Below are 69,888 nucleotides of genomic sequence, written 5' to 3'. Positions count from 1 at the left end.
AGATGGCTGGATAGTGGCCAAGTTCCTTTTTTGCGTGTTTTCGTGTGTTTGTTTGTGTTTCCATAAACTCGCAAAAAAAAAGAACGAGGCCAATTTCGGGGAATTTTAGATAGCGCCATCTTGCCCGCTCGAATAGCCAATCACAGCGCAAGATTTGAATCGTCTTGCCCGTTTAGTAAAACGACTTCACAACCAATCAGAAAGCGCGAACGTCGGTCTAGGTATATATTCCTAAACTCGGTCACTAAAGCACTTCAAAACTATTTAATTACTTAACCCTTGTTACCTCAAAGATCGAAACTTTTTTCAAAAACTTTCAATACGCAAGAGTGTAACTAACGCCTTCATTTTCCTCGCCCTTTATAATATAAAGTATTGGAAGCCTTGTAACGTACGGTAATTTGAACTATCTTTTGTTTGAAGGTACACTCCGTCAACGGCGCATGCTTAACTAAAGCCAATATTGAAGCCTGCAATGGAGTCATCCATGTTATTCACAAAGTGCTGCTACCGCCAACCAAGACAATCTACGACGTCATCAACTCTGATCCTCGCTTCCTAACACTCATGGAGGCCATAAACGTCACCACGCTCGCGCCAGTCCTCAAGAACCCAGCCGCCTCGTTAACCCTGTTCGCACCAACGAACTGGGCTTTTGCCAAACTCGAACTCAAGTCTCCTGGATCAATGGAAGGTCTTCTCGCTCACCCTGAAGAGCTGACAGAAGTTCTTCAGCATCATTTAGTAAACGGGACGCTGTACACGTGCGGTATTCACTGCAAATTCAGCTACTGGTCGCTGTTCAGCAACCACTTCTCCGTGTTTTCCACGGCTCGTGGCGTCCTTAAAGTACGCTATGGCTGGAACGGACGAGTGTATGTCAATGGCATGCGCATTATCGACCTCGATCTACCGGCAACGAATGGAGTTATTCACGTGATTGATGACGTGTTGGAGCTGTATCCACAGGGATACCGCAAACTGAGGCGTCAAGCGCACACTCACAGGGCGAGTCACGGCAAAAAACGGCGCTTACATTAAACACAACTGAAATGTCCTCGCTTTGACGCGTCTATAAGAAACGCCAATGTAATTGTGCTTGTTATAGTTAAAATTTTGAAAATTCTTAAAACACACGCTTTTGATGTTCAAAAATTAGGCCCGGTACTCACTAATAAAGTTCTGCAGACATTCTTGCTTATCGTAAGCTATTGTAGAACTTTACGATCACAGCAGAGGCTTAAAAACTTCTGCACTTGGTTATGTAGCAGCTTATAGTTTATAAAGGTAAACTGAATGCCGTGGCGAGTTTCTGCAAAGCTGACAAATCCTCAGGGGTGAGGGTGGATTAAACAAACTAAATTGTTTTACCTCCCAACCCAAATACGTTTTCCGATTGGAGGAGACCATGTCACGTATCATGGGTCAAAACTCACTAACTCCCCAGGGCGAACAAAATTGAGTAACTCCCTAGGGCGAACAAAACTGACTAACTCCTTAGCTAGGGTGACAACAACTTGAACTTTCGACTTATACGTGATCAGGTCGTGCAACTTGGAACCGCGGCGAATTTGTGTGCCAGCCAGCATGAAGCAAATACTTTTGTCGCAGTTTTCTTTCTTTCTTTTTTTTTTCACTTGGGAGGTATAAGAGAACACATAACGACGGGTCCAACGGGAAACGGTGAGTTTTGTTCGACCCTCGATGTTCCCCTCGGCTTCGCCTCCAGAAACATCGAGGGTCTCGGGGAAACCAAACTCGCCGTTTCCCTTGAGGGCAGTCATTAAGTGCCTATTACACATCATTATATCACCCTGGCTAATCACACGAGGCTTTGGGAAAGGAAGAACAAGGGAACCCTTGATGGAGGCTCACCGCCTTGAAGGTAGGGGAGCCTGGGGCCGAGTCAACCTATGTAGGGACAAGTCAGGGAATGTAGAGCATGCGCGAAGGGAGGGCTAAACCTTTTCATATATAAACTTTTAGTAAATGATGAATCGGAGTAAATGGTGACCTTCCTGCCAAAGACCACCCTTTACCTGTTTACATGGTTGGATGAAAATGTCCTTGACAAAACCCTTGATGTTATTTTTAGGGTGGTTTCCAATCCCAAATAAACCTACCAATGAAAACTCGACGTTTACACGTTTTACGTGCAGTCTGACCTATTGGGATTTTGGGCGATAATGCTCTGGTAGCTATCACGTTAATGAACCGGATAAATCGAGACCCAAGCTACGCCACCAAAGGAGAGTCGGTGTAATATAGCCTCTTCACACGGTCACTATATTAAGGAAAGGACTCCTTGGTCTAAGAAGTCTTAAAATCGTGTTACATTCACTTGAGAGTCCTGGCAATTAAAACCTCGTTATTCAATAAACCGGCTTATTAACATTTAACAAATTTACTTTTGTATCATTTAAGTCATCGCTATTTTTAAAATAACGTACTTCTTCATCCCTGATAGTTTACAGTTTGACTGAACCAGGAATAGATTATCACTCCAATGTTACCTTGCTTTGATCTTACGTACCTCCACACAGTAGTTTGTTTTCTAATATCAGTAAAGCAATTATGATTAACTATTATTTGTGATGTAATATTTAGAGTGCTGGTACGTGGTTTAGTATCTCACTGTAAGTTATCAGTCGATTGCAACTCCAGTTGCGTTTTGCCTCTTGTGATACTTTTTAATCTTCTTTTTTTCATCGCACCAAGTGGATGATATATAGCTATGAGAAAATTGGAAACAGCGGATAGTCAGGATCTAAAGCGGTCTTGTAGGCGAGTAAAAAAAGAGTTCCGGGGCAATATTAGAATTATCTAACTAGAAGTCTAGTAAAACCGAGGAAGGTAAAGTCACTACTCCGCGCTGAACTATACGTAGAGCCAGAGATGACATTAACAGTTTCAGCCGCGTTAACGAGCGTGAAGTTATGCGTTAGCCGAAAAAAAGGAATTCGAAATAGTCGAAATGGAGTGTTTTACACTCAAAACCCACTTGTAAAATTACATGTAATAACCTAAAACCTATGGCCTGGCGTTACAGGCCCCACGCCGCATCCAGTAATACTAAGCTATATAGTGTTTTGAATTGCTCGCCGATGCGCGCAATAAATCTACTTTTTCCCTTTAATTTAGCCGAAATTGACGTCGCAATGAATTCCGTTGATTCTGCAAGGCAGATGATTCAGACTCCGCCCGGCCTAGAGCATTCATATACGGTCATATACTTACTATAAAAATAATTTAAAAGCTTCTAACAAAATAACACGATAATTTCTTTTTGGCTAAATTTCAAGATAGCGGTTTTTATCAGAGAACCAAATAAGGCGGTCATCTCGTATATGTCCAACGGGAAGCCGCTGATCATTCGGTTTGACTGTTGCCTCGAAATTGTAAGTCTTCTCAACTTGCACTGCAGGTTCATAATCACACTGACCAGTTCTCAAGGCAGAAGGTATTTCAAGCTGAGTCAGGTTTGCCGTGAAATAACCATTCACTGCCATGAATTTCTACAATACAGAAGAAAAAGAACAATAAGTACAGCTTCAGAAATGTTCAAGATAATTATGAGCTTTATCAATTGACTTTTGGAGAATTTCTTGTAAGAGAAACGTTACTCTCACAGTGCCTCTCTCCACCAAAGAGTATAGATGGGTACCGCATTGTTGGGACAACCTGAGAATGCTGGAGAGCAACCTACCATGGACAAGAATTCCATCTCATTCAACAGGGGAGGGGAGGGGGTGGTGACATAACTCCTCGTTTCACTTTACGAGAACGGGGACAACCTAATGGTCGCTGTTGGCCACTGGGCTTTGTGATCCCTTACTGTTAGGGAAAAGGGGCAAATTCTGTATTACGTTTTAATACTGACAGACAGGATTTTTGACGCACGCGAAGAGAACAAACGTTATCCCTGCCTAGATAGAAGTTGTAAAGAAGCTTTTCCAATTGGCCATTTTCGATATATTAAAATTCTAACTTGGCTCCGAGGCTTGGGGGAATAAAACATAAGAAATGACATCGAGGTGGAAGGATGAGTAAGAAATTTGTTTTGTTTTATTCCCCCAAGCCTCGAAGCCATGCTAGAATTTTAATAAATCGAAAATGGCCCGTTGGAAACAGTTGCCAAGACTGAAGTTAGCTATGGCCGCCAAAATGATATCATTACCTTTAGAGAAAGACAGGAAAGTAAAAAAAACTCCTAACCCGTACCTTTTCAGCATCATAAAGCATTACCAGCCCTGAGTACACAGGCCAGTTGGGTGTAGGAACAAACTCTGTCTTATTTATTGCATCTGTGCTGAACTGAATGAATCCCCATCTACAGGTACAAGCAAAAAAAAAAAAAGGAATAAAGAAACCTACTTCAAAATTATTCGCTTTCTTCGCGGCTGAAACGACTTTTTGCATAACATTGGGACTTGGAAAAGTGATGGGATTATGTGGAGTGGGACTGGGGAGAGATACGAAAATTCGTTGTGCACCTCTTTCCAACCAGGAATCAAAAACTGCTGCTGGTGAATTATTAGGACAACCAGACAAAAGCTGAAGGGGAGGCAACCCTAAGGACGGAAATCCTACCCAGGCCTGGCTTAGCAGCAACATGCCTAGTCGTTACAAGCTACGGAAACCGAATTAAACTGTCGACCTGTCAAGCCATACCAGGCATCGAAGAGGCTTTACCCATCATTCTATTGAATGTACATGTACGTACCTTTCTGGAAGGTGCATGTTAATGGCACTTTGTGAGGACCACACCCAATTGTCTTCAGGTACATTTGGAACCTGTGAGAAACATTGGACGCAGTGATGACCCTACCCAATTGTCTTTGGGTGTCTTTGGAACATGTACGAATATAAGTACTCAGACATACTGCATTGCTTTTAACCCCTGTCACCGGAATCACAGGTATTGAGTATCAGCAAATGGGAGATTTTACAGTGTGCATCCAATATACCAACCTTTTCATAATGCCCATGGACATTCCTAACACGCCACTCAACCCTACACAGAAAAAGACAATATTACCATTGCTGTAATAATAAAAATCATCATCATCATTTGAAAATACTGAAGGGCCACAGCCAGGATAAAATGTTTACCAAAGTATAATGATAGTCATTTATATAACGCTTTTTCAATAAATGTCCAAACGCACTTTACAGTGTGCATAGTAAACTAAAATTATAAAACCTAGGAGAAAATTTACAAGTTCATCAGTGGTATAAAACTGGTGGCGCATGTTACTACGGAATTTGTAATAGGTCTCAATTGCTTGCAACCCTTGATCTGTTTTGCTTTTTAATGCCTGTTTGGTGTTTGGCAAGCCTGTGAGCAAGCTCTCTGGAAGGGAATTACAGGAAAAGGAAGAAATCCCTTTTCACCCTACCCTAGATCACTCAGAAAGCTTACTTGCAGCTGACTGTATTGATCTCTAGAATTAAACCCCTCATTCTATTTGTATAGTCTTGTGAAAAAAATGTAATCAAAATGGTGATAAAGACAAGCTGTAAGAAGTACTTCCTCCTCGCAACCTCTGGTTCAGAAATAAGCCCCAGCCCCAAATCTCATATGCAGAAATCTTTAAGACTGATAACGAGCACTTCTCCATATAAACACACAGTGTTATACAGAGATTAAGAGGAAATCCACCATAGAAGTTCGAGTAACAAGCAAACAAAAACTTTGTAGCGAGATTATTTACATCGTATTGCAAACTTCTCTGAGACTCTTAAATATCTTCTCAAGAGAAATCATTCCTAACAACACCACGGTCAAAAACAAAGTTTTGAAGCTCATATGATCATGAAACACTTGGAAATATTGGCGAAATGAAACTGATGATGAAGTTTTACCTGTTTGCACAATTTCTCTGAACTTAAATATTTATTTCCTTGGCTTCCCATGGCAAATTGTGTCTGATGTTATTTCAGGCAAATATTTAAAATAATATCTTTACTTTTTAGAAAATGCAAAAAGGACTGTAAAATACTTAAAATTATTCTGTTACAAGGTTTTTGTCCACTAAAAATTGAAATTGCTTTATTTCCTATTGGATTTCATCTTAACTTCTTCCAATTAGATGTACAGTGCAGAAGCTTGTTACTTTGAGAGTAGATTCCCCAGAATAAAATTTGTCATCAGAATTTTGACAGGAAATCGTTTTTCATACCGAGGTTTGAGGTGTAAACTAACCTGCTAAAGTTTATCCTCCATTGATCCTTGTTCCTTGGTGGCGCTGACGCTGTGGGACTGTGATCAACAAGATTGTGGAATGGAAGAGCCAGCTCTACGGTCCAGTACTTGTCTTGAACAATAAGTGTAAAGAATGGAAACAACCCAATTAAATCAGCAGATATTTACAGCAGAATTTTACACTCAGGTAGGAAACAACGTTACTAGATAATATGCAAATAATTTTAATTTTATGAAATTCATAAAAACCTTGACATGTGCAACAATGAATTTTATGAGTAGGGTGGGTGTAAGATGATAAATTGACTGACTGAAAATGCTAGAGACACTAGCGTCCAATAGCGTTGTCTGTTGTGATATCTTCACTGTCAAATACTACATGTACAATACACTATATAAATTATTTCAAAAAAAAGTGCCGTCCAGTCAGGGAAATTTTCCTGCTGGGCTAGTAAGTCACCTGCCAAATAATATGTCAAATAAAAAGTACATTCATTTCAATACTTGGCACAGGGCAAGAAAAAATTCAGAGCTGCTTGTCCAAAGGGCAAGCTCAAATTTACATTTTTTTAGCCTTGTTTCATTTACCATCCAAGGGCCCAGCAACCACCTCAAGCTCCCTGCACCAGGTGACCCAAGTCTCAACAACACATTTTCAAGATGGATGGCTAATAAAATTTATCAGTACCTAATAACGTTTTTGAAGTGATCCATCCCCACATTTAGGTTTTAAATAATTATAATCTACTAATTTGTGTAACATTAATTTTTTGAACCAAAATGACCAGTAAAAAGCCTCATACATAGACTTGTATTTAATGTACTTGCTGAATTTGTCAGCACCTCCATGAGAAGCTTCCCCCCTCATTTTTCTTACTCCCCCACCTTTCCTCTTTGACACCCTTTTAAGAGAAAAAAAAACTACAAGGGTTTAACAGAACTTTTACTAACAGTACTCATGAACTCAAATTGAATAGTTCATGATCAGTCACCTGGAACAGATGGGTTATTGATTGGTCCCGACACGTAAATTGCACTCTTCATGCTTGGCATCTCCCAGCTGCTATTTGGTGTACCACCATTCAGATATGGCTGCAGGAAAGAGAAACCTTGTATGCATTTTACAGAATTTTTACAGAATTTTAGGTTCCTACATGTACTCAGTCTCCCTAATAAAAACACTGTTTGCTCAGCGTTTACTCAAACACCCAATGGCACATTTATTAAATTTCTCAACAGTTTAATGTGAGACTTTCAAGGATGGCCAACTTGACTGAATAAAACATAAAACTCCTCTTTTTTTGAAAACAAAAAGATAGCAACAACTTAAGCCACAGTTTGTAGTGTACCACTTATCTTTTGTTCACATTATTTTTATGTAGCTGCATAGGGGGTGTAAGTCTCATAAAATAAGCACCCGAACTTAGATGTGCTTAGATTAAGTGTTTCAAAGAGTGTGAACATTGCCTTGTCATTTCAAAGGGGTTTGGCACTTATTTAAAGACAGCACATTATAATGATAATAATTATATTTTTTTGATAATTTTATTTTTATAATAACTTTATTTCGTTGAAATGTGTGGCACCGATTCTGGGATGGCACAAGCACTTATTGGCATAAAAAGATGACAAAATCCAAGTGGAATGCAAAAGGTTTATCGATGACATTTATTTAGTACTGTACTTAGCATTTCTCATATCTTTTTCAAAATGCTGTGAAGAGTTAACTCACTCACCTTGTTTAGTTCAAGATCCCAGGTTGTGTTAATGGCATTTATTTCAAATTCCTTGTACCTGAGTGGGTAAAATCAAATCCCCTTATTAATTTTTTTCACTGTTAAACAGGAAGGCAATTCGTTTATTTATGTCTTATACCAAGATCAATGACTAATATTACTTTAATTCATTATTTACATCAGAACAGTTTTCAATTGAGTGTTGAAAGTAATCCGGCAATTATTTTCATTGGTTCTGGTTTTACTATGGTTTGAGATTGGGTGAGTAGTCTTATTGGTGAGTAACTGGTAATTAGTTTTGGTCTTACGACACTTAGTTGAAAACCACTCTTAATAATGATTATCAAATTATTTCATTAATAAATATTGATTACTCATCTCACCAGTGGGTATCTCTATCTGGATCCATAAATACCTGCCAAGTGATTAAAGAACAAGAAGGACAATAATTATTATTACTAACTGTTGATTGGAATCCTGATTTCTTAAACCCTCAATTACTCCAACCTCCATGTTTGTGGGAGGTATTATTTCATTGCAAGTTTAATTTCATCTCAAACTCAAGCCAGCTATTACAAAACAATATTAAATTGTTTCCCTTGCAGGTTCTAGAAATATTGGGCTTTCAATGTACATGTACACATCACATTATACCATGCCATAAAAAATACAGCCAATCAGAATACAGGAAAGCTGTAAGTTGTGCATTTGATAGTATTACGCCCGACCCTCTCATGGTGCACTGCACACATGTCCCACCGATTGTGTTGGCCATTGTATTTTCTATGGAATGGTATAAAACAGAAATGCAGAGCTCTTTTGTGGTATACGTATGGGTTATTGACCAAGGGTGAGGTCAAGATGGCTGGATATTGGCCAAGTTTTTTTTTTTTGCATGTTTATGGACCAAGACGGAGTCGAGGTCCATAAATACGCAAAAAACAATGAGGCCAATATCCAGCCATCTTGGCCAAACAAGCTTGGTCAATAAAGGATTTATTATATGGCTTTTGGGGATATTTTTCTTGCGGGACACAGCAGGTAGTCCCGAGTGGGCAAGATAGCTCCATCTTGTCTGCTCGGGTAGCCAATCACAGCGCAGGATTTGATTCATCTTGCCCGCTCACAGAGCTAGCCATATGATAACACGGAATATTCCACTTGTCACTTGTATTTTTTTGGTATACATGTACACATTCACCTAAAGACTCGTGTGTATACTCAGAAAATACATGTGATTGGTGGGATACTCCATGGTACAACACTCAAAAGCATGGCATTAACTAGTACATGTACATGAATGTATGTGCAAATTTTGGATTTTTTTCTAGATCTGGGCATAATATTCACATTATATACACATTATGCAGGTGATAAACTTGACGACATACATGTAATATAGGCTGTAGAGGAGAACTCATCAAAATATGTACCACTAGGTCATGACCTACATGTATGCCCTGGTTATAGCAAAAGAACCCAGACCTGTGCATCGCATTTCATGAATGCACAGAAAGGAGCATCCTGGCAAATTTTTGGCCCAACTGGAAAAAAATACTGGGAGATGAAAAATAAGGAGATGTAGAAACTCGTGCTGGTGACATTACTACTTAAAATAGGCCCTATTCACCATTTATTTCACTGACTTTGGAAATTTTATTAACATACTTTAATGTTATTTTCTTAGGGAGGGCCAGGGAAATATCTGCAGGAATGAAAAGCAAACCTATTGCTTCTTTCTTTACTGCAATTCCACAAATCAGCTTACCTCAAAATCATTATCTAGAAACACTGGAAATGAAAGAAATGTGCAGGTGATCAGGACAAAACTATTTACAAAATGAAGATACATAACAGCATATTGTACTCATTTGTATAAATAAAATTTTTCCCTTAATTGACAACATTGTATGTGCTAGGTTTAAAGTTTTTAGGACTTTTCTGCAGGTTTTTGTGCTCTATGAATTATCGGTAAATGTAGTTGCCGCCATCTTTATTTTTTGCCACGGAAGATGAGATGCAGAGGGAGTAAAGATACTGCCTCCCCTGTTTTGCACGAACACGAAGTCCTTGCAGGATTATGTAAGGTCCCTAGGGACACATACCTCTATAAAAGGGATCACACGGTTCGAATCTCGCAGAGGGAATGTTATTTCATTAAGAGACACTAAGCCATACAGAGAATGCATCATTATGATAACTTAAACGCAAGGTTTACGGACAGGAAAGGATTACAAGAATTGTACGTAGAATTATGACATATTTTCAGTTTGTATTAGTTCAAGGTCAGTTACAACAATTACAGCACAGAGCCTCAAAGTAATTGTAATTTGTTTCTTTCAGTTTGACTCTATACTTCTAGACAGAAGGAGTGCAAAACTAAATCCTAATAATTCCCAGCTGTTGAGGTCTAATTCAAGTCCAAATCATCCCCTTTCCATCATGTCACAGAAACTGGGGTAAGCTCTGGTTGTTGGACACTAAATAGGAGGATATAAGAGACAGCATTAAGGTTTATCAGTGGAGTGACTCCACTGACAGGTCCTGGGTTATGTCCTCCCTTTTTCCTGCTCCTTGCTGAAGCTATCCATGGTCAGGGGTGGATCCAGGATTTTTCTTAGAATGAAGTACACCACTAAGGAATGACGTAACTGTCTGGCGAGTTTAACAAATTTTAAAAGCGAACACGAAGAATAAGGCTTCATTTCAGGGCGGTTGTATCCCCTACATGCTCCCTAGATCCACCCCTGATGGTTATCAGTGTGTTTTTAGGTGAAATAATCGCTTCAGGCTACTGTTTGAGTGGCTTCCAGTTTCACCAAAAGTCATGCACATGTTTGTGACAAGCTTGTGTTGCAGACACTACATGTATGTACCATCCGTTTTAACAGGGTTAAATTTCCATCTGAAACATAGGCTAGTTTCTGACATAAAGGATATGGTATGACTGACATTTACCCACTGAGTCGTGCTTTGTTTGGTTTGCCCACACATCCGTCTCCTGAAGAAAGGCTCCAACATACAAGTATTTGTCATCCCATCGCATTTTAGCATGAGTTCTAAAGCGGGGCTTTTTCCAGTCTGATCCCTGAATATCTAGTTTGTGAATGGAAGAAAATTTAAAATATTAAATATTAAAATATTGCTCTTAAAGTACGTAAAATGCATTGCCAGTGGCAGTCACAACCATGAATTTTCTGTTTGTGCAGAATATTGAAAAAAATTTCCTCATTGACAGAATTAAATCGTCAAATTACCAATTTAACCACAGCATCCTATTCAAGTATAGCCCCTTCCAGAGGTAGCTCGGGAAGTCAATAAAAAATACAGGCTGCAAACTGCAGACTACATCTATAGACTAGCCTTAACCTTAACAAAATACTCGCTAAAGACTAATGCGTAACCTTTTAAATATACTACAGTATAGCCCTCCCTAAAACTAACCTATTCTGTGGCCTGTAGCATATACTTTTTAAACTGAGTAATATTTTGGGGCAAGTATTCCACGACAGTACATGCATGTAAGGTTTATCACTGACAGGAGACTCTGAGACTGTATTCTAGAAATGCTGCTGGGTAATTAACCACTGGTTAATCTGAGGCGGACCAACTTCCTCTGCACTACTCAACCCTGGCAAACATCAGCAACCTCACATCCAAAAAATTCTTCACACCTCCCCAATTCCTGCCTCACCTTAGCTTCAGAGATGTAGTCATGCCAGAGGGGTTTTCAACTGAGTGTTGTAAAACCAAAACCAAAGTAATCACTCTAGCCAATCACAAAGGACACAGATAATCCAGTGAACCAATCAAAACTCCAAGCAATTACATGTAGCTGACACAAAGCACGGGAAAATGCATGCAAGTGAATCTCGATTGGTTTAGTTTTACTCCTGACTGGATGAAAAAGTGGCGCGAGTGTTTTAAACCAATCGGGTGGCGTAGTAAGTGCAATACCAAATACTTTTCGACACTCAAATGAAAACCGCTCTATAGTGAAGATTGTTGGTAATGTATAGCCGTTATTACAGTTGTCTGCGGTTTGACATACAAATGAGGCAAAAGGGTCATTTGCATGCGCTTTTAAACAAAAGAAAATTTGACCGTAGACTCAACTGCAACAACAGCTACTGTTGTTACTGAGAAGCCAGAAAACTAGTGGCTGGTGAAACAAAGAGAGTTTTTTGGCCAGACATAAAGTCAGGTCACCTATAAAATCCTCTGTCCAAGAAACACGAGTCCATGCTTTGTCGTCCAGCTTTCCATCAACATCAATCGATTCCTGCTCGTCCAAATGGTACACAACATAACTGCGCGGAAAAGGAAGAACACATTCTGATGGGTAACAGTTGGCGCACTGGAAGAACACTACGAGAACCCAGGTTGAAAGCAAAAGCAGCCAATAAGGCAACTGTTCCATCACTCTATTCTCTGAATGTCTTCCGGATTGTAAATATAATGAGACAGTCCGGGAATATCCACGTAAATTTGCTGAAAGTGAACTGAAGAACGGATCAAGACATTAGAGAGTCCTTACTTCAAGAGCCCACAATTTTTGGTCAGTGGAAGTAGCTTTAGTTACCAGTGCCCTAACTCACTTTTTTTTGTCGCCTTGTTGTTTCTTTCTTTTCCGTTTTCTCTTTCTTTTCAGCGAAAGATGGCTACAATTGTAAGTCAGGTAAGTTTAAACAAATTGTTTTGAAACTAATGTTTAATGTTAACTGCGTCATTTAACAGTGCTTCTCACAAAATAGCCAGTTTTTTCGCCCGTTCTAAGCAAGAAAATGCTTTATTATTTCCAAAATTACCTTTAGTGTCGGTCGTTCAGTGGGAAAAAATATTATTTTCTAGCTAGCCCCAAAAAGCATCGACAAAGAAAACGACAACAGAGCAGAGAAATATCTTTTCAGCTGTAGGAAGCATAAATTATAATTTGATTTCATCATCGCAAATAAAAGCTGTTAAGTTGCTTTATTAATTATCACTACAATTCATATAAAACATGCTTTTAGCCGTGCCTGTTGCGGGTTATGGACGCACTTTGAGAGATTGGAGAGCACTGGAGAAACTAGGGGCCTTGGATGTGCCTTGACTGAAAAATTCCCACACGAGGTGCATGCTAAGCCTGAACCAATTGTTTAAAATTGTTGTCATTAATGAACACTGCATGAAGTGGAAGGATATGAATAACTAAAAGATAAAATATGCTTCATTATGCTTTATTTCTGAGGCATAATGCAGAATAAATGGTCATGGTTCACTTGAAGAAAACTGCAAAGCCCAAATGAGCAGAACTTATCACAGTTTTCGATGCTTATGACAGGTACGCAAAGCAGTCAGAAATTACAGTATTTGTATGGGAATCCGATGGCATATAATTTGTGAATTGTAACATTAAAATGCTAGGTACATGTAGAAGATTGTATTCATCAAGTTTGGAGGATGCGGCTTGGCTAGAAGATGCCCAGTTAATTTTTCTAATTTTCGATAATTTGTCTGTAAAATTTGGCTGGGTAGACGGATGTCTAGACTCGGTTCACGGGAAAAAAATTGCAGACAGATGTGTGGAAAATTAGAAAAATAGCTGAGCATCTTCTAGCCAGGCTAAATCCTTCAAACTTAGTGAATACAATCTTTTACCTTGTATTTTAATGGTTTGATTCAAAATGTGTAGATCCAGAAAATATCCATAACCCCCCACGGAGGGTTTTTTTTCCAGTATGACCCCCCACCCCTCAGGATTTTCCGTTCCAGGGGGCTTCACGGTACTCCCCCCACCCCCTGGGATTTCCATGATTTTTCTACTTGGGCCCACCCTACCCCTCGGAAATTCCCTATTAATTGTAATAAAATTTAGCCGCAGTTGCTTATAGTTACATTGAAGTCAAAGACATACTTTTTCACTGTAGACTGCAGACACGGCACATTCCTTCATGTCATGTTAAAATGTTTGAACCAGTGTTTGAACTAATAAACAACTGACTTAGAAGCGCTTCACTCCCAAATGGCATAGCAGCTGACTTTTTCTTCATTAAAAGAAGTTTTCATAATGTCAAGAATATCGAAACATACATAAAGCTCTTTCAAATAACCCAGTCGAAGTTTTAATTTATGCATGGTCAAAACAACATATTGAATTACTTTACACATGTGGTAAAGTCGTCACGCAACATTTTTTTCAAAACAGCAGTTTCTCAAATGGTGCTTTATTGTTTCTAATTTCACCAAAGGAATACATCAATTAAGTCATACACTTTGTCTCTGTAGTTTGCAAATGATAGTAAAATCATTTTGTGTCTTTTTTTTTTAATTTGTCATACATTTCATACATGAAACATGCACTGTTCAGTCGTTCTATAAATGACCGAATGAAATCTCGGCTACCGCTCCAACACTCCTCGCTGTCCATGGCTACATATAGTTCAAGACAAATGGCTTTGAATCGACTTGGCTCATTTAGCAAATTATTAACTACATGGATAACGATGAAAATATTTGATAACCTAGTTACGGCAAGTCCGAAATGGGGGATAATTTTGTGCGAGTATCAAACGAAATAAACAAAGAACGGCCCAAAGAACAAATCTCATTTAATTGACAGCATGATTAACGCTGGAAAAAGCATCTGAGCTGCGTTTAAGCTAAATCCAGCACAATCTTCAAAGTGTAAAATATCATCATTGTTCATGTATTGCTGCACCTCTTCGTCGGCATTTTGTTCAACTTCACTTCCAACAAACACGATGCTCAGGATTCCCATCTGTCGTACAACGTCGGAAGAAAAATGGAAAATATATGACAAAGAATCGAACGCTTATTTCGACTGATGGAACATTTCTGTTGGTTTGGTTACCTGAATTGATTGGGAAAGTACAATAGTGTTCATTCAATTGCATTTCACACCCACTGGAAAGAAAACTCTCCCCTTCGGAAATTTACCTATGTCAGACACCCCTACCCCTTGGAATTTCCGTGACCCTCCGTTGGGGGTGGGGGTATGGATATTTTCTGGAACCACAGAATTGTGTAAAATTCAATTTTGGAAAAAAGTTATTTGCCATCAGATTCCCACGCAAACACTGTAATTTCTGACCGCTTTGCCTACCCATCAAGATAGCATCGAAAACCGCAATTAAGGTCTATTCAGATGTTGGAGATGATAACATTTTGCAATTGTGCTATTATACAATAGAAACGTATTTAAAAAAGCATAAAACTGCAAGACAATACTTACCAATCTGTGATGCCCCATCCCCAAATAAGTGTCGCACCCCTGAACAACAATGCAATGCTTGTTCGAAACGCTAATCAAATGAGTTCAAAAGTTGTGCTTATTTGAAGAGGCCATTGCCTGTGTTCACTGCAGTTACATGTTAAAAAGAGTGACAAGGATGCCGCTGTTGTTGCTGTTGTCATTGATAAAAATGAGAGGTTTCGTGTTTTATAATAATTCTACAGTTAGCAGTTTTGGTTAAGTGTCCTACTCTCATAGAATTACATCATCAATGCATTGAAAAATTTAATTACAGGCCTGGTGGTGCTGGTTTTGTTTTTCAAAACACACAGGAATCACATGTTCTAAAGGCATTCCTGGTTGAGTGTCGACTGATACTCTTGATCAATACCCTCGAACAACATCTCAATCAGTACTTGATGGACATCCCAGTCGATACTCGGTTGACACTTGATCAACACTTGATCGACACTTGATCAACAGTCGCTTGATAGTCAGCCGAGTGTCAACCAAAACATATACATCAATTGAAAATTAGTCAATTGTCGGCCAAGATGTCAATGGAGTGTCAACCGGGGTGTCGATGGAGTGTCAATCGAGTATCAATCAAGTGTCAATCAAGGGTTGATTGTGGGTATCGATCAAGGGTATCGATCGACACTCGACCATGGATGCCTTTAGTACAGATGATCCACACAAACTGTGTGCCGATGTCAGAAATGACAACTGAGTAATTTCTGTTAGATGTTTTTTTGCTAGATCGAGGATGTTGAAAATAACATAAGAGGGTGTGAAAATGAACTGGACATGATTGACAGAAGTCCTCGTTTAAAGAAAATGTCAGATGGTGAAAGGTAATCTTAGCAATTGTTATTTACCGGAAAAAAAAAATTATCTGAGATTTGTGTTTAGCGGTACTCATTAAGACAAAATTGCATTCCGTAAAGTGATAGCATTCTCTTGTATATTTTTTATCTACTGCAGGGATGAATTAGTGAACAAACAAAAGCAATTAAAAGAAGAGATCAAAGAACATGGTGAGAATATGTAGCATGTATATTATTAAAAACTACTTGGCCACCAATAAGCAAAACCCCATTGTATTTCTGAATTCTCTTACAGACAAAGGAAGTGTAGTTGGCTTATTTTAACAAATTTGGTTGCAAGTTGCAAAGGAGGTGCTACAAACAACAACATTTTTTGCAATACTACCAAAAAAGGGGGATAGTCTTACTTTTCTGGCAAGGTACTTAATTATGTAACAATTATTGCGGGTCACTACATGTGAAATTTTTTTTGCATTCTGGACCTTGTAATTGAGATTTTGAGTTATTTCATTTTCTTCATGTTTCTCTCTACAGAGAAATTCTTAGGAACTCTACATAAAGAAAACAGAAAATCCATGGTCATGTCGGTGGCAATCCTTGCACTCTTTGTTCTTGGATACCTACTAATATGTAGCTGAACCTTATTGATACAAAATAAAAACCCTGTACATATATAGAAAACTGAATTTTATCATACAGAGAGATTAAAAACATTGAATGCTCTGAATGTTCAGCTGTTTCTGTGTAATTATATTTTAGATCCACTTTCAGCTCTCTCTGACTTTTGAATTAAATGTCAAAACATGGACAGTGCTTCATAATAATTATAGTAGAAGTCTTTCCCCACCCCCTTCCTGCTAAAATTAATCTTTCTACACTGTTTATCAATATCGCTTTTCATCTACTTTAATCCTTCCCTTCCACTATCTTGAGTAGACTGTGTGTTAATTGCAGGACAAACATAAACCAGAATTTGATAATTATGACAATAATGTGAAACCCAATTATTTATTTATTTATTTATTTATTTATTTATTTATTTATTTATTTATTTATCTTTGCATAATTTTGTGCAAAGAGACAAGCAGTTCCAGATTTTCCCCTACCCATGCCATATGTTTTGAAATGGCCCACCCTTGTATCAACCACCAATGTCAAATTCTCACACCTGGGGACACATCAAATCATTAAATGTCATAAGAGGGATGTGTTAATGTCTCTATTTGATCAATAGCTAACCTCATCCAGACCCAGCTTTCTTCCAGTCTACACGCTTACCCAGTGTCATAGTGATTTGGGTTACCCCTGTACCCAAATCAGTAGCGGTACCCAAAGCACTGAAAGCATAAAATACCACAGACTGACCATGGGGCAAGTGAAATCATCCACAATTCTACTTAAAAAGTATTTATCAGGCAAAGTGTGGATGATTTCACTTGTCTCAGTCTGCTCAAATCACTGTGACAGTGGCCTCAGGGTGAAGGGGGGAGACTCCCATATAGAAAGGACCAGGGTTCTCGTCATACCTTTTGGGGGTTAAAAACGTGGTTTTGGTACCTCATATGCCTGTGGGGGGAGGGGGGTGGTACTCCCTTATATGGGCTATGTAGTGGTCCCAAAGGGTATGGTGGTTAGCCATTTTGGTCACAAATAGGGTATGGCCAGTATGGTTTTTGCACTCTGGTCTTAAGTGAAGTATTTTTCAGAGGCTACTTTTTCAACATAATCAACAAGACCATCAACAAAAGCCTTTCATAAATTATGTTGAGGGCAACTGTGCCAGCCGCAATGGCCATAAGTAGGGTATCAAATTTTTGGTCTGATCATAAAGAGGGTAAGGGTTTTGGAAAGTGGGCCTCACACCCCCATCCAATTTTTCTGGGGGTACCCCCCCCCCCCTCTGGGGCTCATCGGGTGTTCAGCCTCAAAAGGACCACAGTATGAGCTTTTGTGGTACCTTTTAGAGTATTGAACCAAAAAGTTATATATGACAGGAGATCATGCGCTTTCAAAATTTTCGATGAGCACCCCCGTACTTTTTATATGGGATTTCTCCGACTTGCACTTTGCTCCAGTCGGGTGTAAGCCTACCTTCAGGGCTAAAACCCAGGTCTCTTCCATAATCCGTAAGTCCGCCGTCTTTTGCCGAGGACAACCAACTGGGTACTAAGCTTTGTGACCTGGCCTCGCCATCTTGGCGAACAAGTGTCAAAGATAAATGAAGCGAAATGTCGTTTGAAGTTTTTACTTTTATTTTGGCGATTCTCATCAGTATTGTGTTGATATTTTTGGCAATTTGGAACGTAAGTATATGTGAATCACTGTAGGCGTACATTTATTGCAGTTTCTGAGTTCTTTTATTTCCTATAGATTATAGCGTTCGATGACCTTAAAACGGACTACAAGAACCCAGTCGATCTGTGCAATAGTTTGAATCCGGTGAGTTAAATATAACGCTCTAAAAATCAATTGACATTTCGAAGTGTATTTCTGTGTGTACAGATTAAATTGTAAACTAACCAGAGTAGTTATGGTACTCGTACTAGTTCCAACATTGAATAAACTTGTGCTTTTTGAAACATTGCTAATTAATAAACTGGATTGTAACTTGAAAATACACCTGCTACAGTAATGGTTTTGTGGTTCCTAAAGTTTTTAAGGTTGTATATTAAGCATTTTTATTACACTGCATGGACTTGGAAATTATTTAAACTTGTTGTTCTTGAATTAAATTTTCGAGAAATAGGCTTAAGAGTTGGCCCTCACTTCTGTAATAATTTATAATTAATAATTAATAATTAATTATTTTTTGATATTTAAGCAGTTATGATATTTGGTCAAGAAATTCACTTCTAATTTGTAAGAAAACAAAATTTTTCTTAGTGGTTTGTTATTACCTCTTTGCTGTTTTTGTCTCATATTAATTTTGCTTTAAATCTTGTCTTCAAGATCCTTTTACCCTCCCCCATCCCCCCCCCCCCCCTCAAGAAAAAAAATTCCAAATGACCTTCTCTGTGTTGATACGTTTGAACTCGCAGAGGGCAGAATTTTGTTTTACAAGTACAGCTGGCTACCCCTCAAAATAACTGAAAAGATAAATAAATGTAAAGATGAAGAGCAATAGTAATACAGGGCTCAAAAAAACCTTGAAATCCAGCTTGCTCTTCAGACAAGTAGCTTTCAAATTTTGCTTGCCCTGTGTAAGTCCTAATTTACATTTTTATTTATTTGTAAAATTACTTGCCTGATCCATTAGGCAATTGAGAATGAAAAGTGACTTGCCCAGCAGGAAAATCTGCCTATCCTGGACGACCAGATGGCACTTTTTTTTTTTTGAGCCCTGCTAATAGTGTTATTTTTCTTATTATTTTCTTTGTAAATTCTTATTGCAGCTTGTCTTACCAGAATATGGAATACACTTGTTCATAAGTCTTCTTTTGCTAGCTGGTGGCCAGTGGACAGCCTTCCTTTTTAATCTCCCTCTAATAATTTACAATATTCACAGGTAACCGAACGTGCTATTGTAATTTTTTTTTTTTTTTTTTTTTTGTCATCATATAATGTTGAAAAAGAAATCTCAAGATTTTCCAGCTTTTATCATCTGGCTTGGAAAGAAGAGCTTAGGTACATCATTGCTCTAAGGAGAAACTAAGCGGCATACTATTTTAATTTACTCTACTGCATTTGTGTAGCAAATTGATTTTTGAACCAACAGTCCAGTGAGTCCACTGAGATTCAAAGTTGGTTTCTGAGAAGAAAATGAAATTAAGGGTGAACTGTCATTTAGCCATGTTAAAGATGAACTGACATTTAATTTAAGTTAAATTAAGGGTGAACTGTTATTTTATGTAAAGTTAAGAGTTAACAGCTGTTGTTTTGAAACTTAACTAAGGATTTGTTGTGTTTCCTGTTGTCTGCTGGTTTGACGTTGAAGTTTTGAAAATACAGCATATTTTCTGAACAAGGTGAAACTTGTGGAGTTGTTCAGTTGTAAATTAAGACTGGGGAATTCAAATTGATGAATTCATAGTAGAAACAGTAGTCTTGATGGAAGAAAAATTTAATATTCATTCCCAAGGATCAGTTTTACAATTGACTGCTGATTGCTCTTCAATTGTTTTTTCTATTTATAAATTATATAACGTACATGTACATAACTTTTCAAATCAAAATGCCTCTGATGCTTGTGTTGTTATATATCTACACTTGTGGTACTGAACTGAACTAAAATAGCTGATGGGGTGTAGGGAGGCCACATGTACACGTACCTCTGTCCATCAAAGTGGTTTAATTGATTCTCCAATTTTTTTGAAAGAAAGTTCCTACATTTCCTGTTTTTACAATCATGATTTTCTTTTCCCCTATTTTTCTGAACAACCATGCTGCTGGACACGCTGTGATAACTACATGTATTTTATGAGTTTGCTTTGATTCTATCTTAGGTATTCTAACAGGCCAGTAATGAGTGTACCTGGTCTTTATGACCCAACAGAGGTTATGAATGCCAATGTCATGTCTCGCTGCCAGAAGGAGGGGTGGATTAAACTGACATTCTTTCTACTGTGCTTCTTTTATTATCTCTATAGGTATGTGACTGTTGATTCTACACAGACTGAAAGGATTTATCCTGGCTTAACAGCATTACTTAAATGGACTGCTTTTCACCTTGTTTCAATCTTTTTTTTTTTTGTTTTGACTGGAAATGCCAGCCACTCTACTGATTAGAATTATGTTGATTTAGTACTTTCAAGCCTACAATTGAAATAAATCTAATTAGCTGGTCTAATGTTTTAGGCAACAAAACATAATTGAGATGCTTTGTTATTCACAGTCCTCAAGAATCATCATCAAACATCGCTGCATGATATTAAAAGAATGATGTGAAATGCCAGTTCCAGGCTAAGCTAAAGCAATTTCTTGTGTTTCATTTCAGGATGATGTATGCTATGTTGGTGTAATGGAGTCTAACGAGTCCTGACAACAGCAAAATCCATCCGTGCAGCATTGATTTTCAACTCATTCGGTCTTGGGACCCTAGCAAGGGTTGATGGCGGTTGTCGCAAAGGGATTATTAGGGGACTTTAGATTTGAGCACAAGTACGAGATCAAGTATGAGACAGTACGACTTTTCAATTCTAGTTTTCAGGCTTCACGTCATCAAATCACATACCCATCTCATCCCATGAGCTACCCTCTCTACCTAAAACCAACATGAAGAGCAAGGGCTCCAGAAATGTCACTGGTTTGAAATTCAAAATCGTACTCATACTCAATCTAAAGGTCCCTAATGTTTATGTGGAGTACAGACTATCAGGCAGTGACTCCCAGAAAGGCTTTTGGAAATTTTTTTAAAGGCCTTTTGAACAAAAATAACTGATGTCTAGTTTAATGTTTAGAATTCTGATGGTCACTGAGGTACATGTAGTATTTGCCAAAATACTCTCAAAATGGAATAGTTGTTGCTGTGGGTTATGAAATGCTTCCTCACATGCATGCCACACTTAAATTAAAAACTTTAGACTAGTAACTTGTATTTCATATTGTAGTGCATGTGGTTGCCTTGATTTTGGAACTTCGCAAACTTGATATTGTAGACATCGAGGTGATCATTACACAGTATCACAAGTTATTTGCTGCAACCTTGGCTTAAAGCTACCATGCATCTCTGTCACTAATAAAATGAAGTGTATTTTATGGCTCAAATGTTAAATATTATGTAATAAAGTTAGAAACATTTCAATAATTAATCTGGGCTAGTTTCAAAGCATCTCTTGAAGCAGGCAGCTTCAATTTGACCTCCGAGTTAATTCACATGGTCAAACTGATCAAACAAACTGTGTTGGACCTCCACAGTGATTAGAGGCTAATGTGCAGTTCCATAAAATATCCATACTTCCCCACGGAAGGAATTGGATTTCCTAGGGGGTGGGTGGGGGTTCTGTAAGACCAAAAACTTTAAAGAGATTTATGGAGCTTAATTGGAATTTCCAGAGGGGTGGGGGTCTTAGGTCTACATTTATTTTTAGTTCCATGATAATTCATTGTTTCCAACCTAAGTTAATCTACCTTAACCAGGGTTGCCACCACATTTTCAAGTAGGAAGCTTTATTTGTTGGAGTAGGTGGCTGATTTTGCAGAATTGAAAGAATAACGCAACAGAGTACCCTGTGAGCAGAGGTCCCTTCGATCTTCCTAGAAAAGTTGGGTAGAGGAAGCAATTCCTCTTCCTGACTTTTGTAGAAAGATCGAAGAAGATTGAAGGAACCTCTGCTCACCCACTGAGATCATGAAGTAGATGGTAATTTTGGCCCGCAGCCAGCTTCCTTTGACAACGCTGACTGAAACCTTAAAAACAAACAAAGAGTTGAAGTGTGACCATTGGTCTATGCCAGTTTCTGTTCGACTTATTTTGGTGTCTGTGGCCTGAAGTGACTGGGAATATTTCTACTCCTCCTGGATTAGATAGTGGAGGTGCGGTGGCCTGCTGGTTAGTGAGCTTGCTTCCAGATTGAGCAGTTTGGATTCGAGACCTGGCTGGGGACATTTTGTTGTGTTCTTGGACAAGATACTTTACTCCCAGTGTCTCTCTCCACCCAGGTGTATACATGTATGGGTTATTGACCAAAGGTGAGGTCAAGATGGCTGGATATTGGTCAAGTTCTCGACTCCATCTTGGTTCATAAACTCGCAAAGAAAGAACGAGGCCAATATCCAGCCATCTTGACCAAACAAGCTTGGTCAATAAAAGATTTATTTGGCTTTGGGGGAAATTTTTCTTGCGGGACACGGCAGGTAGTCCCGAGCAGGCAAGATAGCTCCATCTTGCCTGCTAGGGTAGCCAATCACAGCACAGGATTTGATTCATCTTGCCCGCTCACGGAGCTAGCCATATAATAAAAAATGGGTACTAGACTGCCAGCTGAGGGAAACCCTTCAATAGACTTGTCTAGCATCCCATCCATGGGGGAGTAGAAATACTCATAGTCCCTCCATGCTCCTGAAATGGGAGATAAGCACTGTCCTGATGGGCCACTTGGTTCTTATGCAGAAGTTACCTTTAGCTGGATTGGATACTAGTCCATCACAGGGCCATTCCCAGCATTTAGTTTGCTAGTGCCCTGTATTATTTTTTTTACTCCCAACTGGAGGGAAGGACTGTGGGAGTTAAGTGTTTTTCCAAATATCACAAAGGCTGCAGCCAAGGTTTGAACCTGAGTACCATGACGTTTCTACACACCAGTCTAGATCCAGAATTACATGTAAGTGCAGTAACCACTAGTATTGGACCTCTACATATTATATATCTGTAACCTTGAGATGACACCATTGCACCAACTAGCAAGGCTAGTTTTTCTTTTGGTAGATTACTCACTAATTTGTCTAAACTGGAGCCATGAATTGAAAACTGTCGATGAATGCAAGGTTATAACCAAACATGAATGCCATATATTTTTCCACATTATTTGGAATTGCATTGACATTCATTTCTTGTTCTTCACCTTTTTTATTGGTGTAAGTGTTATTCTTGGTTATTTGACCTATCTGTTGCATGATAAAGTGACTACATCATAACCTCTGAGATTATGAAAGATGACTGGTATTTTATCAGTTACTTTAAAATTAAGGTTACAAGCTTCATGACAATGGTCTCGGACTCTTTTGTCTTCATCATCATACTTTTTGTTACAAATATGACATTCTTGCTTTTTTGAAATTTTCGTCATCTTTTTTAGTCATTTTTAACAGTTTATTAAATTTGTATGTAATCATTTTTTGAAATTTAACTTCATCTAACATTTTTTTCCATGAATTTGTAAACTGCATTTTCACCTCTGTAATATTGAATTGGTTTTGTATATTTATCATCATAACTGCATACTACTTTATAACCATATCCACAATCTGTATGTTTTTGATGTGCTTCAGTATAAGAATCATTGTCATTTGGTTTACAAGAATCCACTTTTTCTGTTATTGCTTCAAAATCAGCATATATAACAAACGGTGCTCTTAGTTGTCTATTGTGATTCTTAAACATGATTTTTTACCTTTCTGAGGCATTTTTATAGCTTGCTCACCATTAATAACCAAACATTCTGTTTTGTGTTTGTTTAGAACATATTCTGATGAAAAACACTGAAGACAGTACATACAGAAGTGTTTTCTCTCTTTATGTTTCGTTTGATTAAACATAAACTGATTAAAATCTTTAATTTATATCGTACATAATGTTGTTTGTCTTCGTCAGTTATCAGAAGAAGATTCAAATGATCATCAAATCGTTCTTTGGCTATATGAATTGGATATACTTGTTTATTTTCGTAACCAAAGACATAAATGTTGATCTGATTTGCTTTTCTATCTTATTGTAATCATTGACTTGACTGGAAATGCAATGTTAGAATAATCTAACTTTTTAATATATTCTTCATCAAATTTTTTAATCCTTTCTGGATGAACTTCTTGCTGGTTTAAATATCGAATATGACACCAACTGAAGCATTCATTATTTTTATTTTTAATGTTAATCAACCCTTTTGATGAATTTCTCAGCTCTTTTGGAAGTTGAATATGTGACTTGCCAGATAGTAAAAAAAAAATTAACAATATGCAAATAAGTATAGGTAATCATACGGTTTCGAGTTCAATTTGGAATTAATTTGCACGAGTGAGTTTTTCAAAAAGCTGAAATTGCACGAGCCGCTTCGGCGAGTGTAATTTCAGCTTTTTGAAAAACTCACAAGTGCAAATTAACTCCAAATTGAACGAGAAAAACCGTATAATTACTTATTAATAATATAAACATGAAAAAATTCGCGCGGAACAAGTGCCGGAAGATCTTTCTTGGAGCCTTTTTTTCTTATTTGAGAAAACTTTTTTCAAAGTTTCAACACAATTTTCGTCATCATTTTACCTGATATCATTTTCTTAGAAAAATTCCTATTATCTTTCAGTCAATCATAATCCAGAATTTTGATGTGTAATTTGCACTGGTGTTACACTTTCTGCACTGATGTTACACTTTTTGCACTGGTGTTACACTTGAACTGCACTGCACTTAGCCAATCAGAATCGAGTAATTTTTTCATGTGTATTATTATGCTTATTAATAATATTGATTCTATCGTCCATCCCGATCCTTCACTTAACCATTGACCTATCTTTTTTAGAATCTGCTGAATGGATAACTTAATTACTTCATTTACTTGATTACCATTTGTAATAGTGGCTGTTTTACTATTGAAAAAGCTTCTTTATAATCAAATGAAATTAAATCTTTGCATTCATCATATTTCATTTTTTTGAAAGTTATCTCCGGAGTGTGATAAAATTTAAAGCCCTTATTTTCTTTCAATATTTGTTTGAGATAATTTTCAATGAATAAAGCTGTGTTATTCAATTGAGCGAGTGGATCGTGTTTAAATTTAATACCAACTTTAAAGGTTTTTGCAGATCCCCTTAAAGATGGCTGAAGTTGTTTTATTTGGGCTCTAGGAGCAGGAACTGGAGGTTTAATGGTTCTTGGTTTAGGTATTGGTTTTTCTACCTTTAAGATAGTTCTAATAGGTAATTCTATTACTTTTGTTCTCGGAGCTGCAACATGTGGTTCAATTATGTTTTCCTCATAATCGTTCACCATTTGTTTAACACTTCTGCGTGGTGCTGCAACAGGTTTTTTTGGATTTAATACGAGGTTTTGGAACTGGTTTTGCTTTTCAATTAATAACTCAATAAGTTGAGATTTAGATAATTTCTTCAAATTTGATTTATTCATTATTACTAAATTATAGTTAGATTCTTTTATATAATTTTTCATCTTATCATTTTCCATTCTACACAATTATTGTTGATTTTTCTTTAAGTATGTTTTGGGGGGGGTAATTTCATATGTACTTTTTAGAGACTTGTGACTGAGGGTTGATTGAATGATTATTTGGTTTGAGGTTGAATCAATAAGAAAGCAAATTTTGATTTTCAGAAGAATATAAAAAAAGTAGGTTCAAATGGAAAGCCATGATTTTGAAATGGTGGGGGTATTTTTTGATTCTTGGAGGTTTGGGAAGACTGTTTTTTATTCAAAAATATATTTTCAAATGGCGGGCTATTTTTTGATTGCTAGAGGGTTAGGAGACATGAAATTTCCTCACGAGCAGACATACTCTAATTTGATTATGAAATGGTAATCATTTGAATGGTAATGGTTTAATGGTGATCATCACTTTTTTTATGACACATTAGAAATCGCTCCATCCTCATTTTCGTTACACGAAACTGCTTGCGGATTAGCTAAAGCTAATTCCTCACTATGACTCTTCCCGCCTACGCGATTAGAGCTGATCTGCTTCTTCATCCCCTGCTCGACACACAGCTGCGTTTTTGCAAGCAAAAACTTGCCTTAGCCTCCGCTGCCAAGAAGCAGGCTCTGGCTTCGCATGGCATCATGTGTTGGTAAAGAGCGAAAAAACTGATTTCTGACATTTTCAAGTTGAGGCCCAAGAATGGTATTTTTGTTTTTATTTCTAGAGGGTTGGGAAGACGGTTTTTTTTGTATAATGTCCTCATAACCCCATTTCCTATACTACTGTTTCTCTACTGAAGTAAACTATCATTCCCTTGATTTAAGTGCTACAACTAATTAGAAACTAACTGGACACTGATGTAGCCACTTTGACATGATTGTGCATATACACAATCATTAAACAAACTTTTAATAATTTTATTATTACAAAACTGATATCTGCGAGAGAAAAAGGTCACATACAAACCTGTGGCAAGAATTTTCCACCTAGAACAAGTAAAATTCATAACAGTCTATCTCTTCGAAAATGATAAAATCTATTGTCATTAAATTACAGATTAAGTCTTTACTTTGTAATCCTGAGTAAAGGCCGGTGCTTACAATGTCTTCCAGCATTTCTCAGCACCTCTTTGATGAATTAATACTACCACTCTTTTTCAGATGCTGTTATTATAGCCTCAACCGAGTGCCCAATCATTGGTCATTTTCTTGATTCAAAACGTTACAACATCAACAGTAAGCCATAAAAAACACCCTTAATTCCAGCTTTCTAATAATTTTTAATGTGAAGTGCCATGGACAATTAGTGGATTTGGCACTATGCAAATGTTTTTATCTATGTGTGCTTTATAGAACTCAACAAGACTCAATAACTCGATAACATGACCCAATTTTTTACCAACTGTAATCAGCATGTTAAAATATAACTTTTTGCCTGGTTTGGAAAAAAAACTTCTGGGAGGGGATTCAGAGTAACCTTATTTTTTTTCAAAAGTTTAAGGTGGCTCTGAACCTGCAGCCCCCATGTAATATTTTGTGTCAACTTTGCGAAAAGATGAATCCTGGCAAGTTGATTACAAATCAACGATTACCACAATTGACAAATAACAGGGTCACCAGAGTCATTCTTGAGTTACAAGCATTTAAAGCTAAAATGAAGGAGTCTATATAGCAGTTTATACTATTTGCTATAGGTAACTTATAATATCAAAAATAAATGATTGGGAATTTTTTCAAACCATTGCTAATGATAGTAATAATATTATTGTACCACTACTGATAAGGAGTCATAGTATTGATCTAAAGAATCAAACAAAGAAATGCTGAATAACGGTTCTAATAATCATTGCTGCCAGCCATCTTAAATGTGGTAGTTTAACGGAAAAACTTGAGTTTCTCAAGTAGCCATTCCTCAGTCATTTCTTCTACAGACCTTAACTCAAAAACCTGAAAAACAAAGTGCAGTGATAAACATTTTCCGTGTTTTGTGAATTTTGCCAAATGCATAATAGCGGAGCTCCGGCAGGCCGCCAAGCGGAGCCCCACACTCATATAGGAAAGAAAAGGAAACCCACAAGTTGATTTTCTCATGGCTAACATGGCTAGCGGTATTGCTCGTAGGCGTGTACGCATGACGGCAACGGCAACGATGGAGTCGCGCAACATGACGGCCAGACTCCAAATAATAGTTTGACAGATATGCAACCTTGTTTGGCCATGTACATGTAGTTCTTTGATATTGGACATCCATGTTATGATCAATTGACACCTATCAAAACAAGGTATCCACTGACCAGTATCATGTGACCATATCGCGGGCTCAAGTTTACAGCTCATTGAGGACAGATTTTATTTGAAGTTGACCGCTGACCAAGTGCTGGTTTTCAATTGGATCGTGGGCTCATGTCAGGTTAACTTGTTGAAAACAGGGCAGGATTGTTTGGGAGCTGGTTAATGCTAACCCAGGATTAAAAGTTAATGAATTATAGCATTTTCTTCTACACAAATGTTTTTTACTGCTTTGTTTTGTGTATATGGTGATTATTAAAACTCAACACGGAAGGCCAAACAATATATGTAGAAAACCTCACCGCAAAGTTACAAAACTCAAATCAAAATTCTACCTTTTCCTGGGTTAGCTTAATCGGGCTCTGAACAACCAGGCCCAGGAGCTACGCTTTTAGGCTGGCCTAAATCTATATATTAATATTATTATCTGAGCCTTGCAGGGGCTGGAAAAAATAGGAGAAATGAGTACAAGGTCCACAAGAGTCCTATTGAACCCTCACAATTTATTCATAAAGGATTTAGTAATAAGGGATGTATTACTCTGACCACTCATCTTTTGTTGTCATTTAGCACCAAAATTGGGCACAGAAAAAAGTAGTGAAAATATTGGCCATAAACTGCAAGAGGTTGGTACAAAATGACTACTAACCATAAAACTATTGACAGTTCATTTTGTTTCTCATTTGGTTTTATAATTTGTGGTCTCCAGCAGCCCATCACTAGGAGTGTGTAACATATAACTACCCTATATTCCTGTCACAGTGTTTTCAGAGACCAGTCTATTTTTAGTTTAAATTTAATGCAAATTTAGACACCCAAAGGAACCTCGATGACCAATCACAAGCAGGGACTTAATTTGTAACTGACATCATCATTTTTTTTCCTTATCGATGCGCATTCATATAAACCAGAACTGATCTATTTTGCGGGAAAAGAAGCCTAAAAATAGACTGGTCTGTAAATACTGTGACATAAGCTCAGTATGGGAGTTGCACGCTCCTACATGTACTGATGGGCTTCCAGTTTCCCATGACAATTTATTTTAGTGCCCTCCCACAAACAAGTACTCCCCCCTCATTTAAATACCCCCTCCCCCTACAAAGTATTCTTTATAAAGAGCACCTACTATTCCCCCATAAAAACTTTAATTGCTTTCCAGTAGAAAGGCTTTTGCTTGAGTGTCGCAAGGTAATTGGTTTGCATTACAGTAACCGTACTCCGTGATTGGCTTATTAAAAAACCCGCGCCATTTTTTCATGTAATCAGAAATAGAACCAAAACCAATTGTGACTCACTCAGAGGTTTTCGCACACTTTCATCAGCTACAACAATTACTTTGAGTTCTGGGTTGTCTTTGTCCTTTGTGATAAGATTGGCCAGAGTAGCAAATTTGGTTTCAGTTTTACAACACTCATGACAATTTGAAACTCCTCTGATGCCCCTTTTTTTAATAAGGGTGTGTTACAATATGTTGTTCCAGAAAATATCCATACTCCACTCACAGAAGGGATTGGAATTTCCTGGGGGGGGGGGGTCTCTAAGACCAAAACACTTATAGAAATGTATCAAGCTTAATTGGAATTTCCAGAGGGGCTGAGGAGGTCTTGGAAAAAATCCCTTCCATGGGAGAGGTGTGTATATTTTCTCAAACTACACAATATCAATCTTGTTTTCTTTTGCTCCCATTTCAATCAATATTAGTGCCTAGAGCACCACATGTGCAGTCATGTAGTTTAAACTTTGGGTTGTGAGTTATTTATTTCAATAGAGACTCTTGCAAAATAAGCACTGTCTCCATGAGTACCTTCCTATTCAAGTTCTAGCAATGAAACAGGCTTCTGTTGACACTGTCAACAACAGGTCAAGTTGGTTCGCATGTGAAAAATAAGAATAATTATTATTATCACGGGAGAAAAAAATTATTATACCTTGGGTATCTGAAGTTCTTTAACAAGGGAATTCTTGGAACCAGAGTATGTCATTTGCAGTTCTGGTTTGCAACCTGTTAATGAAAAAAGACCATTTTCACTGGTTATTACAATCTAAGCTAAAAAAGCTGCTCCCACCAACTGGATAAGAGAGGTCAGATATATAACATCAGTGCCATCACTAAAACACACCGTTCACACCAACATGTTAAAAATGTTTAAAAGTGGTTTAACTAAACGAGGTTAAAAATTAGTTGCTCATACCATGAGTACCCTACAACTTAAAAAATTACGTAAAAACCCGTTTGATTGAAATATGTTAGCACAGTGGTTTGAAATTGACTGTAAAGCATAATTGGAAGATTCAAAAAACATTTACTTGATTTAGTTCAACCAGTTTAGCTGGTGTGAATGGGCTCTTACCTCCAGTTTGTGTAGCATGAAACAACCAGTAAGAATTAAGATGGCTAGATATTGGCCAAGACCTCTGTTTGCATGCATCTACACTGAGATGCAGTCAAGGTAAGCTACTAGAGCACTTTAAAAAAAAGGTTAGAGGCCAATATCCAGGCATCTTGACCACAAAAGCTTGGTCAATAAACAATTTATTACATGGGGTTAGGTCTCCTTACAAGTGGGCTATCCCGAGTGCACATGAGGTTCCAATCTTGTCCGTGACACACTTTTATGTATAACAGTGCTCACAATTTACTGCTTCTTGAGACTGAGCACACCTTGGTTTTAAAAATAGATCAATAATTGACAAAAATCTGTCTGTATTTAACCTGTCAATTTATACTAAATTCTGTAAGGTGGCATGAAAGAGGAACTTGTCTGCCATATTGACCTGATAAAATAATAACAATTAATAATAATAATTTAATAATTTTTATAGCACTATTTACATACTGTAAATCTTCGAATTAGCACCCCCCTTGAATAAGCGCCCCCTTCAAATAAGCGCCCTCCTATCGGCCAAAATTTAAAATAAGCACTCCCCCTCGAATAAGCACCCCCCTCCACTCCCCCTATTTTGTGGACGAGTAATGAGACAACAAAGGATGTATAGTTTTCATTTCGTAGTATTAGATTTGTGTATTGTTTCAGTTTGTGACCACATGAATTTCTAATGGTGCTGTGATCTAAACTTAGTGTTGTTGTTTGCATGGAGATGATGTATTTAAAAAGTGATCATGTCAGTGCACAATTTGGGAAAAATTAAATAAGCACCCCCCTCAATTAAGTGCCCCCCTCGATTAAGTGCCCCCTTTCTTCTCCTAAATTTGAAATCAGTGCCCAGGGCGCTTATTTGAGGATTTACAGTATGCTAAATCAATACTAGAGCTTTACAATTCATAATATTTATACACATTACACTTACCTTGAGGAGAGATGAAAATAAAAATGAGAGGACATGATACTCTTCCATCATCATGTTTTTGGACATAACTGTACAACACATAGCTTCAATATCCAATTAAGGAAAACATTACAATTGAAGGGGTGCATGAAAAAAGACCCTAAGTGATATCTGATATACTGCAAGATTCTCCTAGCAAATTGCTGTTCACTTCCCTGTACAGAAAAGGAGAAGTTGGCATGAGATCAAGAGTCACTTAGGGCTTTTTTCCAAGCACCCTTTCAATTTATTACAGCTGAGCTTTGAATGGTGAAGCTATGCCCGCAGAGCACCACAGGTAAGAAAACCTGATAACCTATCGATTCCAAAAAATTTGGGCTACGTTGTCACCGTAGGTATAGTGGTCAACATCAATCATACAGCCACAAAATTTAAACCAAATCAAAGTGAAATGTTACATAAGAGCAAGCATAGGCATATGGGCTGGGGGGGGGGGGGGGTGCAGTCCCCCCAAAATTTTGGGCAAGCCAGCTTTTTAGGGGCAACAAGAAACATTTGGGCAAAGGGCTTTTAAAACATTTCTATTTCTTTCGAGAAATTACAATGCAACTAAAAAACTGAGAATAATTATACTGGTAATCAGTATACAATAACGTAACATGAAACTCAATAGATAGATAGATAAATTGTTTATTAAACAATACACAGTGGTGTACTTTGTACTCCCGTCGATAAGGGTCTGGGTACATTAGTAGCCTCATTTATGTGCTCTTATGTCAGATCTACGTGTTCTTGGATCAGGTCTGCCAATTGTCCCCAATGTAGCATTGCACTTGTTGTGTTCATTAAAGCTTCAGAACTTAACACACACCTAGCAGTCACGCTACTGAATTACTTGTGGAATTTAAGTGCTACTTAATAAGTGAATGATTTAAATCAAGACAAGTAATGTGGGCATCGAAAGACGAGCGAAAAGAGAGACTGCAATGGTTTCATACAACATTTTGGATACTACTCTGACAGCTCGCATCAATGACACCTCTGCCCATTTTTGAATATGACACTCCAGTGTCTAACATTTTCTGCAAGTTGATCGAAACTATATTTGGTAAGATCTGATGAATGGTTCAACACTAATGAAGCTTGTACTGCTCAAGGTGAAAAACTGAAATTCCTATCAGCCGACAATTAATCTACTTTAAATCCTCTTAATACCACAGTAAACAAGCATGAAGCATAAAACTAAAAAATTGTTGAGAGATCAAAATTCAAAAGACTACAGCAAATGTGCAAAGGTCACAAACCATAGGAGTCGAACAGTAGGAGACAAACTTTCCAAGAATGCATTGCATGTCACCTATAAAGGTTACTGACAGATGTGCTTCATAACTTTGTAGCACAAACCAATAGAATTACTCCATCACCACAGTGACAGGCATTCAAAATGTTGTATGAGACCATAAATTGCAGTCTCTTTTTTGCTCTTCTTCCGATGCCCAAGCCACTTGCAGCTTGCGGCTTCACATATCACGCTCACATGCTCATGACCCACCACTCACTTGCTGCACTCTTCTTTGCATTCTTCCCCACAGATTTTTGAGCAAAAGTGAGACTGCTCGCAACTTAGAATAATTAACTTGAACACACTGAATGCAAAACCACACCTCTTTGAAATATTTATTTCAGTTGCTAATGTAATATTGTTTGTGTTTGCGAAAACGTCCTCAATTTGTTTGTTCAATTCACTTAGTGTAGTGAAATACCATTTGGTGAATTTCTTTAAAGGTTATTGTTTCATGTTAATGATTACTGTAGACAGTATTTTATGGGAGTTCCACTTTTAGCCTTGGCTAAATCTTGATATTAGTTATTCAATGAAAGGATACCGTGGCTGATGTGCAGGTAGTTCCTCTCTAAGATCATCGATAGAAATATCCTGAAAAAGATATATAAAGGAGCCCCCATTAATTCTATGGAGACCAAAGACTTCGCAAAAGTATGCATATTTAATATTATTACAAAACAGACCAAAGAAAATATGTGCGCTGATTGGTTTAAAATCATGTTTTTATTAAACAATAATGAGACTATGAGCTTGAGATTTCTATTGCATGATAGCTAAAGAGGGTGCAGCCCGAGTCAACTATAATGTATAGAAATTGAGAGCGAGTAATCTAATTGATTTAGTATAAATCTACTAGTTGTTCAACATTATTCATATAAATCCTCCTCACAGACAGCTCGAAAATGCCAAGAAGCCATCATTTTGTTAACGAGCGCACACTGGTACGCTACTCACTATCTACAACAGAATAGAAAGTGAGTAGCATAGCCAATCAGAGAACAGCATTCGTGATAGAACGCTAGACGTAGCATTATACTTAAACTCGATAGAAACACAGAACTAGTACAACCTGAACATTGACGTATTGATGGCACAAGCAAAGAGAATTTACATTTTGATGATCAAAGTAAACAAGATTTGTTTTCTTTTTTTCGTCACGGAATTTTCTAAAAGATATAGAAACATGTTCTCCTTGTTACTACTAGATATATCAAGTGATAGAAACACGAGTGGAAGTGTGGGAGAAAGAGAAATGTTGTGGGAACACAAGCAGACAGGCTTTGAAGGTAATTGAAGGTAATTTTGTGCGTGGCCAAAAAAAATCAGGGTAGGTACCGTGGCGTCATGGTTAGTCCCCTTGCCTCCAGATAGAGAGGTCTGGGTTCAACCCCTGGCCAGGGACATTACATTGTGTTCTTTGGCAAGACAGCGCTTTACTCTCACAGTGCCTCTCTCCACCCAAGTGTATAAATGGGTACCCACGAAGTTAATGCTGGGGGTAACTGGCTGCAGTGGACCAGCATCCTATCCTGGAGGGAGCAGAAATACTCCTAGTCGTGTCATACTACAGAAACCGGGGTAATAAAAGCTCCGGCCCAATGGCCCACTTGGCTGGTACGCAGACAACCTTTTTTTACCAAAATTACTAAGGTTGACAGTGTACTGTTGCTCTAAGCAGAAATTGTGTTGATCACTTACAGAAACCTACCTCATATTCCTCATCTAAAACTATAAGCAATTTCTCCATGTCGATCTTCACTAAATAAGGGTGAATAACAAAAAAAAGTACATTATTGTCAGTGACAAGAAAAACTTCAAGAACTAGAAACAGAACCTTGTAAACAAAATAATGTTTTAATTACCTAATAATAAATACCAAACTTCACATTGAACCTACGGTGATGTTGGGGTTTTGGTCAGTTCAATTTTGAATTGAGGGACTAGACAGTATTATCCAGAAAATGTGGTTTGCATTTTTCAGTGTTTTGGTCAACCATAATCAGTAAAAAAATTTCATCCTTCAAGTTTTTCCAACTATTCATTGCTGATTGCATCAGAACAAGCTAAAACTGCTTGGTTCCATTGGGTACATTGTTTACTTAATCAGGGCTCAGTTTGCTCAGAAAACCCAAGAAAAGAAAATAATCACTATATCTTGATTAAGGAAGAATCAATGCATACATTTAAAGTTGAGGATGTTTCACAGTGATGTAAACATCTGCGTAGCAATAAGCTGAAAAGTCTAAAATTTTGGATTATCAGGCAGTGAAACCTGAGCCTTCGGTGCAATGACCATTTTTCGTGAATTTCTGCCGTTATATTGAATATTTCAAAAAACAAACTTGATTTCCTCCAGTTACTTACCTTCAAACTGGCAAGGTATGAACAAAAGCGATTTTTCAACTGTGGCCACATTTTTAGAAAATTTCTTTGATTTTTACTGACATTCACTTTAAATGGGTGGTAACGATGTTATTAGACATACTGTGTAAAGAGAAAAATCTAGTGGTACTTGCACAAAATTCGTGTATTTCACTAGTTCATTTACACTTACAAACTATAGCAGCTGTGGTTGTTGTCTGGGTCTTCCGAAAGCGAAATGCTTTTCCTTTCTCTCTAACCACAGGGTCAATGTCACAGATTTCAAGGTCAGCACTCTTAAATTTAAAACGATTAACATCAAACACACGTTAGGATTCAACTTTACAGATCCGTTAGACAATAAAAGGTGTGGTCTTTATTTTATTTCAATCAATATTTATTCAGGGACATCCAGTTTAGCATGAGTTCTTATCTTAGATTATGTGTGGGTCAGTTCTTGTTCTTTCCAACCCCAGAACAAATACAACACGAAAATAACTAAGTGTTGGAATCACTTTGAACCAGTTACTACAAAATGCAGACAGCAGACTAGGTACAAAATGCAGACTAAGACTAAATACTATTGTTTTCGTGTAATAAGCAATAACATGCTGTAGCATGTCATTTTATAGATTACTAGGCAAGTGTTTTCTGCGGTCATCTGCCAGGTTGGGGATTATTCTTGGCCATATTCTTTCTTGAATAGAATTTAAAGCCTTGACAGAGCCTTCACACTGTGCATGCCCGATTTTAGTATAAAAATAAGAACACAGAAATGGGCCATGAATAATACCCAATAAATTAATAATGTAAATTTTGGTCAAAGATGACGACAGAAAAGTGTTGCATGGCACTTAATTGGTAAGTTATACAATGACAGGTTATCATTATTTGATGAAAAAACAGTCTTTCTTCTCAGTCTACGCTTTTTACCTAGTCTACATTTTATACCTAGTCTGCAGTCTGCAGTCTGCATTTTGTGCTGACCAAATCTCTAACAGTATTTAAGGGAGCATGTTTAAGCTTACCTTCAAAAGGAAATTATGTTTGTTTCAATGGAATTCATTTGTTTGTTTCAAACATTTTTGCATTATAATGTTTGCAAAATATACTGAGAGTTAAACATTTTGATCTTCCTGTAGGCAAGCAAATATTTTTTACATTTTTATTGAAAGATAAAAAAGACACCACTGTTCACCTGCATGATCAACTTTTGAGGAAGTGTATTTTTGCTGGGAGTTTATTTGCTCTGTTCCAAACCATTTTTGTTTTCTAAAAGTTCAGGTGTTATTTCAATACCAGGATAAATATTTTCAAGTTGTTCTAAAAATTCTCAAGGTGGGAAATTCTCTCTTTCCGTGTGCATAGAACATCAAGCAAGAAAATCCCCAGAGGGGGAGGGGGAGTGGAAGGGGGTGGTATAGCTTCAATAATCATTGAACCAGACGTTACCATTTAAAATAATAAGCTTTGTACTGATTGTGCCATGGTACTCAATAAACACCGCCAATAGTAAGCTTGAAAACATCCCTTCTCTAATAAATTATCGTAAAAAATGTAAGCCTAAGAGATGGGAGAAGACCTACTGTATTAAAACCCAATAGGCCTTGTGCTAATTTTAATTTATTACTTAGCGCTACATAGTACATGTACATTTTTAATCAAAATCACAGATTTTAGGATGTTTATTTAAGTCACAACGACTGTGAAATTACCGTAAAACACTCACAAAACACCGGTAAACACTCACCATAATGTCCTGTTTCCGTCAAGTGGCCCAAGCGCTGTGCATCCACGCAATCCACGCACATGCTAAAGACTGGGGAAGAAGATAGGTCCGAGCTGCGTACATACCAATGTTCTGAAATCCTGACAGTAGTCAAGCAGCGCAAGGAGTCCGCAAGCTTAAATCCATCAAGTTGATTCTTCAAACGTGAGCTTGAACTGGCTGTAGAAGGATGGTACTACCTAAAAGTAGAAAAAAAAGAAAATATCGACAGAGAATCAGAAGGCAAAACTCAAGACCTGAAGCTAGTCAAAGCTAGTAATGGTCGATGTCGGCTGAGGGGGCGTTTCGAAACTCTCAAAAGAGGATATTTAGTATTCTTCGTCAAGCGAGCTAGCAAAATTTATCCGATACACCTTGATGCGACAGGTTCACAAGCATCTTACTACCTTCATACCGTCCCTCTGACCCGTAGGGATCGTGAAACAATGGTTTTCAGATTGTTTCGTTGGTGAACCGAAAGGGGAAGACCAAACGACAGACAATTGCGTTTCTTTCAAATGCTTTTTCCAAAAAATAAACATGTGAAACGTGAACTGATCAATATGACACGAGCGTGGGACAAAGAAAAAAAATCTGAGTCCTCGACAGGAACCGAACCCATGGCCTCCCGAACACCGAGCTTAAAAATTCACCATCTTTATTCATTTATCACACTGACGATGACTTCAACAGTGCTGATCCTAGCAGTATGCAGGGCGCCAGTCACATATGAATTCAGTTAAATGACCTTGTTCCATGAGTTTTCGTAGCTCAGTGGATAGAGCACCCGCCCGGTGTTCGGGAGGTCTATTAAAATGTGACTTTATGAAAGATTGCAAAATTGAAAATTAACAATTAAATAATAAATTGAAATATTACTGTGAGTTCATTTTTTTTTTTTTTTTTTTTTTTTTCATTTACTTATTTGATTTCATTTTTGTTTTGTTATTTTTTACTACAGTATTTAGGGCTAGTAAAAATAGGAGGTCCATGGACCCGGTCCATGAACGGGGTTCATGGACACGGTCCATATTTTGGTGGACCCGGCCCATGGATCAGGGGTCCATGTTTTGTCCTCTCCCGGTGAGGATGGGAAAACAATTGGCGAGCAAACCTAGCCGACGAGGGCGAAACTGATCTGTCAAATATTTATCTCAAAGCTGTCAACAATCAGGGATTTAACCAATCAGATCATGGCACCAGATTCTGGTATCATGGGACGGCGACATCAATAGAATGTCTACAGGCTCCCTCGCATCGTTCGCGCTCGCTGGTAGCGTGTTCGCAGGCTAAGCTACACCTAGCACAGGCACGCCACATAGACTGAAAGAAGCATATACATCAACTAAGCATAACAGACTTAAAAATCCCATCTGGCGAGAGGTAGACCACTTGGCTATTTAGAAGCATGACCGAGGAGTTGAACTAAGGTCTGCCAGAAACGGCTCCAGCTAAGTGGTTAGAGCTAGCGGGACTTGAACCCGCAACCTCTGGAAGAGAAAGGGCGGAAAGGATTTTCAGCTTCGTTGAAGAGGGTTAGTTCTGAGTAGTATATTGCTCAGCGCATTTTCAGTATGAGCCTGCAGTACGCTTTCATCAGGCTAGTTAGTAGTAGTAAAATGGTTTCCGAGATTATTACGAATATAGATTATAAAATTGTAGATTATGACGAATACAAGGACAAAAGGAAGAATTTTCTCATGCCCGAGAGTTAGTGTGGTCCAAACTCAGTGGGTAGATTTTCAAATCAAGGAAATAGAGTGGAGTCCCGATTTATCGAACCTCCAAGGGAAACGAAAATTGTTTCGAAAAATTGGATGGTTCGAGTAAAATTACAGCGTTTGACGTAGTAGGGGGAACGACTTTTGGTTCGAGTTACGGGAGGTTCGAAAAACTGAGGGTTCGAGAAAGTGGGTTTTGCTCCGCTCGTTTTGTTCCCCTGGTACTGGTACAGAGGCGGTTGAATCTGTTTCTTCGGGGGGAGGGGGGGGGAGAAAATAATTAGCTTGTTCAAGATTAAATGAGAGGACGCGTTTCTTGGCTTGTTCCATTTTCTTTTCTTTTAACCCTAGAGTTCTCAAGAGCGCCACCTCGTTCCAATGGCTTTTCGAGGATTTCCGCCATCTTGGAAAGTTCGTGGAACCGAGGTTGACCGGAGCGCTGACTTAATCCTGCCTCGATTTGAATGGGTTCAGCGTGACAGACATTTCTGTACCTATTTTGTCTCTGGAGTAAACTAAGCCTGAGTGAAAAGAGAAAAGACTTCAGCTGAGGCGTTTAAGGACAGTACTGAGAGCAGAAGGATTTCAAAAAACGTTATAGATAACGCTCATAACTGTTTTTCTGTTTGTTTTTTTATGCGCTAATGAAGAAACTTTCGGATCGCTTTTTACTACCGTAAATTTCAGGTAGATTCATAAAATTAGAACTTGTAAACTCGTAGTGAAACATAATTCGACTAATAAATATAAGCAGCGCATTATTTGCTAAAAAATTCAGAAGATTTTAATTTCAGACAAAAATGTGGCCGAAAATAAAACCGTCCGAGAGTTTCAGCGTCAAAAATACTTACAATACCGGTATAAAACTTTTAAATAACTCCAAGGCCGCTAGTTTCCTTTTCGGAGCGAACTCAAGTCAAGACACTGCTTGAGACACATAACGGCTGGATAGAATTTGTCTTATTTTTCCGTCGGTGTATCCGCAAAACATTGAGGGTGCAGTAAACCTATCATTTTCACGGAGCTTGTCTCAGTCTAAAACGTGTTTTGTAGGCGTAAATTTACGCTTTAGCTACGTTTCACTGAGCAAGATGTCCGAAATTAAGTTAAATTATCGTCCAAAATTTGTCAAAGTGTCCGAAAACTAAACATTCAAAATGAAACGTGCAAAAGTTTAACGTCCGAACAATTTTGCATGTGTTGTGATAGTTTTGACTAATTTCAAGCTATAAATTCTCGTCAGTTGTATCATTTTTATTTCAAGTGTCTCCCGTTAGTTTACATAAAACTTGAAATATTTACCCTTTATTTCCTTTCATTAAAAAATAGAATATTAATTAGTTTGGCGTCTCAATTTCCTCCCACCGCGGAACAAAAGCCATTGCAACTTAGGAAGCAAAAAGCGAAGAAAACTGAAAACCACCCGGCGGTTTGATTTGTTTAAGCACACCTGCAAACAAGAAAATCGAGCCACTCTGCGCTCCAACTCGACCAACTACCAGCAAAAGGACATAATTATTTTATGCGCTCTGTACGTCTAGTTGAAATTTGCGACCGACTGACCTCAGACGTGCAACTAGCGTAACAAACAAAGTCATGGACTGCAAGCAAGTTTTGATCTTCCTTATCTTGGCCGCTTTGCTCATTGTAGGTCATGGACGGCCTTCATTCGAGGAGGTAAGATATCATTGATGTAAAATTTAAACGCAGCTGTTAATGTAGTGAAGCATTTGATTTTTTTTTTCCACAAGTCTGACCGGGAATTGCTATTCCAGCAACCTCGTGTTTATAAAACAAGTCGTTATCAAAATGTATACAAAAAGTTTTGAAACCTTGTGACCTCTCCCAAGATAACAGTGTTTAGCGCATTGTTTTTGATTATAAATTGAATTTATACATACTTTTGAAAAGACACGATAAGGCAAGCGTGAGGTATGTGAAGTGGAGTCGGAAAAATATTTCACGGGACCATCAATTGGCGGAATAACCACGGGTACGCTATCTCTAAAATTAAAGTAAGCCGGAAGGAAAAAAACAGAAGTTCTGTTATCATCACAAAAAATACTACGTATTCTTGAAAAACATGGTGTAACTAAATTCTTTTAAATTCAAGTTGGTTATCTCATCCTCATGCATGTAAGAAACTGTTGGCCCACAGACCGTGTTTATCCTCTTCAAAAAAACAAATATTCTGTACAGAACTTTTCGAGCAAACAGTAAATAACATAAATACTTATACCTTAGTAAAGACTGCAAAAAGTTCGTACGGAATCTTAAAAAGTCGTAATTTCCTTAGAAATATTTTTTTTCTATTCATCGCTTCTTGGCATTAATGTTTTAACACGCGTGCCCTTATAATTACCGGTTTTCTTTAAAAAAAAAAAAAAAAAAAAAACTTGAAAACGTAAAAAAAAAAATTATCCTGCGGGAGCCGAAATGAAGCCTGAATTTATCGAGAAACGTTTCTCACAGAGAGTCACAACGGTATTCTGGTTCACAAATTCAAAAAGCTGCTGTGGATGATGTGTTTTTTGCCTTTTCTTTTTCACTGTTGAGCGAGACCGAACAATCAATGGTCTTTTGTCCTTTTGTCTCCCTCTCTTGAAGCTGGGAGTTGCGACTCAGTAGCTCACAGTGACATCTCTGTTGAAGTTTTGTCGTTTCATCTTTGCCTCTGAGTCTCTTGTTCCAAGATAACGGTATATGCTTGTCTGCTCGAAAATAGCCTACATTACTTGTGTCTCCTCGGGTTTGTACTTTAAGCGCTATAGAATGACGAGGTCACATGATATGCGAGGCGCTTCTGGGAAGCGCCTCGCATGGGTACTCTCGTCCCCTTCGCACTTTCCCTTATGGGAATTATTATCTTCTCTTTCTGTTTTTTATGTTGTTTTTTTTTCTTACATTCCCAATAAAATTTATTAAATCATTTCATAGATGCATTCGCATCTATCATCATGTCTACAGTCATTTGTCGAGTACTACTCTACAAAATACAACCATATGATTCATTGACGTAGAGATGCATATTTGATGTCAGTAGCAACCTTTTCCAAGAAATTTAACGCCTGATTTTTTCGGATTGAAAGCAATGTCGTTTTGGGTACCGAAAAAAGGTCAGCTATGATATTCGGAAAGGCAATAAGACTTTAAAAGATTTTACAGGAAATGGATAAAAAAAATCCTAATGTAAATTCTAAAATTAAATTCCTGCTAGAATGACCAAACAGATACCAATTTTATAGCGCAGCCTAAGTTAAATTACAAGGACTTACCTAAAAGCACTCCAGACAACCTAAAAGAGCGTTTCAAAGCATTCGAGGGAATTTCGTCGTTGGGTGCCTTGAATAAATATCAGATAGTCTGAATTCTCTCTGCCAGTTATACAAACACCATATTGAACAGTCGCGGACGTTTTTGGATATCTTTAGTGTCGCTGGGGCTAGAGATAGCTTGTACAAAAGAAACCCACTATCGTCTTTTTTCTTTTTTTTCTTTGTTTTGCTTTAGATACACAAAACAAGCAGTTTTAATTTACCAATACATTCTCTTCAAATTTGACCTGAAACAAATGAAACAATTAGATTATGGGCTCTTGATTTCTATCGCGCGATAGTTGACGAAGGCGCAGCCCGATTCAGCTATCACGCATAGGAATCGAGAGCGACTAATCTAATTCTTTTAGTATTAGTCTTCTAGTCGTTTAAAACTTTATCTAAATCCTCTTCACGGGCACATCGAAAACGCAAAGAAACGACCGTCAGAACCCTTAACAACCGCGCATTGCTTGGCTACTCAGCTATCTACAACAGAATAGATAGTGGGTAGCGCAGCCAATCATAGAACGCCATTCGTGATAGAACGCTAGTAGATTTATACCAAAACCTGATAGGCCTACGTTAAATCTCTCCATGTAGGATGAACGTGAAAAGCGGGATGAAGGAGAAGAGGAAAGTGACGTAATGCTTCCTGAAGGTAATAAAATAACGATATTTAGAGAGGAAGCCACTTCAGCCTTGGCTGGTTTCCATGCGTGTCCTCTATCCTGGTCGAATTGGAATTTGGAGATGTTGGTTTTTGTGGGGGGAGGAAAACCAGAGAACCCGGAGAAAAACCCTCGGAGCAAGGCGAGAACCAACAACAAACTCTACCCACATAAAGTGGCACTGGGCCGGAATCGAACCCGGGCCACATTGGTAGGAGGCGAGCGCTCTCACCACTGCGCCATCCCTGCTCCCCGCTACTGATAGTTTAGATGAAAAGAGAAAAGAAGAGGAGAGGAGATAGAAATGAGAAGGGAACGAAATGAAGGACAGAGAAGAGGAACGATGCGGAGATTATATGAAACGGTGATAAGAAAGGACAGAAAAGTGAAGAAATCATATCATGAGATAATTCTACTACTTACTTCTTTTGCAGAGGACGAGGCAGACTCGCAAGATGGAGGAGAGAGCGCAAGCGGGGAAGAACCAACAACTCCCCCACCCCCAGCCGGGGGAGCCGCACCAACCCCAGCCCCTGCTGGCGGACCACCCCCCGCTGGTGGGGCAGCCCCACCTCCTAATCCCATCGTCGCAGCAGTTGTGAGTTGTTTCTCTTAATTCTTAAATTATTCTTCACTTTTCATCCAGGCATGTAATATATATTTCATTCTGTTTCATTATTCTCAACTAGCCGGGTGATTTGTCATCATATACCATCAACACCAATTCTTAACGTGAAAAACTGAGATTGAAATCTTATGTCCCTTGTTTCTGCATGCAAATGAAAAAATTTACAGCATCAGCAACTAGGATATATATTATTATGATATAACCAGTAAAAGAGCTATCCAGGGATTATAGCGGCTTTCACTGAGTGATCAAAAACAGTTCCTACTTGCTTTGGTTTTGCACTACCACGCTTAAAAGACTCGTGCGACTTTTTCATCCAATCAGAAGTAAAAACACACCAATTGTGACTCGCGCGCACGCGTTTTCCCACGCTTTACGTCAGCTTCATGTATTTGCTTTACATTTTGATTGGTTCAGTGTTCTGACTGGATTGTCTGTGTAATTTGCGATGACTGGCCAAAGTAATTACTTTGGTTTTACAACACTTGATTGAAAAATGCTCTCACGAGCCGTATGACCCCAACAGCATGAGACATCAACAGAGGAAATCTTTTTTAGTCCTGGCAACGCTCTGGGCAATGGTGCTAGCAAAGGATCATCCTTTTTCAGTCCCAACAACAAAGGTCTCAGCAAGCAAAGTCAGGTTGAACACATGCAGGAAAGCAACAGAGAACGTGATCTTTCGCTCCCCAAAATAGAAAAAAAAACTCTTCTCGGTTGCTCTCAGTAACAGAAGGCATTAGCGTTTAGTCCTCTGACAAAATTACGCAACCCATCTTAGTCTCACCGAATGTGACCAGCAGTTGAGGTAGTTTAGTAGACAACAGACAACAATACCAAAGGATGCTAATAGAGCGGTTTTCAGTTGGGTGTCGTGAAACGAAAACCAAACCAATTACTTACCAATTAGACTATTCAGCCAATCTCAAACTGTATATATGTAGTAAAACCAGAACAAAAACCAAAGTGATTGTCTGATTACTTTCGACAATCAATTCAAAACTGCTCTACGCTAAAAGTGGCACTATTTCTATTCATACACAGACTCAAGCCTGCACAACCTTCCAGGCTTGCACTGCCCAAAAAGATCCATCTATGTGTCTCCAGGAGATGCTGACTGGCCTGAGCGCATTAAGTGGAGCCGGAGGGGGTGCAGCCGGCGGAGCTCCCTGCCAAGTTCCGAGTCCCTGTCAGGGAGGGGCCGCAGCCCCCATGCCAATGCCGATGCCCATGCCGATGCCGATGCCTATGCCCATGCCACAACCAATGCCAGTGCCGTATCCAGCTGAGCAAGTGATAGTGGAGCCGGTGTCCTGTGGCGGAACCTACCCATGCAAAGACAAGGCAACAAAGAGCAAGGACAAGAAACATCATGACAAGAAGAGCAAGAAGCACCACTAATAATGCGAGAGAGCCGGATTACGTGCATGCAAAAGGATCTGGAGTACTTGCCAGTGTAGTGCGTTCACGGGATTTTATGTTAGTAAGACAGCGAAGGTCTTGTTATGCCTTTCCCAACGTTTGCGAATGCAGAAGGCCCATTTTTGCCTTTTTTCATATGTGACTCTCTATTATAATAAATCCGTAGTAAAGTAGTATTTGCTTCATGCATGTAAAATATGCATCGTAAATTTAGCAATGTACTGTAGAAACGCTCGTTTTGTTATGAGCTAAGTGAACCGGAACTAATAAAATACATGTCGAGAGGACCGTTCTCGCTTGTTGATGGCCTGTTTCTTTTCCTGGACATCAGTGATGAGGGGCTGTCAGTACCCAACCCACCTCCCCGCTCACCCCCCGCCCCACCCTCCCCGTAAGTCCGACTGTTATTTTTTTTATGCTGTAATCAGCATTGAAATTCTCAATACTGTTGGTCATATATGTTCTTTAGTTTAACTTGCTTGAATTTAGTTCTAATTCAAGGGGTATTTCCCGAGAGTATCAGTCCCTTCTTTATCAAAGCAGTCTATTTGTACCACGTCTTCAATGACGTCACAACGGCTCAACGCCACTTCCGGGCTGCGTTGCCTTGTAATTTGTAAAGAGTTTGAGGCGAAAATTTGCAAGACGTTAGTAAGAAAGAGTTATAAAAACCGCAGTGCAAAAGGAATTACGTGCCGATATACAAGTAGAGGTAATCGTTTGAAAGCGAGTGAAATAAATAATTTAGGCGAGTCTTTAAGCGAGTGCAACAGGCCCTATTGGTATTCTCGGTTTTGGACTGAAACTAGCTTGCAATGGAGGTTCATGCGGGAAAATACCAGTAAAAAAGAGATTTATGTGATCCACATGTGAAAAAAACTCCTCGCATTAACTTCCGTTGCAAGCTAGCTACAGTCCAATACCGGGAATACGAATATGATCTATTTGATTAAACATTGAAATATGAGGAGTAGTGGAAATTCTTAATTGCTCTAACTTTCAAACGATTTCTTATTTATTATATGGCTGAGAAATTACGAACGCGCCCACGTTAATTTGCGCTGCACGATATGAGCGATTAATTAATTGGCCTGCTGTCAGCCAGTCACAATGAAGTAACTTTCTCAGTCATATAACAAAGTGGATAACAAGCATTTTAGCAACACTACTTCAACCAAGGCTACCTGAAAACATTCTGTGCAAATTTAATGATTGAAAACCTCGGTTGTTAACAACAAATTTCTGACACATTAATATAGGTAATCGTATGAATGCGAATGCAATTATATTTATTCTACGAGTGTTAATTGAAAATTCTCTAAAAATTGCACGAGCCTTTAGGGGGGAGTGCAATTTGAAAGAATTTCCAAATATCAATAGCAGTGTTAATCCTTAATTGCTCGAGCTTTTATACTATTACTCATTTGCTCATATGACTCAGAACATTGCGAACGCGTGGGTTTTAATTTGCATTATAATATAGATAGGACCCTGTGCGCGCTCTGATTGATCAAAAACCTATGTTTTATCAGAGTATAAAACATAGAAAAAGCGTGTTTTATTGTGTTGCGCGTGTAAAATCTATATCATAAAGCAAATGAAGAAGCCTAAGCCGTGTATTACACTGTGATAAAACACTCTGGACATTTGAGAACACTCAAGAAATGTAGAAAACACGAGCCGCAGACGAATGTTTTCTACACTTCCCTCGTGTTCTCAAATGCCCGTCGTGTTTTATCACAGTGTAATACACGGCTTAGGCTTCTTTATTTGTTAACTGCAGTGCAAATTAAGAATTAACGATAAATTGGCCTGCAATGAAGCAATTTTCTCAGTTATTTACTCACACTGCCGGTACAGAGACAAGAAAATTTCCACAATTATTTATCGTTTTAAATCACTCAAACTCCTTTGGTAAATTTGCAATTGATACTTACATTGTGGTCAGGAGAAATGCACAAAGATGCCAGGTAAAAATGACTTTCTGACGACAGGAAATTAACGTTTCAAAAGAGAGATTTGCTTTAGTCCTTGCGGTTTCTTTAATTTGCGTATAAAATTCCTATTTTTGACGATGTCTTTGCAAAGTCTACCTACGGTTACCCACAAAACCCTGAATTTGAAATATGACTAAAAAATTTAAGTGTAGTGAGCTTGAATACCTATTTTTTTCTCCTAAAACAGGAAATATTTTGGAGGATGAGTGCATTTTCAGCCATTATTCTACCAATTCACTACAGCAGAATGCCAGAAATAATTATTGAGATCAGATAGGCAGAAATTAAGAATAATTCATGTTTTTCAAACTTGCTGGGATAAAATTGTTAAAGCTCTTCAGCTTTAGGGACGGTTGTCAGCATCAGCAAGTTATATTCGAGAGAAAAGCGACGGTCTGTACAAGGAGTCAATTGCTACAAGTCTACTGACTCACTCTTCGAAACTGATGGCTGGCTTTATGCAAACACGTGCAAGGCCTATTCTAAACAACTCAGTAACATTTTTCATCGCATTTTGATCACGTTTTTTTGTCTACAGGGCAATTTTATAGAATAAACAAACTCTTAGCTTTGTGATTGGTCAAATGAAGGACACCGCGACGCGTTATAAAAAAACCCGGGATTCGTTCCGTTTTTGTAAGATTTTTGTCAACCGGTGAGTTTATTTCAGAACGTTCGAGAACGCCAATTGAGAATTATTCCACGAGCGTGTCGAAAATATCCTTTCAGAATGTTAGCAACTTATCTAAGTGCATCGGCGATCTTCGGCAAAGATACTGCCTAGCAACGTCGTCTCTTGGCCCAGGAGACATGACATCATAATGACGACGGGCTTTCGAAACAAGTTCGGGATGATAACTGTATATTTTCGGCTTTCGATAGAAAGACTCGTAGACTCTTCGGCTTTCAAAGAAAATTACAAAACTTGAAGGAATTACCCCATTTATATCTAACAAACAATTGAAAAAAGCCTACTTTCTCTGGATGTATGCTGTTTGTGGAATACTCATCGGCGCAGTACATCCTTAAAATAGAAAACCCGATAGAAAAATTATTTATTATTCATTCAGTTGAGGTACTTAATTAATCACATGAAAACTTTCGCAAGAACGTGATCAAAATAGCGACGAACATTCCAGTAAAATTGGAAATGATTGTTTTTCCGTTTATTTGGCCTGAAATTTACTTTTTGACGTGATCTCTGTAATTAAGGGTGTCTTTTCATGTTAAAGGCATGTTTCCCATGGCGAACAAAACAGTTCCTAACTCGTCAAAATAAGAGGGACCGTAAAAGTCAACAAACTTATCTTTGAGACACAGCATGCCTTGGAATGTTTTCAAATTTTTATTATTCATGTTAATCGTTCCAGTTGTCCGGTCTGGCAATAAAAAATGGCTGCGTCGACTATACTAATCTTGCTTCTGTTGAATCCTTTTCTACAATGCTTCAGTCTAGAAAACAGAACGAATACCTTCGACATTGCAGGTAAAGTTTTACTTCAAAAAAAAAACCGTTTCTGTTAAATTTTGTCTTCTTCGAGACGATTAAAACACGTGTTTTTATTATGTTTGACAGATGAATGCCTTCAAGCTCTGGGGATTTCCGACGGAAGAATCAAAGATTCTCAACTTACAGCGTCTTCAGTTTATAGGGAAGAGTACAAGACATTCGGTCCTCACAGAGCCAGGCTTAAAGCGACTAGCTGGGCGCCCGGATATCGAGCGGATCCCAGTAAGGCTGCTTCAGCTTGGATGAGTGTGAACATTGAACGTATCGTTGTGGTAACAGCGATAGCAACACAGGGCTATGGTGATGAAGAAACTCCTGAGTGGCTGACATCTTACATGCTGCAGTACAGTCAAGGCTCAGACTACACATTTTTCAGGGACGCTGACGGTGTCCCTCAGGTACGAACAAGCACATTTAACCTAACGATCGACAGCAAAATCTGTATAAGCTACACCTTTCATATCATTGTTTTTATCCACTTTATTTCGGCGACCTCTCTCTAGTTATTCAGCTCCGAAGTGTGTCAGCATCGCTAGAAACTACGCCGAATTAAATTTCATAACCTCGAAAAAATTCCACTGAAGAAAGCATTGTAAACGTAAACCACTTTATTGTTAAATGTGAGGTGAAATTTTCAGATAAAAAATTAAACTCGTCACTTGACTTTGAACATTCAAAACGAAAATTGAAGTGTTGACGATAACTTGATAAGATTTTGATCATTGGCCAAACCAAGTTGTCGGAGGTTGGGTTCGTTTCTCCGTGGTGGACTCCCTTGCTCAAGGCGATGTCCAGAGACCTTACTTTGTTGGTCCGTAAACTCGTTGTGCATCACGCTTAAAATTCTAGCTGGCACAAAAATAATGACAGCAGTCTCACCTTGTATCGTTAAGGGATTCCCTACCACACTGAGCCGTGAAATAAAAAATGTTAGCGTCAGCAATTCCATTGCCATTATTACCCTACATTTATTGACGCTAGAAAACTTAAAATTCCTTTGCCGGTTTTCTAACCACTCTGCAATGAAACGAAAACAAAATGATTTCTAACTTAGTGCAAGTGAGAAAACCTGTCGTATGGGAGGGGATATCTCGTTTATTGATCACATATAAACGGCCCTAGCATGATTTATTACAACAAATGCACTAAAATCGTGGATCACACATGACACGAAATTTACTGGAATAAAATTTCGAGGTTGAAGTTATCAAAAACGGAGATGCCGACGAGTGACAAACATGATAACACTTAAAGTAACATGTATACCAACGACTCTTCATACCGACGCACAATTTTCTTACAATAACAACGTGAAAAAAGATTTACAGGCTTCTATATGCAACATATTTTTGTCATATGTATTTACCGGTCCACGTTTTCGTGCCCCAACTCTAAAGGGAAAGAGGGAAATGAGAAGGAAACTCACTAGGTTTACATAACGTTTTACTACGCTAGTCGGTCTCGTAATTAGTTTGACAGGCAATATCAGAAGTCGCCGAATGGCGCCTCATTTTGTTACTCCATGTAAACATATCATGACAAATGCTAACTTGTTTATAAAGCACGGTAACACGCATTTCGTTGAATTGATTAAAACATTACTTTGTTTCGTAAAGTTTTATTGCCGGAGAAGTATCATTGTATAAACTTTATTGTTTGGAGTTAATCAAACGAGATAAATTTCTTGAGTTTGTCCTGATTTGGCAATTGACGTTACGTAGTGCTAATCCCAAAGCTACGTCGATTGAATCTCATGGACGTCGGCAAGTTTTGTAAAATCACTCCTCAAAAGTGACAAAACCGAACTGAATGAAAGGTATAACGTTTTAAAAGAATAGCTCTGATGACTTTTGACGAACAAAAAAAGTGTTACATGCCGAAAAAGAGAAAAAACAGCCTGTCAAAGAGCTCTGTCAAAGAGACCTTGAAAGAAAACGCAGCGGGCGGTCTTCACCTGTGCAGCGGTAACCCATATGCATTATATTTTGATGGGTAGGAGGTCGGTTGGTGCGGTAATAATTGTTTCCCTTCCAAGTTCGAACGTTTTTTTAATGCTAAAGCCAGTTTTATAACCAGTCTTACCCACTATAACCTCCTCTACAGACTCGTTGTCACAGGGCTCTTAAACCTTTCTGACTACATGAACTTCAAATTTCCTTGTTTGCCAATTCTTGAGATGTTTGTGCGTTTTTGTGAATTTATTTGTGTCAATACATTCTCTGATATAATTATTGACGGCCATTACTGGTTAAGATGTAAACAAAGGTTTTCTTTTAACTTTCCTCATTTGTATTACCACAAAACTCAAAATGGATTCGAAGGAATTTCAGATAGAAACTACGAAATTGCCTGAAAAAAATTACACCACATATTAAGCATTTATTGCATTACAATGTCAAGGCGAAAAATATCCACAAAAAAGGTTTTCGCTTCATTGATGAAAACAAATTGATGAAAGGACATATTTCGAAACTTTCACGAAAACCTTCAGTTTTTAAAAGAAGTGTCGATTTGTTTTGTATAGAAAATACATGTCACCCTGTTGCTTTGAGATATTTGCGGTTTGGGTGTTCAAACATATCATTGTCTGTTTCTTGGTCTGTTTATTTCAATATATCTATTTTTTTTTTGTTTTTAGATATTTATTCATTTATTTAGTTATTTGCCCCAGGAATATTATTTACATAGATGATGCGTTGTAAGTGTATCAAAGGGCGCAGGTGCCCTCAAAAAGCCCTTTCCATTAACATTATTTGTCTCCATTGGCTCTGCCGGAAAACCCATTGGGGAGAGTGTTCGACTAATATATTTATTTTTTCACTTTAAAGAATACAATAAACTTTGAAAAATGCTGTCTGGATACTCTGCCAGTAGCCGGTCTTTTCAATCAGACGAGTGTTAATCCGTGATCACGAACGTAAATGGGCTGCATGAACGAAGAGGGGATTGGGGCGAGAAGAGAAAGTTTGTCTTCTCGTGAGTGTCGCACCTGTCATGTCTCACCGCAATCCCTTCTAGCCTAAAATGTCTCGCCTCATATTCCCCTCCTGATTTCGAGAGAAAAGCAGTCTACTAGCAGTGTACTGCTTAGAATACAATTGCAATAAATAAAATGAACGAGAGCATCGTTGACACAGTTTACATTTCGTTAAATATTAAAAACAACATTCGTAAGTGCGATATGGTGTCATTGGTTGATGATGGCTGCAAGGGCTGTTCCCTCTGCTCGTCATAATTAAATATAATTTTTATCATTGTATATAATAATGACATAATTATAGATCAATTTTTGAAGCGATTATTACTTAATCATCAAATTACCAGATCAGCTATTGCTGGTTATTAGCTTAGTATAATTATTATTAGATTTTATATTATTATTTTTGAACATTCTTTTTCAAATTGTTTCTTTTTTCTTTTTTTATTTTGTGACCCCAAACCGTTGACGCGTTAACAAGGTTTCTATCTATAAAGGGCTAAACTTACTTTTCAGTTTATGTTGATCAGACTTAGCGATGGTGGATCTAGGGGTGCCCCCCTTATTTGGGATACAAAGGAAAAAAAAAACGCAGAAGGAAGAAAAGCCGGCAGGGCAAGCAAAACACCCCCCACCCCCCGCCCCGCCCCGCTTAGCTCAAGGTCTAGACCCGTCACTGATGCTACATTTATAGTGAGTTTTGTGGCCCTAGCTTTCATAAGTCTCCAGTAGCCCAATGGTAAATCCATCAATTATTCATCTTAACTAATATGTTTTACGTGTTCAGTTTGATAAAATGTCAATTGTCCTTCATTACCAGTATTTTGAAGGGAACCATGATAGTAACTCGATACGATTAAATCACGTGGCTTTTCCAGTGAAAGCACATAGCGTAATGTTGTGGCCGATGTCTTGGAATGGAAACGTGGCCTTTCGACTGGAGTTATATGGCTGCGAATCAGGTCAGTCTTATACCATTGTTTCTCTAAAAGGGGGCGTTATGTTTCTGTGACGAAGTCAAACTAAACTACAGCTCAGTCAAAGCAACAAACTCGTGCCTTTGCAAATACCTTTAGATTTAAAATTCAACCGGAAAAGATCTATGGGTAAACTTAAGCTTGAATTTCCGCCTGAAAGAGGTCGTATCGTCAAACATATCAGACGATACATAAAATGTACAAAAATATATATTACTCTTACAAAGACTAGTTGGGCTAGAGTATTTTAGGTGATTCTGTTTATTTTTGACAACCATATATGTTCTAAACTTCGCACTGGTTGAGCAGCAGTCTTATATTGGCAAAATCGATCACGGCCACATATTAAAGAAGAAGAAGAATTTCCGAGCGCTGGAAATCCAAAGGTTTGACATACACTTGAAAAAAGTCGGTTTTTCAAGTATCACCTTAAGCAATTCTTTTTTCTCTTCTCCCGTTTTACCCTTCCATGACCCTTCTCGGCTTTCCTCGGTTTTGTTTTAGTTCTTCTTATTTTTAAGTTTTAATCCCATATAATTGTAATATGTGATACGTTAATTTTTTGACCAGTTGGAAATTGCCTAAAATTGGTAGAACCAGCCACTCGAAAAGATCTAATGTCTCTTGCCAGTATTAGTTCGCTAAATCGTAAAAATGGAGGGAGCACGTACGAAAATGGTGAATAAAATCAGCAATTACCCATTTAGGACCATTTACTTCGCTCGCGCGTCATAACCTAGTCTCCTCCGCAGCCGTTATTAGGATCGTCACGCGAGAAGAGAAGCGAGTAGCGTTGCGTGAAGACCCTGATAACGGCTGCGGAGGAGACTAGTCATAACCGGGCTGGGTCAGTTCTAGACTTTTAGTTTAAGAGATTTTGGTAAAAAATATTAACAATTGCTCCGCCAAGGCACAAAGTTACAAATAAAATGGGAAAGAAGGATTTCCATCAAAGTATTTTTAGGAGGTAAACGTTTTTCTGCTTATTTTGATTTCAGATTATTACTTCGTTGCGTGGTTGATGCTAGCTGAAACACCATATACAGTTGACTCCTTAGCATCCTGGTCTGACCCTTATCATTTGAGTACAATGGTAGGAGACGTGGAGGATCGGGTAAAGACCAGAACTTTAAATTACATTGACGATAAAAGGAAAAGATACAGTAACCTTGTGTTTAACCCGTTAAGCTTGGCTCGCGTAGTCCGAGTTTGTTCTGATGCTGGCTAGGGTTCTTGTATCGCGTTCTTTGGTGAGACACTTTCTTCTCACGGTGCGTCTCTGACACCCTGGTGTATAAATGGGTACCGGCAAACTATCAGAGCAATCTAAGGAGATATTAAGGCCAATCAAGTTATGTAAGTTTAGAATATAGCTGTTGTATACCCGCTCTTGGACCTGTTCGTGCATTATGCATGGCTGGCAATTATAGAGCAGTATGTCCCGGATGTTTTTACTTCAGAGCAATCACCGACCCTTGTCAGTATGTAAATAGTTTCGAAATAGAAGATGTTGTTCCTGGGTTTTCTGAGAAAATAATGCACTTTTGAGGTCAAGAAAACTGCTGAATGTACTTGTGTTCCGCTCGTACGTCCACTAGCAGTTTTTCTGAACCTAAAGCGTGCATTATTTTGTTAGAGAACATGGAAAACATGTTCTATTTGGTATCGAGAAGTAATACTCCTTGACGCCTAACGCTGTAGAAACCAGAGTCCAGCGCCAGCACTAGTGAACAATCTGTCCTCACCAATCTTCAAGATTACGGCGGAATTTATACCTCTGCCGATGCAATGAAGGCCTCTTCTTTTAGTACACGTTTTTCCTCACGATAACAATCAAACAAAAACTCAGATATGCCAGCAAAACAGAGATTTATTAACGGCTTTAGCTGGACTTTATGATTGAAAGTGTAAGATCAAACGCAATTCCCAAAGCTATGAAAGTAGACATTGCGGTGAAATTAATACTTGAAGTGCTTTAAGTGGATGCCGAAACAGTCATTTGGACTCATTAAATCTAGTTCTTTTTTCTTTTTCCTCTGTACTACTTGTAGGTGAGCGAGGTACTCAAAGACGCCCCTGGGTTTTTAAGTATTCAAGTTAAACATTTTAGGTAAGACAAAATGAAAAAAAAGGTATTTAAAGATATGCTGCAGTCGGTAGATCCAAAGCGAATGCGAAGTGCTTCTGGCTGCCAGCATCCAACATGAAATAGTGCGAGTCTTTTTGGCTGCTTGTGACATAACCTGAGTTGGCAATTACACTGGCGGTGATGTTGACGATGATTTTGATGATGATGATGATGATGATGATAACGACGATAATGATAATGATGATGAAGGTGGTCATTATCAGCAGCAACAGCATCATCTTTAACATGGACGTCAATCAATATCGGTGACATTTTGTTCCCAGTCATTATACGTTTTCTATCTTTTTTCTCTTTCCGTTTTCGCTGCTTTAGACCACGCTGTGCCATTCTTGTCTTCTTGCTTTCCCCTCCTAACGTTTTTCCGTTTTTCTAGCCCACGGGAGTCCCCTGAAGATAGAGCACTTCTGACGGCTGAGGTCGTGATCGAATGCCTTCGAACCAGACAATCAAGCCTTGTTTCTAGGCTCAAAGAAAAAATGGCGTCGGGGGAAACAATGTTCAATTCCAGATACTTTGAGCTGCAATACACAGGTAAGAACACAGAGTTAAGTTTGTTGGCCAAACTGACAAGGTATAACTACCAGTTCGAATGAGAGGAGGACCTCCTTCGATCTTAGGCATCCTGACTAGCTGGAGAACCTAAAGCGCAATTGTCATACTGTGTAATATTTTATAGAGCATAATTCGTAAGTATATCTCTTCGAATCATTAATAACGAGGAATGAAGAAGCTGTTAATTCGATACTTTTGATATTGCATTTGGCTAAAGTCGCCAGCTGTAAATTTCCATATTAAACAAATATATTGGGTTCACGATTTATTTCTCTTTAGGATAATTTCCTCGGCTAAAGGTCGCGAGTTTACTGGCCAAGACATGCCGAGTAAAGATCTTTAAGCGTTTATTTAATTGTGGCATGTGTATGATATGTATGATTCCATGGGTGTTATCATATACTCTCTTTAAATGTAATGTTATTGTAGTATAAGTGTGAAGCCTTGGAGCCGAATGGCTCATAGCTGCCGGGGCGTATCCGGGTTTCTGTGGCATGAAGTGGCTAGGAGTATTTCTACTCCCCCTGGACGGGATACTAGTCCATCGTAGGTCACTCCCCCGCAATTTGCTAGGTTTCCACAACAATTCGCCGGTACCCATTAATACTCCTGGGTGGAGACAGGCACTGTGAGAGTTACGTGTCTTGCCAAGAACACAACACAGTGTCCCCGGCCAGGGTTTGAACCCGGACTGCTCGCTCCGGGAACGAGCGCACTAACCATGAGGCCACCACGCCTCCCACGTTATTGTAGTATGGTGTTTGTAAAATAATGTACTTATTAGGTACGTAGTACCTTTGCAATTTGCGCATTTTGAATTAATCTACAATGTCTACTTCTATAAAGAAAATAATTCTTCATGATTCGGCTGTGTAGAATGCTTGCTTGCCTTTCCTTTCTTCTCCAGCTGACCAACGAAATTTCCTTGCCAATGTCTCCCTGAATCTCTCGAAAAACTTACAAGGTGCGAAGGAAATACTGCCAGACCAGTCATATGTCATTGAAGTAAGGATTGCTTCACTGAAATTCAATTCATCCCTGGCACAGCATCGGGCTTTGGAATTCAAATGGGAACTTTCCACAGTAGATGAAGGCACTGGACAATTCTCTCCATTCATTATCCTCTCAGACAATCGATCGAACATAACAGTCAACTCCCGAGAGATTGCTGTGGGATTTACCTATGTCCGTGTATCTGCCACACCCAAGTCCACAAATGGAGCCATCGATTACGACTTTGGCTTTATTCGAATACTTCCTAGTTTAGGGGCCAAAATCGCTGGACCAAAGAAGGCGTTCAAAGGGGGTGGTCCTATCGAGCTACACACAATTACCCACGGTGAACTGCAAGATTCCTTTGGGAGTAAGGCGCCAAATGTGACATTTGCATGGTCTTGTGGAGAAGACAACACCACCACATCCAACGCGTCCTTGGAGTATGACTTACCTTTCAACAACCGCACGAGCACCAAGGGATGTTTTGGCTACGATCCTGGTATTTCACATTCCACCAGTGAGCAAAAACTATTCATAAATCCCAACTTTATGGTAGCCAAGCGTACGTATGTATTGCAAGTGTTGGTGTCCCAAGGAAGCAGATCTGTGAAAGCTTCTCACAGGATATACATCGACAAGAACATTTCTCTTACAATAAAGTAAGAATAACGTTATTTTATTATGTGAAACACAGCTCAAACTACATCTACGCCTTATAGTGACATAATCAACTAATCATGTCATCGACGATCTTTCTCTAGAAAATTAAGAATATCCTCTAAAGTGTGTCAGTGTAGCTTTCTTTGGGAGAAAGACACCAACAACATGTGTACGCTATAAAAATTGATTTAAATGCTCAAAAAGCTTAAGCCTAGCTGGATGCGAGATGCAAGGATTCATGCAACGTCCTTAGCAACTTTTGTCGATAATATTTGAGTTTTGATACTTAATTGGCACACACAAAATTTGTCACCATCAGAGTGTAGAGTGATGACGTCAATGTTAGGTGGGTCATCAACACTTGAATTTTGGCTTCAAAGAAACAAAACTACTAACAGCTTGACTATCTTTCCTTTAGATGTATCTCAAACTGTGAACAAAAAGTTAGCACGCAGAAAAAACTGGCACTCCAGACGCAATGTATAGGAATGTCTTGTCCTTTCCTCACAAACTATCACTGGTCTCTTTACGTCGATCTTCATAATGGCTCTGACTATTCTTGGAAGGAGATTGAGAACCTAGACAACATTTCTACAACTTCTTTAACGGGTCCAAGTTTAGTGATAAAAGGAGGATACATGCTACAAAACCAGAGAGCACTGCTACGGAACAAAACTTACAAAATCCAAGTTGTTGCTTGGTTAGACGAAGACAATTACGAAAAAGAGAGTTACATTTTCCATACGAATGTTCCACCCTACACTCCAGATAAGAATGCGGGATGCTTTGTGGATCCTAAGCGAGGGGAAGCCATCGCAACCAAGTTCACCGTTCAATGCGTCAACTGGACCGACTCTGACTTGCCTATCAGTTACCAGTTTTCTCACGAAACGCAATTCGGCGTTGTAGTTTTTCACACAGGACGACAACCCAACGGGACAACGGAGTTACCAATGGGCAAGCAGGAGTCAAACTACTCCCTTCATTTACGGTTGGAAATCATAGATTCGTTTGGTGATTACACCGCAGTATATATCACTGTTCAGGTAATATACTTTTTTTTTTTTTCAAACACCACTCGTGTTGATTTTAAAATCGCATGTCAGTAATGAATTGAATTAAAGCATTTTTTTATAAGGGCATTAAGTGAGGAAACTACTCCGTTCCAGGCACGAATTGCTTCGAAATCTCCAAGAAAATATGAACGCAATAGATGCGGCGGTCATCTCATCAGTGCATTAAACGTAGGATTGACCTAGACATGTTAGTCTCAGAGTGGCGCTTTCTGCCCAGGAGCGTGAATGGGTACCAGAGATTTTCTGTAGATAGCCTTTCTTAAATTGATTTAAAGTGGCAAATTCGGTTACGTAACATTTTTCTCAGAACCGCGTGGAATGAGCTTCTTTGGACGTTGGTTAACTCCGTAAAATCGGCGGTAATCAATGCTGAAAAAATCGAAATACAGAAAACAGCAACTCTGACGGTTTTTTAAACACACAAAAAGGGTCAAATACGTTAGCTTAGTAAGGAAATGTTCCGTAGCATTTGAATGTATTACTATACAGCGCTTGTTTTTCGTCAAAAGCCTTTTTCTCCCCTTACTTTTCTGTGCCTTTACCAACTGAAAGAGCAAAAGCTTTTCTCTTCATTAGTGCCCACGCTAACTTTCAACTCTCCTTATAAAGCGCACACGAACTCTTGAAGTTCAGTAAACTTTTGTCTCATCAGGTTACACCGCCCGATGCTTCAAGTATGACGGAAGCTCAAGGAGAACTGGATAACCTTTTCCAATCTGGGAACGTAAACAAAGCCATGCAGATGGCATTTGCAGTGCTCTCTGCGAATAAAGACACAGGGGATGCACACTCGGTAAGCTCATCGGACGTTGCAATTCCTTAATATTTCACGCTAAATAAACTTCCCGAAATTTAAAACTTGACGAACCGGATCTCACGATTGCTTTGCTTGATCGATTTCATTTGAATGGTCTCCCGCCGGTGTCTCTCCAGAGACGTAAAAGTTAAAATCACATTTCATGGCATAGGAGGTCATTACTGTTAAGCAACTGCACACATTTGAGTAGTCCACACTAGAGTCTCATCCAAAGACTGAAACGTTACAACTACTTTAAACAGCTCTCGTTTGAACGGTCAGATATAAGTGTTTTATCCAGACCAAAACGCAGTAAAATAAGCAACATTCAGCATCATATATTTTTTTTTAACTGAAATCTAAGTGATGGTAACATATCAAGGCTTCAGCAACACACTTGTAATATTCTAGTGGACCAGACTGGAGACAGGGGAAGATATACAATAAGGCCATTGTTTTGTTCCTCAGTTCAAAAGTTCTCTGATCGACAAGATGGAAAATGTTCAGATTGGTAGTGTAGAGCAGGCGACATTAGTCGTGGGAGTTCTTGCCATGGCCACGGAGGACGAAAACGGCATATCTGGCGATTCTCAGGTAAAAAGAATTAATGATATCTTGTAGCAAGAACGGTGCTATGCATGGGTAAATTCTCACGAAATAGAATCAATTGAAAGTTAAAAGAAGATCAAATTATTACACGCAGGTCAGATTATCGTTTCTAAATACGACAGCCCCACCTCATCATATTCCACATCGTGTCATTTCGGTGCGCCTCTTTAACACATAACGTGAGTTTGCCGGTTGAACTATATTTCGTAATTCAGTTTCAAAATATTATGATTTGTATGCTGTATGGCAAAAATTGCCATCGATCCAACAGCGTTTCTCATCATAGGTCTCTAACCATACATCTCACACTTAAGTGTCAGTGGCCTCAAAATTGATACTCTTACAAAATTTCACGATACTCTTTTCATTTCTGATATTTAGTTCGTACCAACACCATTTTTTATGATTGGTAAGGTCACGTGACACGTTCACGCGAAGGGCTTATTTGGGCCGTACCGTTGATGTTTTAAAATACATTTCTGGAATCTACTAGATATATGCGCCCAACAAAGATACGACATAGCAAAGAAGAAAGTATCTTTCTCAAACTCATTAATAATTCATCAAGTTAAGACAAAGTAAATCACAACCGTGAAGGAGGTTTGGGTACCCGGTTTTAATTAGCATAGATTTTGACGATTTTACTTCTCCGTTTACTCCTTAGTTTTTGTTTCGATTGGGAAGACATATCAAACGCTCGATGCAGTGTTCCATTGACTATCCAAACACCTCGAATTTCGTCAAAAGTACTCCGCTGCGTGTCGTATTTTCAATTCTCTTCTCGGTGTTTGGATATCCCGATGAAACACTGTCTCTCGTGTTTGATATATTACTTCTCCAATATCAAGCGATTTGATGCATGTATGGAGAGTACAGCCATTCAATAAGACAGTATATTGCACCAGATATTGAAAACGTTTTTATATCCATAGGAAAAGGCATTGAACTTGCTAGGAAACACGGTGAACTTCATTTCATCTAAAATGTCTAACGGATCCATGGACGCGGACTTGGTACAGAGTGTAGGTACCAGTCTGTTCAGTGGAATCGGTAACGTACTAAGCGCAGCGTCTAGTGAAGCTGGGACTGACGGTGAGGAATCGGGAGAAGACGAAGAAGCCCAACTGGAGGAGGATCAAGCCGACAGCGAAGCAATGAAGGAGAAAGTGAGTGATGCATTTATTTATTTTTTTTTTTTTACAGTACACTTGTTGCTGCAGATATTGTTGCAGTTGTGTTATTCTTGGTCAGATAGCATTTGCATTTCGACCATGCGTTCGAGGCTAGTTTCAAACGTAAGATAACTGGTTAAACAATTTCTGGTAGCATTTTGCTATGATTAGTTAATTTATTTTTATGCTGGGTTTTTAACTGTTCTGCATACAATAATATGAACTTTCTTTTCAGGCGTTAAAAATGTCTGTTAAGCAATACAGAGTTTACCAATGTAGCAAGACGTTTGCAACTTTCTTTAACTGAACTCAGAAAGCCAAAAAGCCAAGCAGTACGTGCCTAGTGAAAATCAATCGTTAATATGTGAGTTCTCACTGTTTGTAACGGTAAACAACGCTATACTCTGCTAGAGTGTCATTTCATTTTTGACCATTGTCTTTCCAACAGAGCAAGGAGAGGGCACAAAATGCTTTGAATCTTGTTTCACAAGTGGGAGATAGCCTGCTATCAACGAAAGCAGTTGGAGAGGAGCCTACTGTGTTCAAAACAAAGTCCTTGGAAGTTTTGTTAGATCGCCAGCGTAGCGCCGATATGGGAGGCAAGAAGCTTGGAGAAGGATCCAGTGGAGTGGCCCTACCTTCTGGTAACTCGCTCTTTTCCAACAATGAGCAGTCGGCGCCCGAAGCTGTTGACTCCCAGGTATGATGCACCACCGAAAGTTACACAATCCTTAATTTTAATTGTTAGTTTGAAATTCGGCATGATTTGTTAAAGGAGATCAATCATGGCATTTTGAGTTACTTTTGCCAAGTACAAAAGTACCTTTAAATTGAAGAAAACCTGAAAATAATACTTTGCCAAGGTAGCAAAACACCAAAGAGATAATTTTAAACCATAAAGCAGCAAGGATGGTTTAGGATGGAGAACGTTAGTACGGATTACAAACGACGAGCTTGACGAATTAAGGCTGGACTTTTGAAGATGCGCAAATCGTGAAGTAGCTGCTTTAAAAGCAAACGAGACTCCGTTGCGACCAGCAGTCTTGAAGGACTACCTCTCAAATATTCCATCTTTTTAAGTCATATCTACTTCATTTTGCTTAGATGTTGGCGTTCAAAAAGAACCCATTCACATGGGATAAAAGTGCTCAAACAGTCAAGTCTTCAGTGCTTGACTTCAAGCTCAAGGCTAGCGGTGGCGACACTTTGAACATCTCAGGACTTCCTGAACCTGTGGAACTCTTCATACCCATTGCCAGCAAAGAACAATCCTCTGAAAACGACAATAGCTCCGCTGAAAGTTTGTTCATGAAACCAAGCAACGGAACTTCAAATATTCGCTACCACAGGTTTTTGGTTTCATCTCACGACGTCCTCGTGACAATACAAATAAAGCCCGAGAAAGGTGTGACCATGGACGTGTTTGTCAACTACAAAACAAAGCCCACTCCTCACAGTAACGTCTTCAATACAACCATTCCAAACTTTTCGACGTGTACAAATATGACACGGACTTCTTCCGACAATCTAAACTGTTCCTCAGATCCTTACACATTCTCATTTTCGAGTCGCATTTCTGGGCACACTGGTACTCACTTCCTTGGAATTCGATACATTAAGAAAAATACCAAAGCCAGTAACATTGATGCAAGACGAAAGAGACGATCTTGTGGTCCACACCATCGACGGGGTAAAAGGTCCTGCGTTGATGTCAAAGATGCCCCCACCACTCCTCCCCCGACGCCAATGATTATTATACCAACCTACAACTCTTCCACAGACGCTAATTATTCACTGAGCATTTCGGTCAGCGGTTGTCTCTACTGGTCCGAATCAAAAGAAAAGTGGACGAGTGAAGGATGCCGGGTAAGACGGTATTTACCGAATTTGCTCTTACTTTTAAGGACGTTACACAATGCCGGAAACTTATAAGAGATAGTCGATCTCAGGTATAAATCTTCCATCCTAAACGCTAAACCGATTTGTTCCTCGGTGTTCTCACTTTTAACTCCTTGGTCGCACTTTGTAAATAGCCAACTGGTCAACCTCCCGCCAGCTAAAATTCTTCACAAGTCTTTTTATTGAGTGTATGTTCGGTTTTCTCCACTTTCTTTATTCATAGTGTCTACAACATAGTGAGCACAGCATCGACGAATCCACCAATCCTTTTAAGTGTTCTAGTGGTACTACATAAAGAAAATTATTTATTTTAATTTAGTTACTCATTACTTATAGATCACTTCTCTGCAACAGACCTGGTGCAACAAAATCCATCATTCAATAGGTGGACCACCACAATAACGCCGAGTAAAATTGTCTAGATGTATGGGTCTACTAGCATCCTAAATTCGGCACATCCAGTCAAAGTAAGGAGATTACGTTTCACGCCAAAGAGGGAAAAATTAACTAGAGAATATTTTTTCTTACTGTATCAGGGAAGTTACCGGGGCGGGGTTTAACCAGGCTGTTGTAAAGGAAGACGTTAGAGAGGATTTCGTTATTTGGAACCACTGACGATTTGGTTCCTGTTTGCGCATGATCAATTCTCTTACAGGTCGGACCAAAGTCAAACTCCAAGCAGTTGCATTGCCTTTGCACCCATCTGTCCGCATTCGGAGGCGATTTCTTCGTGGCTCCAAATCCCATAGATTTCGATAAAGTGTTTGCAGCATTTGGCAATCTGGCCGAGACGGGAAATTTTGTCGTGTTATCGACAGTATGTGTTATCCTTGGCTTGTATGTACTAGGTCTCGTACTGGCCAAGAGAGAAGACAAACGAGATGAACTAAGAGTGAGTACACTTGTAATTGATTATTTGCATTTCTTTCAGTCATAATATATTTCAATAAGTCGTTCTTAAAATGATGACAGAAACTGTTCTATTAAGCCTGCAGAAGTCCATAGATTTCTGTAATGTTGTGGCTTAGAATCTGCCGACGTCTTCTCTTCGCCAGCTTGAGAATTTGAAAAGCATCCAAACTTGCTCCTAAAAAAGTACATAAATCTGAGCCGACTAGGTGACTCACGTTTTCACTCCTACAGTGTTGCCATATTGCACATATTCCGTTTCAGATTGTTGTTAACAGTGTTGCGCATCAAACTAAGTCAGTCTCTTTACTCAGGTCTTTGGCGCCTCTCAACTCGTGCAAAATTGGCGAGTGTCTGTTTAAAATTAGCATTTAGTTTAAAATAAAAATCAACCGAATGAAAGTAACCCACTCGTGACATGTATAGGAAACCCAATTATAATTGGCAATGAAATGTTTGGTTCCAGGACATCTTATTTTGCCGGCTGGGGTTCGACCGCTTGCTCTAGCACGTAGGAAGTCACCGAAACAAAATTGCCATTCAAGCCTGAGAAAACATCCAGAGGAATCAGGCAAGAACTAGAAAAAAAAGCAACCGTTTTACATGGACGGAGCAAGATGAAACGTGACCACGCCACAAAACAAAGGCCATACCCCATGCGAAATTACTCTTCAAAAGGTTTTCAGAGTTTTTAAAATTGTTTCAAAATAGTAACGTTTAGTCATTTTGTCTCGTTAGGTTGTGGCAAACGTTCTGATCAACGAGAATGAAGGAGAAAGCCAGTACAGCATCTCTATACAAACCGGTATGTGGCGCGCCAATGGAACCTCCGCGAATGTGGGTTTGGCCATTTATGGAAGCCAGGGAAACACGGAAGATATTACTCTGACTGATCCACACGCAGAAAAGATCTTCTTTTCCCGAGGAAGTATCAATAACTTCACCCTTTGCCTTCCGGAGTCACTCGGTTCGCTGGAGAAGATACGCATTTGGCATGACAACAGTGGCAACAATCCATCTTGGTTCTTGATGCAGGTGGTGATCGTAGATCTTGCTACTGGAGAGAAAGTGCATTTTGTTGCCAACAGGTACAATAGCTTACATTTCTCATATTCTCAACTTCAGTCCACAAACGTTCAAGTCTAGTGGCGTTACTCAAGTCCGTGTATTGCTTATTAGTATATACCACACAAGTGAAAAGTGCTTTTCGCGCGCTCTGATTGGTTAACTCGGAGGTGATTAGCAAGTACTATTCACCTCTGAGCAGCCGGCGCGAGAGATTTTAAAATTCCGACCGCTTGTCACACATAAAATGGCGTTTTGGTACGCTAATTATTCAGCTTGTGTGGTATATACTAAAACAATTATTCGCCTCAGTGTCGGTGAAAGTGATGGATATTTACCTCCACTTCGGTGGAGTTGGTAGTAGTAATCGGTTTTGCAATTTTCGTACCCAAGTAGCAACAGACAGAGACGCTTCAGGGATATTTGCAAAACACAGTTATCAGTATGGACTTTAATTATTATGGGTTTTTTTTTTGGGGGGGGGGTGGGGGCGTCAAATATTCAACGCCCCTGAAGCACAGTATGAGTTAAGACACTTCTCATTGTTCTCGCGGATTAAATGTCACGACTAATGCGACTACCATGGCTGTTGTAGTGATAAAATAACGGTCTCGCGCAATGATCTTTTTGAAACAAAACAAGTCCAGAGTTTTATATTGCCTATATACGAAATATACGAAATCAGGAGGAAATGCATACATATGACAAATACAAAGATCTAAATTATTATTCCAAATTGAAAGGGCTAGCTTGCTGCCCTAAATTTTCCATTCTATGCTTGGTAATAGAAATTTGGGTCAAAAGAGATGCTTTTGCCAGTATTGGGTCTACACCATCAAACCTGATATTCGACACATATTTATTGCTTTCAGATGGATAGCAGTAGAGAAGGAAGATGGAAACTTGGATCTAGAGTTACAAGTCGCTAGCAAGAAAGAGATTTCAGGATTCAAAAACTTGTTCTACGCTAGGACAGCTACAAAACTTGGAGAGAAGCATCTATGGCTGTCACTTTTTACCAGACCGCCGCATAACCCGTTCACGCGGGCTCAACGCCTGGCATGCTGTATTTCGATTCTCTTTGCGGCCATGGTAACCAATGCCATGTTCTACAACTTTGGTACACCGCCAGGCGATGCTGTACAGGTGGGACCCTTGAAAGTGAGCCTCACACAGATCAAGATCGGCATCCAAAGCAGCATAATAGCCATTCCTGTCAATGTGCTTGTCGTTACTATCTTCAGGCAGTTAAAAGCGCGAGATGCAGGTAAGCCCGAAGGAGGGGGAGGTAAAAGTCAAGGGTGTCTCCCGCACTGGTTCCTCTTCGTTGGTTGGTTTATCTGCACAATGGCAACGCTGGCCTCTGCTGCGTTTGTTGTGTTTTACAGTCTCATGTGGGGCGCAGAAACCTCTAACGAATGGCTTGTGTCTGTTATGGTGTCCTTCTTTCAAGATGCGATTGTCATGCAACCAATGAAGGTTCTCCTGGTTGCATCTATCTTGTCAATCTTAGTCAAAAAGCCACCAGAGCAGGAAAAAGTCATGGGAAACGCTGTCCAGAGAAACGCGGCAGGAGAAGTCATTACTCTTGATCAAGCAGAACTCGAGAGGGCACGCAAGTTTAGAAGCAGTCTTGTTCAAGTTGGGCGTAAAGTAGTGGAGTTCGTACTTTTCGGAATATTTATTACTCTCATGATGGTTGTGTGTTATGGCAACAGAGGAGTTGAAAGATTTATGGTCACTCAGTCCATGGACGACTTATTTCAGACGTTTAGCAAGGTAAGATATGAAAGAAACAATATAAGGCGGTTTGTCATTTAATCTAACCAGTGAGATCAAAGAGGTTGTACACCAAAACAAACTAGTCATGTTTTATTCGAGAGGGGAGTGAGAGGGGTTTTCCGCATTAGAACGCACTCATTAGTGGCATAGGAAATCCGCAGTTGGAAAAATAATGCCACCATTGGTCTTTGTTAAGGAGCACTGCACGGAGACAGTGGGTTAACCCTCCTTTGTTATATTAGGGAGCTTACGCAAACCACGACGGCAACGGCAACGAAAACGCCGTCAAACAAACGTTTTAATGAACAGAACAATAATTGTGCACGTGCGTTATAAATCTTTGTACATTTCTTTGCCGTCCTCTGCAAAACAACAACGTGAAATGACCAAGTTTTGGGTATTTTTAAGAACTTGAGCCACGACGGCTAATTTTTCGTATTTTCTTCCAAAATTATTTGCTGGCGTTACATCTTTAGTTTGAGTAGGGTTTTAGACCGCTCGGCTTGCAGAACAGTTCTAGATAATTGCGAAATTCGAAGGTAAAATTTAAGTCCATTTTCTCCAGCCGTCGTCCTTGACATTGCTTAAGCTTCCTAATAATAGAAAACGAATGTCCTAAGAATTACACGGGCCTTGCTCAAGCGTGCGAGCGTGCCGTGTGCGTGCGTTCACCTTATTCACTGTTTTCCCGTGGAGGGTCACAAATGTTCGTGAAAGGAAAGTACTGTAATTCTTTCGATTGATGTTGGAAACCTCTGAGCAACTCTATGGAAAATATGTGGTTCTCACAAAGTCTTCCTTAGTTACAATCTTTTACAAGTATTGTTCCTTTTACAGTAACCCTTTCCATTTGTTTTATTCGTAATAACGAGACATTTTCTACGAAACAATACTTAAGATGCATCTCTACTTAGGAGGCCCGGCCAATTAGAAGTTAGTGCCAGGTTATTTGCCTTCGCTCAATTCAGTTCTTGAAAATAGCCGCCTTCATCAACCGGGATGGCGTTAGCTGCTTACAAACAAACACATCTCCTTTGCTCTTTTAGGTAAACAATGTCCCGTCGTTCTGGAAGTGGTCGAAGAAAGTTCTAGTGCCCAACCTTTACAATGTCGACTGGTACAACGGCCGCCCTTTTCAATACGAAGAAGGATTCCTTAGCAACCGTGCAGCTTTCTTGGTTGGTATGCCGAGAATGCGACAGTTACGAGTCAAAACAGGTCAGTACGACTTTTAGGTTCGGATTCTGTCCTAGAAGTAAATTAGGCGTTCACTCAAGACTGCTCTTCTCACGGTGATCAGGTCTCTTATTCCATTTGGGCTTGTTTAGGTGTAAAAGCAGTTAATATGGCCATGTTTAGCTGGGCAGACGACTAATGCGTCTCTGACATATGATGCGACTAACAATTACTACGTCTAGTTAAATACGAGACACATAAATCCCGTCTGACCAAAAACGTCATTGTGTGATTAACTATTGGACGCTTGATTACAAATGTTAGCTGAGCGAATGTTATGTCTGATGTGTCTCGTGTTTATGCCCACGAATTATACTTCTTTGGTTATTTTCAGCTGACCTGTTATGCGTCATAACTTCCGTATTTGCCTAGTTGCATAATACGTCTAAGATAGTTAATTTTCTGAGACGGCCAATATTAGGTTTTTTAAACCCCAAATCACAAGAAGTTGAAAGGGCACAGATCGCAACTGGAGCAAAAGGTCTGAAGCATGTACGCCCTCGCTGAAATGCCTTGGTTGAGCAAAGAAAAGAAACTTACCTATTCACATCCCGAGAAGAATAGAAATGGCGCAAAAAAGATTATTGCCTCTGTACATGTGAAGTAAGAGAAAATTTTAAGTGTATACCGAATTCGAAGAATCAAACTGATGCATTCAGTCCGCTCTTCATCTTTAGTTTCAAAACTGTAGACAGCTTTGAATTGAGCGTTTCTAGGAAAAAACAAAGAAAGCAACTGATGTTAGTTTTCATTTAATCGATTAAAACTATATTGATCCATGTCCTGCTGCTCTTGATCAACAGAGAAAAACTGCTCAATTGTGAAGAATGAGCCCATCCTGGCAAGACAATTCTCGAGATGCGTTCCATTCTACACCGGTGAGGCGGAAAATGTGTCTCCATACAACAGACCAGGATGGATTCCGGTCCAAAACGTCAGTGTCTTCTACTCAGACTTTGAACTCGACAAGGAGTGCCCCAGACCTTGGCGCTATCGGAGACCCGACGATCTTCAGTTGAGACCGTACGGTGGCCAGATGGCCACGTTTGTAGGAGGTGGTTACATAGCCGACCTTGGATACAATTCTCGCACTGCACTAAAGGTTATCGGGGTGTTAGAAAATGATGACTGGATTGATGACCGAACGGTTGCAATTTTTACGGAATTCACCATTTTTGAACCTTCTAGCTCGCTCTTTTCTACGATTAAACTACTATTTGAAAGGTCCCCGACCGGTGGATCGAATGTCGCGATGACGATAAAGACCCTTTCTCTCTACGCTCCGCCCGATTTCCGATCAACATTCCAGATTTGTCAGCTTCTGCTCATGATTGTTCTCATCGTTTTCTTCTTTGCTGAGATCGGAAAACTTCGTCGCGAAAAATGCTCATACTTCATACAGATATGGAACTGGCTGGAACTTCTGCAGATCACTAGCACCATTTGCTCCTTGGTGTTCTTCTTCCTCAAAGAGTCGCGAACGAGCCAGTACGTGAAGAAACTTCAGGAGAATCCCTTCGAGACGTCAAGCACCGACAATATTGAATACTTATCTGATATGGAGACCTACGTGCTTGCTTTCGTTCTCTTCATAATCACAATAAAGTTTTTGAGGCTCATCAAGTTTAATCGCCACGTTTGTCAAGTCATGGGAACGTTGCAGCGAGCAGCCACGCAAGTTTTGTCCTTCATGATGGTGTTCGTTACGATTCTATTAGCCTACACCCAAGTTGGGTTTTTGGTGTTTTCATCGAATGTCGATGCGTATAGGTCCTTTTACAGCTGTTTGCGTGCCATGTTGCTGTTGCTTTTTGGAGGTGACATGCGCTTCCAAGAGCTGAAGTCCACCAGCAGATATATTACACCGGTATTTGTATTCGGTTATCTGTCTTCCATGGCGATGGTTCTTTTGAATATGTTTCTCGCCATCTTGAATGACTCTTACTACGAAGTCAAGAACGTTGAAGCTGGTGATTCGTTTGCTGATGCAGAATTGGGAGCATTCATGGCTGATTACACCAAGGAAAAGATCAGCAAACTCAAAGACGAAACCTTTGAGCTTATAGAAGGCACGATTGAGAGCCTCATAAGCTTTGTACGGAGTAAAAAGCGACAGCATGAGCATGAAGAGGAGTTTCCTCCAGAGAAGGTGGAGCCCGTAGGTGGAAAGATCCAACTGGCTTCGTTTGATTCTATGGAGGACATTGGAAGCTACGAGGACGAGGATGTGGAAGATGAAACCCATCCTCTTTCAAAGGCAGCATCCCTGAAGAGTATGGTTGACTATAGTGTATCACTCACCGATCTTAAAGAAACCATTCTGCAGATTGGCAGAGAAATGCGCCAATCCTTGACGTCTCTTAGATCGGCCGTGAGCAATCACTCACTTAACCAACTATCATCACGGTGTGACTATACCCTTTCCCTTGACTTACTCGCAGATGACGACGAAACATTGAACTGTCAACACAAGCCGTCGCCTTACTTTTCTGCATTTGGAAGTTACCTCGAAGACATTTGGCAAAAAGAAGAAGAAAGAAGAAAGAAGGAAAGAAAGAAGAAACGAAAGAAAGATCGCCACTATCGCCACTACAAACGAAGACAGAAGCTTGCTAAGATCGACAATTACGAGAGACGCCACATGCTTAGGCCAGCGGTTCAACGCGAGGCGGTTGTAACGTTTTGGTGAAATTAAACTAAATTTATACAACCATATTTTATTCATAAAAGCTTGAACGTTTAGACTAGAGGTGACGAATGGTGAAACCAGTGACTCGCGGAGGTGCCTAGTCTCCGAGACTCATCACGAAAGATTCCCAGATTTTGAGATCTGATCCAAAGTTTCGGAGACCCAAGATCGTTTAAATACCATTCGCAATCCTTAATACTAGTAAAAGCTAGTAGAAAATATATATAAT

At 39.0% G+C, this 69,888-nt stretch overlaps 8 protein-coding genes across 9 annotated transcripts in view; 6 read left to right on the top strand and 2 right to left on the bottom strand.

Annotated features, from left to right (window-relative positions):
* Window positions 1–1,045, top strand: part of LOC145483297 (transforming growth factor-beta-induced protein ig-h3-like) — an 8,944-nt gene extending 7,899 nt beyond the window's left edge. The window contains exon 8 of the mRNA XM_081461781.1: window positions 424–1,045. Coding sequence (XP_081317907.1) covers window positions 424–1,041 — 618 coding nt within the window. The 3' untranslated portion in view covers window positions 1,042–1,045. The remainder of the gene's footprint in view (window positions 1–423) is intronic.
* Window positions 1,046–3,290: 2,245 nt separating this feature from the next.
* On the bottom strand, window positions 3,291–12,472 carry LOC145483298 (uncharacterized). The gene is made up of 11 exons (XM_081461783.1): window positions 12,151–12,472; window positions 10,900–11,037; window positions 9,710–9,732; window positions 8,325–8,356; window positions 7,942–7,999; window positions 7,198–7,297; window positions 6,206–6,317; window positions 4,972–5,014; window positions 4,724–4,794; window positions 4,222–4,330; window positions 3,291–3,515 (listed from the first exon to the last, which is right to left on the bottom strand). Exons 1-11 carry the CDS (start codon window positions 12,359–12,361, stop codon window positions 3,291–3,293), a joined length of 1,122 nt encoding a protein of 373 aa, XP_081317909.1. The 5' UTR covers window positions 12,362–12,472.
* Window positions 12,473–12,520: 48 nt separating this feature from the next.
* Window positions 12,521–17,564, top strand: LOC145483300 (coiled-coil domain-containing protein 167-like). The gene is made up of 4 exons (XM_081461786.1): window positions 12,521–12,619; window positions 15,935–16,029; window positions 16,160–16,212; window positions 16,537–17,564. The coding sequence occupies exons 1-4, from the start codon at window positions 12,599–12,601 to the stop codon at window positions 16,638–16,640; spliced, it is 273 nt and encodes a 90-aa protein (XP_081317912.1). The 5' UTR covers window positions 12,521–12,598; the 3' UTR covers window positions 16,641–17,564.
* Window positions 17,565–17,587: 23 nt separating this feature from the next.
* Window positions 17,588–21,745, top strand: LOC145483299 (protein cornichon homolog 1-like). Of its 2 annotated transcripts, XM_081461784.1 has the most exons (5): window positions 17,588–18,305; window positions 18,373–18,441; window positions 19,395–19,507; window positions 20,445–20,588; window positions 20,936–21,745. In XM_081461784.1, the coding sequence occupies exons 1-5, from the start codon at window positions 18,231–18,233 to the stop codon at window positions 20,958–20,960; spliced, it is 426 nt and encodes a 141-aa protein (XP_081317910.1). In that variant the 5' UTR covers window positions 17,588–18,230; the 3' UTR covers window positions 20,961–21,745. The 2 variants fall into 2 exon arrangements, with proteins under 2 accessions (XP_081317910.1, XP_081317911.1); XM_081461785.1 differs by lacking the exons at window positions 20,445–20,588; window positions 20,936–21,745 and adding an exon at window positions 20,589–20,925.
* A 4,917-nt stretch (window positions 21,746–26,662) lies between these two features.
* Window positions 26,663–36,875, bottom strand: LOC145483296 (glia maturation factor beta-like). Its single transcript, XM_081461780.1, has 7 exons — window positions 36,835–36,875; window positions 35,278–35,380; window positions 34,432–34,481; window positions 33,265–33,314; window positions 31,400–31,482; window positions 30,019–30,092; window positions 26,663–27,748 (listed from the first exon to the last, which is right to left on the bottom strand). The coding sequence occupies exons 1-7, from the start codon at window positions 36,835–36,837 to the stop codon at window positions 27,677–27,679; spliced, it is 435 nt and encodes a 144-aa protein (XP_081317906.1). The 5' UTR covers window positions 36,838–36,875; the 3' UTR covers window positions 26,663–27,676.
* A 2,957-nt stretch (window positions 36,876–39,832) lies between these two features.
* LOC145485288 (uncharacterized) lies at window positions 39,833–44,987 on the top strand. Its single transcript, XM_081463976.1, has 4 exons — window positions 39,833–40,250; window positions 42,491–42,548; window positions 42,993–43,156; window positions 44,231–44,987. Exons 1-4 carry the CDS (start codon window positions 40,170–40,172, stop codon window positions 44,585–44,587), a joined length of 660 nt encoding a protein of 219 aa, XP_081320102.1. The 5' UTR covers window positions 39,833–40,169; the 3' UTR covers window positions 44,588–44,987.
* Window positions 44,988–47,997: 3,010 nt separating this feature from the next.
* Window positions 47,998–49,071, top strand: LOC145485495 (EGF-like repeat and discoidin I-like domain-containing protein 3). Its single transcript, XM_081464158.1, has 2 exons — window positions 47,998–48,091; window positions 48,182–49,071. The coding sequence occupies exons 1-2, from the start codon at window positions 47,998–48,000 to the stop codon at window positions 48,616–48,618; spliced, it is 531 nt and encodes a 176-aa protein (XP_081320284.1). The 3' UTR covers window positions 48,619–49,071.
* Window positions 49,072–51,999: 2,928 nt separating this feature from the next.
* Window positions 52,000–69,659, top strand: LOC145485494 (polycystin-1-like protein 2). The gene is made up of 17 exons (XM_081464157.1): window positions 52,000–52,054; window positions 52,640–52,747; window positions 53,068–53,183; window positions 54,121–54,179; window positions 54,592–54,749; window positions 55,678–56,425; window positions 56,845–57,472; window positions 58,155–58,295; window positions 58,767–58,892; window positions 59,840–60,073; window positions 60,528–60,779; window positions 61,184–61,945; window positions 62,634–62,870; window positions 63,626–63,975; window positions 64,825–65,731; window positions 66,781–66,952; window positions 67,774–69,659. Exons 1-17 carry the CDS (start codon window positions 52,000–52,002, stop codon window positions 69,657–69,659), a joined length of 6,939 nt encoding a protein of 2,312 aa, XP_081320283.1.
* The last annotated feature ends 229 nt before the right edge of the window (window positions 69,660–69,888 follow it).

Source organism: Orbicella franksi, chromosome 4, assembly GCF_964199315.1.
Source record: "Orbicella franksi chromosome 4, jaOrbFran1.1, whole genome shotgun sequence".
NCBI lineage: Eukaryota > Metazoa > Cnidaria > Anthozoa > Scleractinia > Merulinidae > Orbicella > Orbicella franksi.
The sequence above is the reverse complement of the archived record's forward strand: the minus strand, read 5'-3'. Positions and strand labels throughout refer to the sequence as shown.

Excerpts from the sequence above, each read along its gene's own strand:
- LOC145483298 (XM_081461783.1), bottom strand. The coding sequence starts at position 12,361 with ATGGAACAGTTGCCTTATTGGCTGCTTTTGCTTTCAACCTGGGTTCTC. Across the intron at positions 8,000-8,324 it reads CCAGATAGAGATACCCACTG|GTACAAGGAATTTGAAATAA; the intron begins GTGAGATGAGTA and ends TTACCCACTCAG. Across the intron at positions 7,298-7,941 it reads GGGATCTTGAACTAAACAAG|CCATATCTGAATGGTGGTAC; the intron begins GTGAGTGAGTTA and ends TCTTTCCTGCAG.
- LOC145483300 (XM_081461786.1), top strand. The coding sequence starts at position 12,599 with ATGGCTACAATTGTAAGTCAG. Across the intron at positions 12,620-15,934 it reads TGGCTACAATTGTAAGTCAG|ATCGAGGATGTTGAAAATAA; the intron begins GTAAGTTTAAAC and ends TTTTTTTGCTAG. Across the intron at positions 16,213-16,536 it reads AGAAGAGATCAAAGAACATG|AGAAATTCTTAGGAACTCTA; the intron begins GTGAGAATATGT and ends TTCTCTCTACAG.
- LOC145483299 (XM_081461784.1), top strand. The coding sequence starts at position 18,231 with ATGTCGTTTGAAGTTTTTACTTTTATTTTGGCGATTCTCATCAGTATT. Across the intron at positions 18,306-18,372 it reads TATTTTTGGCAATTTGGAAC|ATTATAGCGTTCGATGACCT; the intron begins GTAAGTATATGT and ends TATTTCCTATAG. Across the intron at positions 18,442-19,394 it reads TGTGCAATAGTTTGAATCCG|CTTGTCTTACCAGAATATGG; the intron begins GTGAGTTAAATA and ends TTCTTATTGCAG.
- LOC145483296 (XM_081461780.1), bottom strand. Across the intron at positions 31,483-33,264 it reads CTACCTGCACATCAGCCACG|CTATGTGTTGTACAGTTATG; the intron begins GTATCCTTTCAT and ends TGGATATTGAAG. Across the intron at positions 30,093-31,399 it reads TATTTTCATCTCTCCTCAAG|GTTGCAAACCAGAACTGCAA; the intron begins GTAAGTGTAATG and ends TTTCATTAACAG.
- LOC145485288 (XM_081463976.1), top strand. The coding sequence starts at position 40,170 with ATGGACTGCAAGCAAGTTTTGATCTTCCTTATCTTGGCCGCTTTGCTC. Across the intron at positions 40,251-42,490 it reads GACGGCCTTCATTCGAGGAG|GATGAACGTGAAAAGCGGGA; the intron begins GTAAGATATCAT and ends CTCTCCATGTAG. Across the intron at positions 42,549-42,992 it reads TGACGTAATGCTTCCTGAAG|AGGACGAGGCAGACTCGCAA; the intron begins GTAATAAAATAA and ends CTTCTTTTGCAG.
- LOC145485495 (XM_081464158.1), top strand. The coding sequence starts at position 47,998 with ATGGCTGCGTCGACTATACTAATCTTGCTTCTGTTGAATCCTTTTCTA. Across the intron at positions 48,092-48,181 it reads GAATACCTTCGACATTGCAG|ATGAATGCCTTCAAGCTCTG; the intron begins GTAAAGTTTTAC and ends TATGTTTGACAG.
- LOC145485494 (XM_081464157.1), top strand. The coding sequence starts at position 52,000 with ATGTCTTGGAATGGAAACGTGGCCTTTCGACTGGAGTTATATGGCTGC. Across the intron at positions 54,750-55,677 it reads CTTTGAGCTGCAATACACAG|CTGACCAACGAAATTTCCTT; the intron begins GTAAGAACACAG and ends TTTCTTCTCCAG. Across the intron at positions 57,473-58,154 it reads CAGTATATATCACTGTTCAG|GTTACACCGCCCGATGCTTC; the intron begins GTAATATACTTT and ends TTGTCTCATCAG.